Raw genomic sequence first — 72,089 nt, 5'->3', positions numbered from 1 at the left:
AGAACGAGTTTGGTAGGGTTCCCTCCTCTTCTATTTCATGGAATAGTTTGAGGAGTATTGGAATGAGCTCTTCTTTAAAGGTTTTGTAGAACTCGGCTGAGAACCCATCTGGTCCTGGACTTTTCTTTGTTGGTAGGCTTTTGATGACCTCTTCTATTTCATTGCTTGAAATTGGTTTATTTAAGTTGTGTATGTCCTCCTCGTTCAGTTTAGGTAGTTCATATGTCTCTAGAAATTTGTTGATGTCTTTGAGGTTTTCTGTTTTGTTGGAGTATAGATTTTCGAAATAGCTTCTAATTATGTTTTGTATTTCACTCGTGTCTGTTTTGATGTTTCCTTGTTCATTCCGAATTTTAGTAATTTGAGTTTTCTCCCTCTTTCTCTTTGTTAGTGTGGCTAAGGGTTTATCAATTTTATTTATTTTTTCAAAGAACCAACTATTTATTTTATTAATTTTTCCGATTGTTTCTTTTGTTTCGATTTCGTTGATTTCGGCTCTGATTTTAACTATTTCCTCTCTTCTAGTACTTTTGGTATTGGTCTGCTCTTCTTTTTCTAGTGCTTTGAGCTGTAGTGTTAAGTCGTTTATTTGTTGATTTCTACTTCTTTTTTTGAATGCACCCCATGAAATAAATCTTCCTCTAAGTACTGCTTTCATAGTGTCCCAGAGATTTTGATATGATGTGTCTTTGTTCTCGTTTACTTCTAAGAATTTTTTTATTTCCCTCCTGATGTCTTCTGTTATCCATTCATCATATAATAGTGTATTATTTAGTCTCCAGGTATTGGAGAAGTTTCTGTTTTTTATTCTGTCATTTATTTCTAATTTCAATCCATTATGATCTGATAGAGTACAAGGTAGTATCTCTATCTTCTTGTATTTGCTAACAGTAGCTTTGTGGCATAAAATATGGTCTATTTTAGAGAAGGATCCATGTGCTGCTGAGAAGAAAGTGTATTCGTTCTTTGTTGGATGGTATATTCTATATATGTCGGTTAAGTCTAAATTGCTGATTGTGTTGTTGAGATCTATAGTTCCTTTATTCAATTTTTGTTTGGACGATCTATCCAGTGGTGAGAGAGGTGTGTTAAAATCGCCTAGTATTATTGTGTTGTGGTCTATTTGATTTCTGGAATTGAGAAGGATTTGTTTGACGTACGTGGATGAGCCAATGTTCGGGGCATAGATATTTATGATTGTTATGTCTTGCTGATTTATGCTTCCCTTAAGCAGCATGTAATGTCCTTCTTTATCCCTTCTGATTAGTTTTGGTTTGAAGTTCACATTATCTGAGATGAGGATGGATACTCCAGCTTTTTTGCTGTGTCCGTGTGCATGGTATGTTTTTCCCCATCCTTTCACCTTTAGTCTATGGGTGTCTCTTTCTATGAGGTGAGTCTCTTGCAGGCAGCATATTGTTGGATTTTTCTTTTTAATCCAATCTGCCAGTCTGTGTCTTTTGATTGATGAATTCAGGCCATTAACATTCAGGGTTATTATTGTGATATGATTTGTATTCCCAGTCAATTGACTCATATTTGTTTTTGACATGATTTGGTTTCTCTTTTATTTGGCTATTCCTTTAGGCTAGCGCCTCCTGTTGCTGATTTGCGTCGTTGTTTTTCATCTCTTCCTCATGGAATATTTTGCTGAGAATGTTCTGTAATGCTGGCTTTCTTTTTGTAAATTCCTTTAGCTTTTGTTTATCATGGAAGGATCTTATTTCATCGTCAAATTTGAAGGTAAGTTTTGCTGGGTATAAGATTCTTGGTTGGCATCCGTTTTCTTTCAGGGCCTGGTATATGTTGTTCCAGGCCCTTCTAGCTTTTAGGGTCTGGATTGAAAAATCTGCTGATATTCTTATTGGTTTCCCCCTGAATGTAATTTGATTCTTTTCTCTCGCGGCCTTTAAAATTCTGTCTTTATTTTGTATGTTAGGTATTTTCATAATAATGTGCCTTGGTGTGGGTCTGTTGTAATTTTGTATGTTTGGAGTTCTATAAGCCTCTTGTACTTGGTTTTCCATTTCATTCTTCAGATTTGGGAAATTTTCTGTTATTATTTCATTGAATAGATTGTTCATTCCTTTGGTTTGTTTCTCTAAGCCTTCCTCAATCCCAATAATTCTTAAATTTGGTCTTTTCATGATATCCCATAATTCTTGTAGATTCTGTTCATGATTTCTTACCATCTTTTCTGTTTGGCCAACTTTGCTTTCAAGATTAAATAATTTGTCTCAATGTCTGAGGTTCTGTCTTCCAGGTGTTCTATCCTATTGGTTATGCTTTCTATGGAGTTTTTAACTTGGTTTATTGTTTCCTTCATTTCAAGGATTTCAGTTGGTTTTTTTTTCAGTATCTCTAACTCTTTATTGAAATGATCTCTTGCTTCCCGTATTTGGTCTTTTAACTGTTGATTGGTGTGATCATTTAATGCCTGCATTTGCTCTTTCATCTCCTCCTTCAATGCCTGCATTTGCTCTTTCATCTCCTCATTAGCTTCCCTGATCGTTTTAATTATGTACATTCTGAACTCCCTTTCTGACATTTCTTCTGCTGTGCTGTCATTGGGTTTTATTGATGTAGTATCTAGGTTTGTTTGGGACATTTTCTTCCCTTGTTTTCTCATATTGGTCAGTTGTCAGTGGGACCCTGAGATATTGCAGTTTTCCGCTACTGGCTTATAGTGTTCTGGTAGATTTCCAGTGTATCACCTCCCAGCCTTCAGTAGCCTGATGTCTTGGAGGAATCTGATAAAGCAGCTCATCCGAAGAAAACTGCCCCTAGCCCCCTACTGGTTCCACGGTTTGGAACTGGCTCTGTTCGGAAATGCTCTCACTGTGGGCCTGCACCGTGCAGCTGGCCGTGTGGGAGGAGCCCACTGCCGGAGTGTGGAAGGCTACCTTGGGAAGACTCTAGCTGCCCTGCCCGGCTCCAATAAGCCACCTCTATCTGGGCCTGCCACCCGGGCCGACTTTTACCCAGTGGGCAGACTCACCCGTGGCTCTATTTCAGTCCGAGTCTCTCAATGCCTCCCCTTCTTAACTCCAGGGTTCTGGAGCGACTGGGGGTGCAGTCTCCCTCTAGGCCGCCATCTTGGATTGCCCCGTGAAGAGAGCCTGCAGCCGGAGTGGGCAGAGCCGCCTGAAGAGGTCTCTGGCTGCCCTGCCCTAATCCCAGAGGCTGTTTGCGGATCGCGGCTCTCCGCTGGTTCGTTGCCGGAGTACGCTGCGCTGCAGTGGCTCCGGGACTCGGAGCTTGTTCTGGTCAGAAAGGCTCTCACTAGCGGGCCAGTTCCATTCCGAGAACCTGGAGAAGCTGGCTGTGTGGGCGGGGTCCACCGCCGGAGTGCGCAGGGCTGCCTGTGAATGACTCTAGCTGCCCTGCCCGGCTCTGATAAGCCACCTCTATCTGGGCCTGCCACCCGGGCCGAGCTTTACCCAGTGGGCAGACTCACCCGTGGCTCTATTTCAGTCTGAGTCTCTCAATGCCTCCCCTTCTTAACTCCAGGGTTCTGGAGCGACTGGGGGTGCAGTCTCCCTCTAGGCCGCCATCTTGGATCGCCCCGTGAAGAGAGCCTGCAGCCGGAGTGGGCAGAGCCGCCTGAAGAGGTCTCTGACTGCCCTGCCCTGATCCCAGAGGCTGCTTGCGGATCGCGGCTCTCCGCTGGTTCGTTGCTGGAGTACGCTGCGCTGCAGTGGCTCTGGGACTCGGAGCTTGTTGTGGTCAGAAAGGCTCTCACTAGCGGGCCAGTTCCATTCCGAGAACCTGGAGAAGCTGGCTGTGTGGGCAGGGCCCTCCCTAAGGAATCTTGATACCTTAATCATTTTAATCTTTTTCAATATGTAAATCCTACTATTAGAAATATTCTTAAGCTAAAGGAAGGCTGGTTCTTAAGAAATAGGCTCAATTCAATTTATTTCCTAACCACCCATCCTTTAAAGGGTTTGAAAGTTCCCAGAAATCTTGTTTAAGATTTAAGGTATAGATCAGGGTTTGAGATACTACTAACCCTCTATGAGGACATGTAGATTCTACTAATAGAACCATTTAGCTCTTTGATATTGACCCCTAATGATGTCTTCAGATCTTTTTCCCAGGAGAAACCTGTACATTCACCTTAATAACTGAATCTCAGTAGCTATGATGGATTCACCTTCAGGCATTTCAGTACATCATTCTGTCTGGCTTGGTTCTTGCTGATTTGACTGGATATTTAATAACGATTGTCAAGATCCAGTGAATGTTCTTGACTTCCATTTGGTGGCCCTTGGGGTTGTTTTATTGTTCTCTAGAGTATTACCAGTGTAGATTAGATGCACACTCATCACCAACAATCACTGGTCACTTTGGGCTTCTCTAAGCCATGTAGGTAGTTTATACTATTACAAGATTTAATTTGTGTTTTGGTGGCCCCCAACATAGACCCTTATACATGAGAGGACAGGTCCAAATATGGTGCTGTCAAGCTGATGCCTCAAAAGGAAGTCGAGTAAGACCATTCCACCTACATGTCCTGGATCTTGACATGCAGCTGTACTTCACCTGGGAAGATCCATGCTCATTTCTGGCACATGATTGTCTGTTTAATGAATTCTTGGTTCATGTCACTACCTATTCTCACTTTTAACCTATCAGACTCTGACTGTGCCTTTCTGAATGTCTCAGGCTTTTCTGTATTCAATGAAATGCTAATTATGGTGGGTATTTGTTATGAGTCACAAATCCAGATCAGCAAAAATGTGACCTTCTTTATTTTTCCTTTCTGCCTTATGAATCCATTTCTATCAAATAGCAGAAAAAATATTTCTCTAGAACCTTCCAGAGAAACTCAGTAACATCAGGGAGTTTTGATTCATTTCAAGTTTTTGTTGTTATCATTTTGTTTTGTTTAATACCAGGGATTGAACTCAAGGGCACTTAACCACTGAATCACATCCCCAGCCGTTTTAATCTTTTATTTTGACACAGGGTCTCACTAAGTTACCTATGGCCTCACTAAGTTGCTGAGGCTGGGTTTGAACTTGCCATTCTCCTACCTCAGCCTCCCATGCTGCTGGGGTTACAGGCATGCATTACAGCACCTGGCTTCATTTAAAGTTGAAACTCAAACACTTGGATTTCCTGTCAGATTTTCTTACCCTACCCCATGCTAAAAACCCAAATCTCTGGGGCTGTTATAGACTGCAGCAATGGGAGGGTCGACCTTCGTGTCCTCTCTATATGTTATATGCCAGCACTGCTGAGATGTAAGATAATTCTGTTATGGGCTTTGCTTGATGGCATGTCTAGGCCAGAGCTCTGCAATAGAGATATAATATAAGTCACAGTTGTAATTTCAGATTTTTAGGAGACACAATAAGTCTTTGAAATACTGTGTGCATTTTGCATATACAGCAGTTCAGACTATCCACATATCAAGTATGCTAGTGGTTGAAATATTGGGCAACCCAGTTCTAGGCTACAGCCACTGTTCTAGGTACCTGCTGGCACATTGATTCATGATGTCCGCTGAAACTACCATCCAATACTGGGGAAAATGGTCAACCACAGTGTTTCCAGGACTTGGAGACTGTCAAAGTCCAAGCAATATAGATAAACCACCCACATTTCCAGATAGGAAAACCAGATACTAGTATAGTTATTCAGATTTGAAATAATTATTGTCAGGAATCTTTCTGTAGTCTCAGGAATCTAACTATCTGAGTTATATTTTGGGGAAAGAAAACTCATTATGAGATGTCAGATGTTTTCCTCTTTCAGTTTCTGTGGGATTTCTGAGGCTGTATACCTGTAGCCTACACTGCACAGAGAAGACATTATGGTTTCCCAGAACTATTGCCAGAGGATACTACACACTTCTGTTATTAAACCCCCATGTTTAAAGGTTCATCTCCAGCCCCAGTAGAAAACTCAAGCCCCAAGGGGAAAAGGAGCATGGCTCATTCTACATTTTTAGGCTCTTCTTCCTTCAAAGTTTAGAGGTTTTCTTGTAGGGGAAAGGAGGGGATGTAGAGGGGGAACATGTGGATGGCTGACTTGGCTTGATCCGACTTTCTTCTACTCTCTCTCAACTGTGGATCAATGGTTCTGTTGTTAAAGCCCAAGACGTATAAAGGTTCTGCTCCATATTCCTCTGATCCCTCCCTGTGGCATCTCCACTATCACATCCCAGGTCTTAGTTACCAGAGGCATGGAATTAAAATGAGTCTTCCAAGGCCCTGGGTGCCTTCTTTCCCATCTGGTTTCTGGGGTTCCTCCATAAGCTTCAGGGACCCTTTCCTGGATCCTCTGACCTGAACCTTCTATGTCCCTCACCAAGGAGCCTGTGGCACAGTGTTCACGCTCACCACAGGCTTAATTCAATAACAGTAGCCACCAAGACTGAGGGAGGCTTAATGGTGAACTGGTGGTAATTCACTGGAGGTAGGGAGGGAGACACGGAAGGGAGTGGACATTTTGAAGGGCATTAAGAGGTTGTTACACGTCAAGTACTGTGACAGCAGATGAGATGCTTTAGGTGTGAGATTATCTATTGGGGATCCATTCCTGTGAAGGGAAGAATGAGAGAGCAGGATTTGGCAGAGGGAAAAACTGAATTGCTACACAGATTTGACAAGTCTGCAGGAGCCAGATAGAGAACTCTAAAGCACGTATTGCTTGTTAGAGTTGTCTTGTATTGACCAGAACAGTCGGCTCATTATGTTTCTACTTCCCTGCATACAAACTGATGCAGGGAGTGCACAACCCTGCATGAAGCAGCTGTGTACAGCTAAGGCAGATCTTGAGGGAGATGGTGTTGGACCTGGCTCTCTCACACACTCCCTGCAACTGGGCAGCAGGTCCTTCCTTGAAGGGAGTTATTGGTGGAGCTTCTCCTTGCTTACAGAGTTCTGGCCACATTTCAAGCAAGATTTGCCACCTATGTTTCTAAATGGGTGGACAAAGTACCAACTTAGAGAATTCTGGTCATGTAGGTTAGAGGAATAATATGGAAAGACTGCCTTTGATGTTCCGGATCCCAGCTCTCAGGACTCTATTGTTGAGAAGGAAAACAAACGAAAACAAGGCAGAATGATGGAGTGCCTGACTGTGAGACTGGGCTTCAGGACGTGGCTCTTATTTTGGACAAGACTGGGACCCAGGGAAGGTAGAATTTAAGAGCATCAGCCAACACAAAACTCAAATCAAGTAGACTCACACAGAGAGGGAGGTAATGAGCAGAGAAGAGACTCAGTACTCAAGATGACGTCATAGAAGAGAAGTTGATGAAGGACAGAGTTTAAGGGAGGCACACTATGGCTGTAAGCAACGATGCTAAGGTAGGATCATTAATTCTTCCTAAGGCATCAAGGTAATTGCTTTGCATTACTTCCATATTAATGAATATGGTTTGACTAAAGTTGCATCAACTATTTAACGAAGACTTTTGCTTTTGAAAATCTCTTAATCAATAGGCATATTAGTTTTCATTAGGTAAATATGCTCCACAAATATGTCCACACCTTGTGAGAGTTTCAATGGCACAGGAATACTGTAAAATTCGTGCTTTAAGGGAAAGGCATAGATTCTGTTGCTTTAGCTTAAAATAACTCTGAGAACTCTGACTTAATTTTCTAAGATATCAAAATTAGTTCTTCATTAGGAAATACAACCAGGCACAGGTAGTCAGAAAGCAGGTCAGTCATATGGAGGCAAAACAACATTATCCCAATTCGATTAAATTGCTTACTTCCTCTTCACATTGCTTTTTCTGAAAAGAAGACAATTTACTCTCAATTTAGAAAAAAAAAGAGCTGATATCAAATATTGAAAAGATCTGGAGAAGTTCTTTAAAAATAAATCCACACAATGGGAAAAAAATCAGTAACAGAATTGCTGCTGTTAGAAGCATGCATTTCATGACTTTGTGAGGAGAAAGAGAGAAATTTTTTCTTTTCTATCTATGGCTCTGAAGCTATCACAACTCTCAAAGAATCAGCTGCTTTTTTGTAGAATAGCCATTCAATTTTTTTATTTTTTTATTTTTTTAGGTACCAGGGATTGAACCCAGGGGCACTTAACCACTGAGCCACAACTCCAGTCCTCTTTACTATTTTATTTAGAAACAGGATCTCTCTAAGTTGGTTAGGGCCTTGCTAAATGACTGAGGCTGACTTTGAACTCATGCTCCTCTGTCTCAGTCTCCTGAGCCACTGGGATTTCAGGCATGCACCATTGTTCCATTTGATTTTCAGTATTATCCATCAAATTACTCTTGCATTCATCTATTAGGAGAAAGGTGCTACAGGAGGTTCTTTAAAAATATGAGTCAAACATCTTTTCTCTTCATTAAATGATATCTCATGCTCAAGAGTGCTTTCATTAAAAGCTGCTGAAGCAAAAGCCAGGAATCCATGATTAGATGTTAAGTCATTCACATTTTAGGGATTAAGTGGCTTAAGAAATCCTGATTTTATAGATGGATAATGAGCTTTCTATGACAATGACTATTTTTACAGTAATTAGACTTATTGGTTAATGGATTTATTATGAGGTAGATTACTTAACAACTGTTGGTAATATTTCTTTTAGGGTAATGAGAGTAGACACAAACTACATTTGCTTTTTCCTGTCTGCTTACATAAATATATGTGTTTTTATGTTTGTGTGTTTAAGTAAAAAGTTCACCTATGCCATGAACTGAATGCTTATATACCCCAAAATGCACTTGTAATGCTTAGGTACCACTTGCAGAGATCTTACAGTGCTTCAGGCACTAAGATGGTTAATAATATTCTCTTCGTTTTGCTGGCAAGGAAATTGACACTGAGATAACCTGTCCCAGCTTACACAGACCGCAAGAATCACAGAAAGTTTCAACGGACGGGAGTTGACCGGATGCTAAAGAGCAAATGCCCAATGTTATGTAAATGTGAAAATGTAATATGATCCAGAAGAAGAGGGACATGAAATGAAGCATAGCTATAAAAATGATACACAATGTTTTTTGTTTTTATAAAAAGTGCTGCATTCTTGTAAGTCACAGGGGAAATAGAATCATACAAGAAAAGAGAATGAAAATAACAGATCCTGTAGTGGTTTGTAGCCCTGGAATTGTTAGGACTCTCGTCTGACATTGTTTAGGTTCACTATCTTTCTTTGAACTACATTGGGGATGCTAAAAGTTCTTCCCCATCTCTTGGGCAGGAAGGTACTGATGAGTTCTTTTAAAGCACAAAATACTAAAACTAAAAGAAACTGTGCTTTTCGTATTTCAGCACTAAATAAATTTAAAGAGTAGTCAAACAAATCTTTCATATATGGTCCAAGGTAGTATGACAAGTGGCTTACATAGAAGAAGGAAAACCTCACAAAGGAATAAAACATACATTATTTTCAGCCTGGGTATATAATGGGTATACCTCAGTGTGCTTCCTTTCTGCCTTTCATAATGTATCTTAGTAATTTTCTTCATCTCCAAATCCTTCTTGGGGAAAAAGACACGTGGGATAATTTCGTAGGTAAATGGGGAGCATAAGAAACAAATCTCCCAAGCCTAACCTTGTATGTCACTAGAAAATGAAAATGTACCCCAAACATGCAAGTAATGCAGAAAACCCAGGGGGCCAAAAGATCTGGGTCCTTTAATCTTTGTTGATGACTTAAAAACCAAATTACACTGGTGTCATGTTGAACATGCAGGCCATTAACTATGAGCAGAGGGAACCCTTTTCGAGCTATTATTAAATTAGAATTATATGCTGCGTAACTTTGTGGTTTCAGTCCCAGGGCTATTTTTTGGGGGGGTTGCTTGCTTGTAATTGTTATTGTTTTGTTACTTTATTTTGTAGTTCTTATTTGTACAAATCCAAGGTGTTCTCTTCTAAATTTAGCAAGATTCCAATATAGCTAAAAGGAAAAGCAGAAGAGAATGCATTTTCTACACTTCCATAAATCACTGAGATATCATCATCTTGGTCCTGACGTTGGCTGCCTATTTTTTCTCTATTCACTGTATCAGCTTGAAGCCCAAGTAGCAGTGAGATTTATCCAATTTGTAATCAGAATATGGATTTAAGGTGGATAAATGGAACTGTGGGGATGGCTAAATCTGTGGTCAGAAAAAGGAAGAAAACAGCAGGGCACTGAGCACCCTGCAGCAACATATCTGAGAGACTAGTCAGGAAAATAGGCAGTTAGGTGCCTTGGGACTGGGAGACTCTCCATGGGACCCATGTTATAAAGTTCTGGAAGGGCTAGAGAGAAGAATTGGAGGAGTAAAGGAAAGAGGGGCAGTACCCTAAGATGAAGAAACAAGGGACACCTCTAGCCTAAGGCCCTGAGGCTGCTAGGCTAAAACCACAGAAGTTGCTGCCACTACCTGGGCTCCAGAGGTCTGCAGCCATCCCACCCCATCGCTGCTACAAGAGACTTGTAGCAACTCTCATTGTCAGTGTTAGAAACTGGAAGCTTCTCTTCTTTTCTCACCTTTGGTTCTTCTAGTGTCTTCCATTAGCCAACCTAAACAGGAAGCTAGGCAAAACAAAAACAAAAAAAAAAAAAAAAAGAAAAAAACAAAAGGAGAGAGAAAAAAACCAAAAGAGTCTAGGAAGTGTAGTAGTGTAGTTTCAGTCATTCAGTTCAATATGGAAGGAAGGGGCAACTGGTATACTTGATCTTACCATTAGCTGCAAAATCCCCATCAACTTGATTGCAAAATCTTCCTCATTAAAAGGTTTCTGAGGAATAAATAACTTATCAATTATTTTAAATTTTGTTTACATGGTGGCTAAGGGTATTTCAATCTATAGTTTATTGCAAGGCTTGGCAAACTCATTCTTAAAAGATCAGATAGAGAATATTTCAGGTTTAGGGGTCTCTGAGTGTCTGTGGTAACAACCATCTCTGTTAGTACATAAGATAGGAGTCAAGGCAACATGAAAATGAATGAGCACATCTGTATTCCAATAAAACTTTATTCACAAAATCCAATAACTGGCCTGTAGGTCAGAGATGGTGAATACCTAATTTATTGAAGGATATTCACCCATTATCACCAGACACTGGGTAATGATTTTTAAAATACAGAATTTAAATGCTGTATCAATTTTGATTTAATTTTAAACCTTTCTTTGAAGAATGCATGCATTATAAATATGAACAAATCTGCTAATGGCTTCAGAAATACTTTTAGATGAAGATTTAGTTCTTTTATTTTCCTGGAAAACAGTCAAAAATGAGTTTTTTAAAAAAGAGCTATGATGTAGAAATTGTATCCCACTTATATATGATATTTCAAAGTGCATTCTACTGCCATGTATAACTAATCAGAACAAATAAAAAATTTAAAAAAGAGTTGAAAATTCAGAGTATCTAGGACCAGAAATCAACTTTTTCTCAGAATACCTTTTAAAGGCAGCTTGGAATCTAATGAAGAAAAAGGAGACCAATGAACAGGATCTCAAACAATCTGTCCAGGTAAGAGGACACAGTTTAGCATACGCCAGGTGAAGGAGGCCACCAGTGCTCTGTGTGAAAACAGCGTTACGAACAAATCAATTAGCACTTGAGTTTTAAGTCAGGATTGTGGAAATCTGGCCCCATACTACCTGGGACTAAGGAAAGAATTCAGGGCATGCTCAGAACGCTCCTGGACTATTTGCACTGATATATTAAAAGACTAAAACAAACATTCTCTAAAATTTGCCCTGCATAGTACATTCTGTAAATGCAAGCAAACACTGATAATAATAATAATACTTCACACTAAATGTGTTCACTAGAAACCTCTTTAATTCTTCCTGTACCTGATAAATTCTGAGTCTAAAAGTAGAATGAATGGCTTTTATTTAAAATATTTTGTTTCGAAATCAATGTCGATATTTTCCATTAGTTTTTAATCCTTTGACTCTGGAGTTTATAAGCATGCCTCATCATTATTCAAATTCTAGGTGTTACTGGGGGTATTTATGATACAGATTTATGCCTGGGAGAAAGAATAAAATATCATAATCTTGCAACCTCAAATACCTTTATTTTAGCAAAAACCATATGCTAGATAATATTGCATGCAATTTCATTTGACCCTTTTACTTTAATACTTAAACACTAAATACTATTTATCCAATGATTACTACATTCTTTGTCTTAGTCTAAAGGATTTTTATGTTTTGCATAATGATTTTCTCAACCTATTCGACTGGCCAGTCTCCTAGTTATAGGATAATAAGCCAGTTTTTGCTTACATAATAAAAATATGTTATATAGAAAAACTCTAGAGATTTCCATAGTGACATAAAACTACTCATTAAATGTATGTATGGGAACATTGTATTATTTGAAATGGTAAACAATTATTAGGTATATTCTGAGCATCTTTAAACTTCAAAATCTAGACATAAAAGGAATAAAGTATTTCCTTTGTATTCCAAGTGTTAGGCATCCCCTTCTGATACTTAATTTTCTGTTGCTTGGTTTTTCTTCCCTGAATCATTGACAGTGAAAATGTCTACTTCTCTCAGAGAAACTGCCCCTTGCATGCCTCAACATGTACCCCATTGAGAACATACTATAGAACACAGTATCTGATATGGGTAAATTTCCAAAATTCTGAGTTCCTGTGTTGATTGTGTACCAGTGTCATGTATGTGGTGTTTTACCCTCACCAGCGATTTTTGTACCAGTGATTGAGCCCAGGGCCACTTAACTACTGAGCCACTTCTCCAGCCCCTTTACATTTTTTATTTTGAGACTGGGTCTTGCTAAGTTGCTGAGACTATTTTCAAAATTGCAATCCTTCTGCCTCAGCCTCCTGAATCACTAAGATTATAGACATGCACCACTGTGCTCAGTGATTTATCAAGATTTTTAACACCGATTATCACCAAACATGCATGCATTTTGGAAACACTGAATTATTGTGTTTTAATTTTTTTTAAAGAAAGTCACTGCTGAGAGTTCTAAAATTGGCTAGGAAAGTTCATTCCTCTAATGACAGTTTTACTACACTTTTCCAAAAAGAAATATTTTGAATAAAAGTTTAAAAGTCAGATTAAACCTATTATGACCACATTGATGCAAAATAGAAACAGAATTTATGTTGTATAAAAATTGTGTTCCTCTACATTAATTTTTAGAAAAGATACCATTTGTTTATGCTTTCATATATTAAAAGTAACATTGCACACAATGTTATCTTAGGAAATTATGGTAAGAAACTATACCACTATGCAAAAACTACTCTCTTCCTTGCCTACAGACAATTGATTGGTTAAGACTACACAGTGTCTGCAGCCCTACTTCTTAAAAGTTGCCATTGATTATATGTATAGATACATAGACACCAATGTGCACATTATTGTACCATTTGGGCAATTGATATATGGCTTTGATGAATGCTGCTTACTTACTGGTTTTCAAAAAGAAACAGAAAATGTACATGTACATATCCATACACACACTATACACACATACTGTACACACATGCATACTCCAGGTTTGTGTAATTTTTCTGTTGCAAACATACAGTTCTGCATTTATTAGGCTGTTGGCACAATTTAGGTGATTTTAAACTGGAGAAGGGAAACAGAGTTTAACATTTTAATATGAAGATTTTGACACTTCCTAATTCCTTAGAAGTGGTTAATTGAAGGGGAAGCTTTAAGAAAGGAAAACTTCTTGAGGCTATAGCTCAGTAATAGTGGACAGAAAGAATGTCTTATAATAATTTGGATTTCACTCCAGGGTTCAGGGGACCCCAGAGGGGGAGTTCATGTTTAATTCATATGGTAAAAGCTAAATCACAGGTAAACGGAAAAGTTTTCCACTCTTCAGGCATTGAAGCTTACCAAGATTTAAAAACAAAAATACATTTGCAATGAGGTGGTGCTAGTTGGTTCTACACTGCTGAACAGAGATTATTCACAGGGACAAGGTCACATTCTCAAGACTAGAATATTATTTCTTTAAGGCCATGTGTGAGTGGAGGGTGGAAGAGGAAAAATGTGCTTTCTGGAAGGTTGGAAGAGCTGAGACAAAAGAAGATGCATGGTCTGGTCATTCTGACACCTCTGAGTGTACACCACATGCTGATGTGGGGAAAGCCAGGGCAACTCTATGTGCTTAGAAGTGCCAATGTCCCAGTGAGGTGGCTGCTACAGTGGTCTTGCTTTGTGATCTTTACTGATTCTCCCTTATAATACAGGAAAACCCAACAGGCAGTAGGGGTGGGAGAGGAGCACCAAACAATTAAAAGCCAGATTTCCAGAATTATTTGTAGGAATAACCATCAAAAGGTCTGATTTATTTTAGAGGGTTGGCTTTAACATAAAGCCTGCTAAAATACCTGATTATTTTATATTGCTAAATTCTATTCCATAAACCAAATGATTATTAAAATTCAGGTAAGATTCATTTCTATTATTTTTGTTCCCGAGCAATGTAAATTTGAAAATGTAATGAGATTTAAGCTACTCTCTGTGATGTCATAGGAAATTTCTAACTTTCTATAATTATTTCCAAGGAAAATTACTGCAGTTGGGCCTTCCTTCACCTTCTTCCTATATTGACTCTATTCTATTAACTTATTATAAAATTTACTTTGAAGTATTTCCTTAAGATTGCCAATTCTGCAAGTAATGCAATAATAAAAGTGAGTGGAATTGTAAACTTTGGCATGCATTACACTAAGGAATATTTGTGAAACAATCATAGGCAATTGATAAACTCAGATACCTTGAATAATTAAATATCTCTGGAATTCAGTCAATACAAAAAGTATAGCTAATAGTAAATGCCTTGTACAAATATAATAAAGAAATAAAATGATTTTAGGTCCTTTGGGTATAAACAGAGGAGTGGGATTGCTGGATCAAATGGTGGTTCCATTCCAAGTTTTCTGAGGAATTTCCATACTGCTTTCCCTAATGATTGCACCAATTTGTATTTCCACTAGCAATGTATGAGTGTACCTTTTCTCCCACATCCTTGCCAACACTTACTATTACCTGTGTTCTTGATAATTGCCATTCTGATTGGAGTGAGATGAAATCTTAGAGTAGTTTTGACTTGCATTTCTCTAATTGCTAGAGATGTTGAACATTTTCTATGGAATTCACCTAGGTGCCCTTCAACAGATGAATGGATAGAGAAAATGTGATATATACATATATGCACATAATAGAATATTAGTAAGCTTTAAAAAGGAATGAAATTATGGCATTTGATGGTAAATGGATGGAGTTGGAGAGTATCATGCTAAATGAAATAAGCCAAACCCTAAAAACCAAAGGTCTAATGTTTTCTCTGTTATGTGGGTGCTAAATCACAGTAAGGTGGTGGTGGTGGGGCCTAGGGAAGAATATAGTTACTTTGGATTATATAGAGGGGAGTAAAGGGAGGGGGAGGGGCATGGGGGTAGAAAGGATAGCAGAAGGAAACAGACATTATTACCTCATGTACACATATGACTGCATGACTGATGTGATCCTACAACATGTACAATCAGAAAAATGAGAGATTTTACTCCATTTATGATTGATTTATCAAAATGCATAAATGCATTCTACTGTCATGCATAACTAATTAGAACAAATAAAAAATTAAAAAATAAAATAAATAATATGTACAATATGCTTAGCTCATAATGAATTTTCAGCAAATGATAGTTTTTATTAAAGATTTGTTTTTCCATTTTAAATTTTCTTTTATTCAAATATAAGGAATGACTCACCACATTAATTTTCTTACTACTGTGAGAAATTTATTTATCTTTAATGCACATATAACTTTTTATAAGATCCAAGTATTTGACAAACCAGTTGTTCATTAATAGATATTGCATCTGCTTTTTTTTTTTTTTTTTTTTTAAGCTTATATTTTAAAAAAAGTGGTGGAACATGGTACAAGTTTCCAAAAAACTGAGACTGACTGTCTTGGTGAAAATGGGAAAATGCACCTTTATTTTTGTCCACAGTTAACTTCATTATTTGTGTTTTGGGTCCCACCTCCTACTGTCTTCTCAAGGAATTTGGTTGAATTACTCTTGCCCTCTCCTGTATCTTCTCTCTCTCCCTCGTTACTAGTCTTTCCCATTAGCTTGCATCTTTTCAATATTAAAAAGAGACCACAAGGGAGCCTTGATATATGCTCCTATCTCTCCTAGCTTTGTAAATGTTTTACTAGTACATTATAGTTATACATAATATTGGGATTCATTTTGGCATAATTATAGATACATGGAATATATTTTGTTTCACTTAAGTTCTCTTATTTAAAATCAAGCCCTAAATAATCCTCATTGACCTTTGTTGTCCACTCAAAATGCACACCCAGACCTAGGCTGAGGGTTTCCCTAAAGGCGATGTGCAAGGCTATGGTTCTCGTGCTATGTGCATCAGAATCCCTGGAGGGCTTTAATGTCGGGTCCCAACCCAGCGATTCTGATTCCCAGGTTCACAGGTAATGGTGATGCCCAATTACCATGGCATAAGGTACTCTAAGACATCCTTGGAAATGGAGAAATGATTTCATCAGGTATCCCGAAAGGCTTTCACTATGTGCATGTTGGACAGAGCCTGTCTCACATAATCTTTTCACAAATTGTAAACAGCAGTAAGCCCAGAGTCTGGCTTTCCAAAAATAAAATGGCCCAATTGGAAGCATTTTCCAATTTCCATGGTGTGAATGCTTCTACCACAGTGTATTTCATGGTACAGATGCAACATCAGTGAACTGGAAATTGGGAAGAGAGATTATACCTTCAGGTTCTTTTCAAGCAGGTTTGAGCCAGATTCAGCACACCAGTTGTTAATGTAAATGCACAGAAGTCACAGAAGTTGTGATGGACACAGCTGAAGTTCAGGCAGTCTCCCTTTGCCTGTAGAATGTCCCTTCCCTATCAAGCATTTATAGTTATTCTCATTCTCTCCGATCTGATCTTTGTTTGGGAAAACATGAAGAGACTTTTCTGTTCAATGGCAAGAAACTATGTATCGTGTGCATGGTATAGATTGTTACATCGTGGGAATGAGGGTGTTAACATCTCATAATGTATGAAAATTTCTCAGACCAGTATCTAAAAATAGAAGGGTTTGGTAGGAAAGATTGGAAGTAGGGGAGAGGAGTTGGTTGGGCAGACATCATTATGCTTTGTGAGGCTTTGGGAACTTTTATTTCAAACTCATATTGTTTAAGCCTAGAAATGACATAGCAAGTACCCTCTCATTACCAAGTTTTCAATTCATAAGCGTTCATGTATTTATGTTTTTTTCTTCCACCTAACAGTTCTCCTCAGGTCCCCAACAGAGAAGAAAATTAAGTTTAATCTGCACTTGCAGTAGTTCTTGGTTTTTTACCTTTTTTTTTTTTTTTTTTTTTTTTTTTTTGCAGTATTGGTGTTGGAACCCAGGGCCTTGTGCTTGCAAGGTAAGCACTCTACCAACTGAGCTATCTCCCCGGCCCTTTTTATCTTTCTTGATCATACTCGGGCTGGTGTCTGTGGCAGAGCTGATCAGGGAAACAAAAGTCATAACTGCACAGTTCAGAATTTTAAGCACAGGCAGCTCGAGAACTGCCTTGAGGTCGCCTTGCTATTCTACCTTTCACAGTGCAGGCTGCTTTCCCATTTTCTTACAATATCACAGACCTAAGCCTTAAGAGCGCATTAGAGTCGTGTGCTGTTCCACCCTTCGAATTCCAGATTCCCAGAGCCAATAAAGGTATCCCAGTATTGTGTCCATGTAAAAAACAGACCAAATTACTTTAAATTATTTTTAAATGCAGCCCTTCTAATGGTAGGAACAAGGATGAGAACAATTCCGTACACACGTTTTGCACAGATTAGAATTCAAACAACTAAATTTTTGTTTCTCATTTATTTTATGCAAAGTAGAAGGTATGTGGCTTGACATGAAATTCTGTTTAATAATGCAGAGACCTGTTTCTAGTCTGGAATTTCCCTTTGAGTCTACATTTGAACAATGGGTTATCTTTATGGAAAGTGATTGTTTCAAAATTGAGAAACAGTTGCTTAAGGTTTACCAAGATCAGTTGAAAACTTTGGGTGAGACTGATTATCGATCTTAAAATTAAAACCAGTGTGGCCTTTCCCCAGTTGTTTTCTGATGAAGATAAGACTACTGTGACTAATAAATCCCTATGCTCTGTGACTTCCTCAGCAGGCATTATGTGAGCCTGTCTTTTCCCCAGCAGTTTTACATGGTAAAAAAAAAAAAAAAAAAATCTTAGCAAACACAGTCAGGATTCATGAATTCATCACAGGACATGAAGAACTGGAGGGAAATGATAGGGCTGGGGATATAGATCAGTTGGTAGAATGCCTACCTTTCATACATAAGGCCCTGGGTTCAATCCCCAGCACCACAAGGAAAAAGAGAAAAAAAGAAAAAGGAAAAGAACAAGAGGGAAATGATGCTTTAATGATGCTTTACTACCCCATTCTCCAGAAGATTGAGTCCCTGTGGTAGGAAAAAAAAAAAAAAAATTGGCAAGATAGTCTCAGAAGACTCCAGAAGAAAATTGTAAGTGGAAATTGGCTTTTAAGAAGGGAGAACAAAATCATGCATCCCTGTCAGAGTCTGCAAGTTCTCCCCCACAACATCTTGCCCTTCTCCACATAAACTGTCACAGAGACTCATACCTTTGAGTAGCTTCCTTAAAGGACATTTTCTTACCAAGGGGAGGGAGGGCAGGAGGGGGGAGGAAGTGCTGAGAGGTGATATTGGCCAAATTATAGTTATATTGTGTGCATGTACAGATATGTAACAACAAATTCCATCCATATGTACAACTATAATGCACCAATAAAAAATGAGAGAAAAAAGGAACACTTTCTCTCTGTCTTGTGAACAAGTGATAGGAAATCTATAAGCCACTTTCAGGAAAATTCCCAATTTGAATGGAAATTTTCAGAGATGATGGTAAAATCAATGACTACATTTATAATAATGAAATTCAGGTCAATGGCAGCAGAGAGGGGAATAACTTTGGGGGAAGATTTTTATAAAACCACTCAGTTGTTCCAGGTCTAAATTGATTTAAACCTATAGACATTAAATACAAATGCTCTGATTAAATTCAAATCAACAACAACAATAGAGAAATTCCTGCTGAAAATTATTTTTTTTTCCTTTCCACATATTTTAATTGTTTAAAACTTAGGGTGATTTTTTTAAATGACATGGATTTCCTTCAAACGATGTAAATATATTTTAAAATGCACCTGAGGTCTCAAACCACCTTTTCTTCCCTCTCCACATAAAGTGCTGTGATATCATGCTCCCATCTTCACCACACTCCTAGGCATTTTTAGTCTCAGTGACCCATCTTTGTCCCTTGTCATGGAATGTCATTGCCAGGAATGTATCTCCATATCTCAACACAAAAGTGGTTGATGCTAATGTCTTCACTCTTTTCTTTTACGATCTTTGTGCTGGCACCAAGGTTGAGAGAAGAGCTAGTCAGGGAGTCAGTGAGAGAACTTCTCTTTGGACACTTTGCTAAGTTCTCTCTATTAATTTTCCTTAACATTGATTTTGTTTGCCAAAGGATGTGACAGTAAATGTAGCTCTCCTTCCATTGATTTTGTGGTGTCTTGGGACTTTTCCATTCTTAATTGTTTTCTGTCTTTGGATGACAAATTCTTGGAATTTGTTCCCAAGAAGAGTGTGCTAATCAAGATGCATTCTGCAGGAGAAATATCTAATAACCTCAACCTTCTGGGGAAACAGGCCAGTAGCAGGCTCACAGGGATCTTCTGGTACTTTTGCTTCAAAGAATATCTGAAGAAAAAGACATAAACAAATTGCATGTGTACTTTCTACAGGTCTCTTTTGGTGTTTTCGATTGCAGAATGATTTTATCATTGGCGACCCCAATCACTCTTTTGAACCTATTAAAGCATTTAACGTCTTTACCAGTCCAGTGTTCAGTAGCATTGTGATATGCAAAAACCTAACCACCAGCTCCAGCATGGCCACCTTCCTGCCACAGACAGATTTTGTTCCTGCACTTTCTTGTATCAGATAACAGAATCACTCTTACCTCAATCACACTCATGAGGAGTTTAATCATTTGTCTCTCTTGCTCACCTCATTCCATCCGTGCCACACCCAGCAGCCTGTCTCTGCGGGAACTTACCTTAACTCTGTGCTCTTGTTTACAGGGTCACTGTTGTCACTGTGATTTAGACATTGTCCTTCATTAGCCAGAAATATTGTGACCTCATCTCTCTGCCTCCTTCCATCTCTCCTCTTTTCAAAATATCTTCTATCACACTGCGGTCAAGGTCATAGTGCCAAAATATCATTATCTTTCTCATGTCTTCTCTTATGGTTGACCCATCCAACAAGCAATTCTGGGAAATTCTGGGATGTTCCCAGAACATGTGTTGGTGATTGTGCTCCTGAAACTATCCTTCTCCATGACCACTTGACACCTTCTTCAAGTCACATTTCATTTATGATGTCTCCCTGGTTACCATCTCCACCACCTGCATCCTACTGGGCTCAACAATGGCCTTTGGAGAGGTGACACATTATCAGTCCAGAGAGACCTAAATTCAAACTCTTAACTTGTCTGCTATTCATTTCGTGACTTCAAACTATTTGTCTTCTTTGAGCCTTAGTTTTAAAAAAATCTTTAAAATGATATAATATTTTCTTTTGAAGTTAAGATTAAATAAAACATCCATGTATAGTACATACCTAGTCCTGTCATAGATTAGAGATTCTATTTTTAAAAATGTTTAATTTGTTTTAAGTAGTCGTACATGACAGCAGAATGCATTTATGCATTTTGATAAATCATACATAAATGGAGTATAACTTCCCATTTTTCTGATTGTACATATTGTAGGATCATATCTGTCATGCAGTCATATATGTACATAAGGTAATAATGTCTGTTTAGCTCTACTATATTCCTGTCCCCATACCCCTTCTCCTCCCTTCACTCCCCTCAGCCTAAGCTATAGCAACACTATTCTTCCCTAGTGCCCTCACCCCTTATTGTAGAATTAGCATCCACATATTAGAGAAAACATTCAACCTTTCGTTTTATGGGTTAGCTTATTTTACTTTGCATGATATTCTCTAACTCTATCCATTTACCAGCAAAAGCCATAATTTCATTCTTCTTTAAAGCTGAGTTTTATATGTATATATATATATATATATATATATATATATATATATATATACACATATATACCACATTTTATTTATCCATTCATCTGTTGAAGGGCATCTAGGTTGGTTCCATAGTTTAGCTATTGTGAGTTGAGCTGCTATAAACATTGATGTGGCTGTGTCACTGTAATGTGCTGATTTTAAGTCCTTTGGGTATAAATTGAGGAGTGTGATAATTAGGTCAAATGGTGGTTCCATTCCAAGTTCTCTGAGGAATCTTCATACTACTTTCCATAATGGTTGCATCAATTTTCATTTCTACCAGCAATATATGAGTGTACCTTTTCCCCCACATCCTCACCAACATTTATTGTTGCTTGTATTCTTGATAATTGCCATTCTGATTGGAATGAGATGAAATTTTAGTTTTGACTTGCATTTCTCTAATTGTTAGAGATGTTGAACATTTTTTCATCTATTTATTGATCGATTGTATATTGTCTTCTGTGAATGCCTGTTCAGTTTCTTAGCCCATTTATTGATCGGGTTATTTGATTTTTTGGTTAAGTTTTTTGAGTTTTTTATATATCCTAGAGATTAATACTTTTTCTGAGGTACATGTGGTAGATTTTCTCCTTATCTGTAGGTTCTCTCTTCACATTATTATTTCTTTTGTTGAGAAACAGATTTTTAGTTTGAATCCATCCCATTTATTGATTCTTGCTTTAGCTTCTTGAATTTTAGTGGTCTTGTTAAGGAAGCACATTGTTCTTTCTGGTGACTCTTTTCTTGTATGAATTGCCCTCTTGCTTGTATTGTAGCCATATGAGTTTTTTTTTTTTTTTTTTTTTTTTTTTTTTTTTTTTTTTTGCCATATGAGATCTTGATGCAACTTCTAGTCAATTGTGCATTCATTGAGGTCATTGCTTATTTTTGGATCTATCAAATAATAGAAAAATACCTAAACAATGGGTTATGCAAAGAGATTAAAAACTGATTCTTAGAGGATGAATTAGATCCTAAAATTAATTTAACATCAATAAGCAGGTCAACTCACTGCCTGGCTACTTGCTACCTCTAATTGGTGCTGGGTTTCTGTTAACTGCGACTTTCCTGTTCTGATACTGTCTCTGGGTGTATTCAATCAAATATAAAAGGCCAGCCCAAAACCACAAAAACAGCAGCAGAATTACAGAAACAGAAGAAATGAGAAGCAGGTATGGAATTAGACTATTGTCCCTGCACTTTGCTCTAAACATACACATTTTGGTTGAATCATATTAGGGAAAATAATTCTAAAATCGTTCAACATTTAAAAATAAAAGTTCTCCATACTATGCTGTTTTTAGTTCTTTTGGATAAATACCAAGTAGTGAGATAACTGGGTCAGAGGGTGGTTTCATTTCTCGTCTTTTGAGGGCTTCAGTGATACATTTATACTAATGCTTACTAGCATTACTAATGCTTATGAATGCTTAGTAGCACAATTCACAAAGCCAAGTTATGGAACCAGCCCAGGCAACCATCCACAGATGAATATGAATGGATAAAGAAAATGTGATATAGATACACAATAGAATTTTTCTCAGCCTTAAATAATAATGAAATAATGTCATTTTCTGGTAAATGAACAGAGCTCAAGAACATCATGCTGAGTGAAATCATCCAGTGTCAGAAACTCAAGGGTTGAACGTTTTCTCCCCCATGTGGAAACTAGATAAAGAGATAAAAATGGAATAAAACATTTAAAAAAGGATCTCACAAAAATAGAAGGGTGATCAATAAAATAGCAGAAGGGGAGCAAGAGAGAGGAATGGGAATGTACTGGGGATTGAAGTCTACCAACTTATGCCATGTCCATGTACAATATACCACAGAGAGTACAATGCTTATGTATAATTACAATGTATTGATTAAAATAATATTAATAAAATAGGATGGGCATTAGTAGAGTAGAGGAAACAGATGGTGGAGGGAGGAGGGGAAGGAAAGAGAAGGTACAGAAGAATGAAATTGATCAAATTATGGTATGTGCATGCACAAATGTGCCATATTGATTCCTAGTATCATGTAAAATTATAAAAAGAACAGGCAGTTCAGACTGAATTACCTACATTTCAAAACAAAATCATTAACATGATAAATTGTTAGAAACAATTTACTTAGGGTAGTGATCCAAGAGTCCTTTGCTACTATGAGAACTATGCCTAAAGGAGAACAAGACAGAAAAAGAGTGAAGGGGAGAGCACCACTTTTGGAGATCAGAAATAAGTTAATGACCTTTTGCAAACCATACTCTGGAACACAGAGTATCCCAGCGGGTAGCAAGTACTCTATCAAAAACATGTGTTTTGCATACTTTTTGAAATTTGCAATTGTATTACACAGAAAAGAACATTTTTAGAATTATCTACAGGCTTAGAAGAAAAAAAAAAGACAGAGTGGGAGCTTCCATGAATTTTCTTCACTAGTTAAAACTATTAAGGTTATTTGGGACTATTTTGTTTCCTAAACTTTATGTGAAAATCTGAGAATAAACTTTTAGAAAGCAAATCAGGTCATTTATATGAAAGTATTGAATAAAGCAGGATCTTTGGTGGTCTTTTGGAAAGGCTTGCCAGTGACAAAAAAAATGTTTCAAAACCACCTCCAAGTGAATTATAGAGACAAGGTCTATGTTCATGTTGGGAGAGGACAAAGGAGACTCACAATTAAACCACTGGCTTTTTGTATGGGAAAATTTTCTCGTCATATCAAAATATTTTACCATCACAGGAACCACTAGATATGTAATTCATCTAACAAGGAACTTCCTTTGTAACTTGTGACTTCCAAAGGGTTATCCATTATTATCATTTGGGGCTAGAATGAGACTTGCCTTTTTGGAGTACCAACTCTAATCTTCATTTGTGGAAATCAAATATTCTCATGAAGTGTGTCTAATATTTGGTCAACTAATGATAAATCACCAAAGATTGAATCTAGAATAGCTCTTCCTGTAAATTTCATATTTTGTGGAAAGAAATCCTAAGAAAATAAAAATAAATGTGCCAAGAAAGAGTAAAGCTGTAGTTACAATTTGGATTTTTAAAAAGCAGTGTGGAGATTTCTTAGAAAACTTGGAATGGAAACACCATTTGACCCAGCTATCCCACTCCTTGGCCTATACCCAAAGGACTTAAAAGCAGCATATTACAGAGATACAGCCACATCAATGTTCATAGCTGCTCAATTCACCATAGCCAGATTGTGGAATCAACCTAGAGGTCCTTCAATTGATGAATGGATAAAGAAACTGTGGTATATATACACAATGGTACATTATTCAGCCATAAAGAAGAATAAAATCATGGCTTTGCAGGCAAATGGATGAAGTTGGAGAGTATCATGCTAAGTGAGATAAGTCAATCCCAAAAAACCAAAGGATGAATGATCTCTCTGATAAGTGGATGATGATACATAATGGGGAGGGAGGCAAGAATGGAGGAAGGATGGATTGTATAGAGGAAAAAGAGGGGTGGGAGGGGAAGGAAAAATAAGAGAATGAGACAAACATCATTACCCTATGTACATGTATGATTACACAACTGGTATGATTCTACTTCATGCACAACCAGAGAAATAAGTTGTACCCCATTTGTTTACAATGAATCAAAATAAAAAACTATAAAAAAAGTGCTCTACCTTTGATGTGGGTGATGATTTTTGAATATGACCCTGAAAGTACAAGCAACAAAAGCAAAAATAAACAAATGGGATTGCATCAAACTAAAACTCTGTGCAACCAAAGAAACAACAAAGTAAAAGATGTGATGGATTTCTCTATTCCATTTCATACTCTTGGAATCAGTAGTCTTGGAATAATTGCATTGCTTTGTTTTTATTCTTTTCATTACTAATAAGTGTATCATTTGATGGTGTTCTTCACTAGTTAAAACTATTAAGTTTTAAATGAACTTCTTTCATTTATAATTTTTTTTTTAAATCAGTGCATTATAGATGTTCATAAAGCTGGAATTCACTGTGGTATATTCACATATGTATATAGGACAGTGGTTTACCTGGGTCAAGTGTGCAATTTCAGAGGAACACACTTGTGGGTTGCATTGTCCCTACAGATTCAACTTCTGGTTCTAGTTTGCAGACTGGAATCATCGGTTGCATGATGATGTCTTTTTACCATGGGGCCAAACCTTATTTAATGTGTGTTTCCTCAGATGGCCTTGCCCAAAGTTGTCATAGCTAGTGTACCAATGTTTTTTGGTTTTCCTAATTACAATATCAAAGAACAAACAGCTATAAAATTAATTAATTATTGCAATAATTAATTATTTATTAATTAATTAATAATTAATTAATTATTGCAGTCCCACTTGACTAAAGCACTCATATCAGATTGTCTTGCTGGGTTTCCAAAAAGATAGCAGAACTGGATACTACCTTTGTGTCCTGTGAAGTCTAATTCCTAATTGAATTTATGTTCTGGTTATCTCTGTGACCTCAGCTCTTCCAACAAGCTATTTCTGGACTTCAATAACTCAGCCTTGGTATGTCACAGAAGGGCATACCTAATAGTCTTCCCATGACTGCTAGAGGTTACCCCTTTTCTCTTGGGTGGATGACTAGACTTCTGTTTACCTAACAAAATAGTAGTGAGAACTTTAATTGTCTGAATGCTTTTTATGCACTAGTTGCTTTATATCTATGATTCCATTTAATGGGGAATTAAGTCTCTCTCTTACAAGGAGAAGAAGTTAAAGTTTAGATATGTTAGCAACTTATCTGAAGTCACGTAGCTATTAGAGGAATAGGCCAGAATTTGAATAGAGTATTTTTCTGATTTCAAAACCGAAGCTCATAGTTACTGTGTAATACCAATACAAAGGAAGATGCTTAGCAAGTAAAGTTTTTCTCAAATTTATTGATAAATTATCTAATTTTTGCTAAGTTTCAGCAGTAAGGAAGAATATAAGTTTGTTTAAATTCAACAAGAGTCTCAGAAGCATAACCGTTGATTTGAGCTATAACATGAAAATGAACAAATGAATTTCCCCCTACATTTATAAATGTGAATATAAGGAAAGTGAAGTTTTTATTCAGTCTGGTTATAGACAGGAGGTTCTTATAATAAATTAAGGATACTTCTACCTTCCATCTTGCTTTTCTCAGTTAACTGTAAAAGACTTCTTAAGATGTCTGGCCAGGATGTTATAAGATATTTTGTAAAACCAAAATGGGAAATTGTTGAAGTGTACAGATTTCTTTGAGATGACTAATGGGATATTTCGTACTTGAGCCTTGTTTTCAAGTAAAGATGGGTATTATGTCACTGAAATTTCAGATAAATAATAAAGGATGTGGAAAATGGTCTTTAGGAGTCTGCCACATTTTTGGTCATAGTATATGTAGTTTAATAAATAGTGTGAAACTCTATGTAAGTTTTACATAGATGTCACATGCTTATAATATCTTATATGATAAGTTTAGGTATGTTTAGATATGTGTAGAATTCATGAGAAAATAAAAATATACAAAAGCACATGAATGATACAATTATAAACACTACTTATATATATGTTAAAACTGATCATTATGAAGATGAACACTTTACCCTAAATTAATTTATAGTAATGTTCTATCAAAATTTCAGCATGCTTTACTTTTTAAAAAAATTCTATATTAGTACATTATAGTTATACATAATTGACATAATTACATGAGCATACAACATAATTTGCTTGAATTCAGTTCCCAGTTCTTCTTCATCCCCTTTCTTCCTCCCTATGCTTGTTCTCTGTCCTCTGTTCTACTGGTTCTTCTTTCATTTATAGTTTTTTTTTTTTTTTTAAACCAGTGCATTATAGATGTTCATAAAGCTGGAATTCACTGTGGTATATTCACATATGTATATAGGACAGTGGTTTACCTGGGTCAAGTGTGCAATTTCAGAGGAACACACTTGTGGGTTGCATTGTCCCTACAGATTCAACTTCTGGTTCTAGTTTGCAGACTGGAATCATCGGTTGCATGATGATGTCTTTTTACCATGGGGCCAAACCTTATTTAATGTGTGTTTCCTCAGATGGCCTTGCCCAAAGTTGTCATAGCTAGTGTACCAATGTTTTTTGGTTTTCCTAATTACAATATCAAAGAACAAACAGCTATAAAATTAATTAATCATGAGGTAACCTGGGGGGTTGATTTCACCTCCATAAACACTTTATTTTAATTGTGATTGGAATTAGTAAATAACTCAGGCACTAATCCTTTCATTAATTTGTGTTTTCAGATTTTCAGTCCCTGCTTCTTTCAAAGAGTTCAATAGCCTATTTGATGAGCTTATTCTAGAAGGGAGGGTGGGCTGGATTTTGGCCTGCTGATTTCTTGCAACTCTCTTTGGATCTAAACACAGAAATGAAAATGTGATCTGTTGTCACTAGCACATAGTAATGAAATGTTGGTAGCTGGTTTACATGAGAAGTCATTATATTTTCAATGCATGCTTTTCTAGGGTAACATTTTCTGTTTAAGAACAAAATGGTTCTTGATATCAGAAATTTTACTTTGGGAAATCTTATTCCTATGTCCATGAGGAAACCTCCTCACTAATCAATCATGAGGAAAGGTATTGGGTATAATTCTTTACTCTTCCCCATCTTCTCCAGTTAACTTAAAAATTTTCACTCAACTTTTCTTCTCACCCCTCTTTTCTCTCTTATACACACATACACACATACACAGAGCATGTTCTCAAGGAGAAACTTTTTTTCTGCTTCTAATGATTAAGTAGAAAACCATGCTGGGGTAGGGTCTAACCCATCTCAACCTCTCTGTTTTGAAGGTACAAGGCTTTCTCATCTTCTGTGTCTGCAACTAAGGAATAAGTTACAATCAGAGTGGAAGATAATAAAGATCATGCTTTCTACTCCAGCTTTATTTTACCAAAAAAAAAAAAAAAAAAAAAAAGTGGAAGTTGCTATCACAGTTTGATTCCTCATTTACAACTTCTGTACTTTCCCTTTCAGATTTAAAACTCATTATAGGAAGAACAAAAAACTAACCTCCCGTCTGTAGGAGGTAGCACACTTGGAAGTGAGTGTGTAGAGAATGATTTGGGAGTTGTATATTAATCTTCCCTCAAGTTTAGGTATGTAGACATGGTTTATAAGCAAAAAATAAATCAATCAGTAAAAACTAAGCCACTAAATATACAAACTCCATCCCTGCTCCTGGATAACAATTTCTTTCTTAGAATAAATCTTCACAGACTTATAGAGCCTTTTTCATTTGGTTTATTTCAATATGAAGATTTCACAGTCTCTTACTGATGAAGACTTGGGAAGCCTTTATGGCCAGCTATACTGGCCAACTGACAACTGACAATCCAGAAGTAGCAATCAATTGTTAATATACTCCTAAGTCCCCCGTGACTTCCTTATTTTTCATTCATTTGTCTGTATATCTCTGTTTGCCTTTGAAATATAAGCCAGAAATTTCATTTCTCCAGAGAAGTTTAGAGATAAACCTCAGATTAACTGTGTTCACTGACCAGGTGTCTCTCCATTCATTCAGGTGAAACTATCAGTTTTCAGTGATCTTAATGACTTTCCTCTGATCTTAACAAATTTACTGTTAAATTTACTCTGATGTTACCTTCTTATCTTTCAAAGAGAAAAAAAAAAGCAACTTGAAACTATAAGTCCAAATGTATCAATAGAATCTTAGTTTGGTTCCTGAAGTTTGACACAAGCCCTCTCATTCCATGGTTTAGTTCTGTTGTACACAATCGAAACTCACTGAACAAAGGAGGACAAGTACCAACCGTGATTTAGGAGCAGAAATCGTGGCTGTGGTTACCCAATGGTAGGAACTGGAAATGGGTGATTGTTGAGTCTTAGCTAGAGTTTGTTTGCCACATGAGAATAGGTGTGATTACCTTGTATAACTTGTATCTACAAGGTCTTTTATTTATGTTTTCCTCTATAATATAGTTTTATTTAAATTATCTACAGGGAATTGACTGGGACATGTGATATCATTTCTCTATTTGGGAATATGTTTTCTGCCCAGGGCAGCATGAAACTACCTCCTCTTTTATAATAACAGCAACAATGTATTTTTGTTAAAGCAGAAAATATGGACCCCTCTTGGTTGTTCAAAACATTGGCTTCCTATCCCTGGAAGGATTATACTTCGGGCTTTTCCCTAAAGAAGGATTACTTTTCTGTCCTCTTGAATTCGTAACCACCACAGAACTTGATATGTACAATGAAATGTAAAAATAATTGGTATGAGATACTTCTGACCAGAAATTTTATGAACCAACTCATAGTTTTCCCTCTCTTTTCCCTCTGCAAGATAGCTGACAGAGGTTTTCCTGGATCTATGTAAACAAGAAATAAACTGCTGTTTTAAGTCACTGAGCTCCTTTGATTGTTTGTTACTGTAGAAAAATGTACACTAAACTGACTAATGAAACCCTTTTGACTTAGTAATTACACCTCTGGGAATTTATTGTCAGCAATAACTTGAAGTACACAAATATTCAAGAATAGATATACTCATATTGTTGTAAAATTAACAAAAAGTTGGAGCTAAAACTTAATAGTGGTTTTATTAAAGGATAGTGTATACATACAATGGGAAACTGCAGCTATTAATAAATATGGTGATGGACTGTGGTTGTGGCTCAGTGGTACAGCACTTGCCTAGCACATGAGAGGCACTGGGTTTGATCCTCAACACCACAAAATAATAATATGTAAATGAAATAAAGGTATTGTGTTCGTCTATAACTAAATATGTATATATATATATAATATATAAAATTATGGTGGCATATATTTACGTATATACTACTTTATATACAATTACATGTAATTGTATATAATTTTATCTATCTATATCTAATTATCTGTTGTTAAAGCAAGTTACAATAGAGACCAAGTTTGAAGAATTCCTGAGCAGACAAAACCAGTTGGGCTTCATAAATAACATTAGTCTTTTTTGATTGGAAAACATAAGCAAAACTTAACTTGAATTATTCCTTATAAAGGCCTATATTAAAGAAAAACAGGGCTTAAGCTCAATCTGAAGCAGCCAGCAAACTTATATAACTAGGGACTTTCCAACGGGAAGGACCAGTGAAGGCAATTGCACAACCATAATCAATCACATATTTTCTTGGCTTTCCTTCTATGTTGGTCCTTTTGTAAAAGCTGCCCGCGTGTGTTCCGTTGGTGGATCTCCTGAAGCACTTCTGGTTTAGCATTGCCCAACTTATGAATTACCGTTTGCTCATACTCATTCAAATTTTATTCTACCTCAGTTTAATTTCTTAACACTCTGTGTGTGTGTGTTTTAAAATGTGGAAGGATGTCCAAAATACCTTGCTAATTTAAAAAAAATGAGGTCACAAAATAACGTGTCTAGCAAGTTTACATTTTAGTTAAATATCTTAATCAAAAATAACATTTAGGAGTAGAATCTAGTGATAGTAAACATAAAAGACAGGCTAATATGAAAAAAAAAGAAACCCTGAAGAACTGTGCAGAGAAGGCTGCGAGGCATCTGTGGAATAAGACATGCTGAGCTTTACCTTTTCAATAAGGGGGAGAAGACATGAAAGTTTAACTGTTGGTTGTCAGTGCTACTCCCTCCTCTTGGTTCATCACCCTTACAAATGCAAGTCGCAGGTGCAATTTGGATGCAATGCGTCTTTGAACATGAACCTAAAGATTAATAGATTGAATGTTGACGCTAAAACAAGCTCCAGAGGAATTTATAGTTTAAATCAGAAAATGGAAAAATATTTTCTAAAAAAAAATTAATTTTCCACTAAACAGTTAGTGTCTGTCTTGTATACTCTCTATTGCTTACTGTTGACTTGCTAGCTGTTAATTATACACACACACACACACACACACACACACACATACATATATTTAGCTTTCCCAGGTTTGACAATTAGAATCACAAAAATAACCTATTTGTTGACTGAACTATTGATCCGATTTTTTAAAGCCATGTCCACCACTTTATACCTGCCCCAATCTGCTCAAACACTCTTCTGAATTCTGTGGCATGATGTCTGATTGCATGTGCCACGTTCACAGGACAATGCAGTTGACTAGACGTAGTGCTTACTGTCATGGCTTGTGCCTCTTCTGCTCCATGTGCCCTCAGATTCTTTCTCTGCTCTTCTGTGTTACAGGGAAGCTGGTTGTACACTGCAATTTCCAGCCTCCCATGGCAGCTGGCTGCTGACAAGGACTGGCCAACAGGAAGCATAGGCAGAATGTTTGAGGGTGAACGAAGGAAAAGCTCCCGTGCAGCGTTTTGCTATGTATCTCTGCGACTCCAGCTCCTGCTGATTAGGCTCGCTGGCTTTCAGATTTTACACTGTGACTCTGAGGCTCAGACAACAACATCTTCTCACTTTGAACTTCCTGTCTGAAGCCCTGGTGGCTAGCTTTGGTTGCTAATCTCTGGGTGGCCTCAGTTTTCCTTTACCTGTGTAAATAATTCCCTGCATTAAACTCTGTCAATTGTGAGTAATTAGTTTCTGTTTTCCCGTTTGGAATGTGATGTAGAAATGACTATAAAAGGTTAGTTATCAATTGTTTAGTATGAAATATGATTTGCTATTGTAGTGAGGGGGAAATGAGATTTGATTTTTGGCTTTGTGTTTTAATTTCAATTTTCTTAATATGTTCTTTCTTTTCTTTATTAAAATCTTTTTTATTTTTACTGACTGTATTTTGATTCATTGTACACAAACGGGGTGCAACTTCTCATTTCTATGGTTGTACACAATGTGGATTCATACCATTCATGAAATCATACATATACACAGGGTAATGATGTCTGTCTCATTCTACTATCTCTCTGTCCTCCACCTCCTTCCACCCCAAACCAAAGGAATGAACAAACTATTCAATAATATGTTCTTTCTTAAAACTTTCTCAAGGACTCAAATTAACTTTTTTACCCTTGTGTAGTCATGGTGAGGGTGAGGAAAAATTATGCTTATATGATTCTAAATAAGTGGAATGGCTCTTTCTTGCTTACTGGACAGGTGTCATTGTTGCTGTGGTCATAGTTTGATAAATTTGAAATAGACATGACCATCTTTCCAATGGTTTAAGGACCAAAGCCATCTTGCAGAGTCCAATTAAGCAAGACCTTTGGTCCTCCTTGCTTGTGTCCTGAGAAGGGTGCTGTTCTGAGTGGAGCCTCAGTGTTCCCTTTCTCTTGTTGATAAAATAAAAATTTTGATTTCAACTCATATATTCTAGGTTGCATCCTTCTTATAGTCACACCCATAAGAGGCTTCATTTCTTTATTTCGTTCTTATAGTCTTTGAACTCAGATTGCAATTATTGTGCTTTTGTCAAACAAAAGAGACCATGTCTCATGTCATTATCTTTTTTCAAAGTCACCGTAATAAATATCAGACCAAGAGTAATGAAGGAAAACACTGTGTACTTACCCTCAGAAGGGTAGTGTCAGATAATGGTTATGACCTCAGGCTCGTGGGTTTAAACCCCTACTCAGTCATTCAAACTAGTTCTGAAAACCTGAATGAGTTGATTAATATTACTAAGTCTTCAACCTATCACCTGCAAACCAGAGATTAAAATGTCACAATACCTCACAGGCATCTTTGAGAATTAAACTTAATGCAATGTAAAGAATTTAGTATGGTACCAGGGACATCAGAACATAGTAAGCACTCCAGACTATAAGTGATGATAATGGTGATGATCATGAGGTATGTGTAACAGAGTCTAATGAAAAGATTGATTAAAAACAGCTGAATCTGACCTGGGAAATTTTAAGTACTTTGTTGTGCTGGCAACTATTTAGAAGGTTTTTTTCAGCACATGAGTTTTCATAAATTTTTCTTGTTTATAGAATGAGGTCCACAGGATACTAAAGACCATTCCAGAAAAAGTTTATGGTCAAATAAGGTTCTATTTTCTCTTGTTTTCCTGAAGTCAAATAAGAATCTCTTGAAAGACCTGGAAAACAATAAGAGAGTCAGTGTGGTGCTGTTTAAAAGGTTCAAACTAATCTCAAGATGCTGTGCAGACATTCCCTGTCTAGTCTCTGCATTCTTCTGGGTGTAATGCATTGCAGGACAATCACGCTCAGTCTTCCCTAAGCTGCCTTACAGTAGAATCGAAGAAAATGGGCCCATATGGAGCTCCTACTCATGTCCTCTACTGCTCTCCTCTCTGTTCTGGACCAGTTTTCCTTTCCTCTTCTCAATCCCAGCTTCTACTTTCAGACCTCCATTGCCCATCCATAATTCCTGTTTGTTTTGTGGAGCTCAGTTCATTTTGTATCATTTCCTCTAGGAAGGTTTCTCTGACCCTTCACACCAGATCAATTTTTCCTCGTATACACCTTCATAGCCATTCTGTTCTTCTGTATCTACAGCCGTCACAATTATAATTAAATACATGAATTGTGGAATGCATTTTTAATGCTGTTTAAATATCTTTAACCACTGCTGGGACGCAAGTTCCTGAGGGCAAGGTCTGCATCTATCTTGTTCATTCCTGTTTCCCTAGTGCTCACCAAATTTCTGAATCCATACACATTTTTCATGACTTAATTAAAAAAAAAAATTCAATACACATCTGGAATTTTACATTTTCAAAACACTTTGCAGTCATTAATTAAGAAAATATCAAAACAGTCCTCAGAGTTTAAGAAATTATAAAGTAGTTAGAATACAATTGTCCACTTTTCAAACCTTTGAGAATTTCACCTTCAGGAATTTCTGTGGAGTGCGGCAGTAGAAAAAAATCCATGTCTTTTCATGGAAAATCAATCACTTAGTTCTAGAGAACTAAGCTTCACTAATTCCTTCCATAATTATTTATTTCAGTCATTCAGGCATCCAGTAAGATGCTGGAGAGACAAAGGTGGACCAGCTGGACACAGTCCTCTTTTGATGAAATTTACAGTTGCAAAACACAGAGATCATCTATATGGGAAAACCATGAAGATTAATGGTGATAATGTTCTTGAGAATTGGTTTTACTTTCTTGTACTTTTAATTTTTATATAACTAAAACAGAGAAAAATATTTCTTAAATGATGCACAACAGAGTTCAGGAAAGACAGCATGTTGGAGCATGACACCAAGATGTCTGTATGCCGGTAATTTTCCCTAATCTGCAAGGGTTTTGGAGCATTCTGTTTGGATTAGTTGCTGTAATAATGCAGGAAGAGGGTCTCGAGTAACAATGTGTTGCATAATGTTATTCAGGAAATCACATGTGCAAAGTAATGCCACCAGCAATGTAAAGTTGCTTTCATTTCCTAAGAGGAATTTATAAACTAGATTTTTGTTGTGGTTAATTCACTGTCACAGTAGTTTTAAATTGAGAGGAAGTGATGATTCCCCAGAATTTTCTAACATAACATAAAACAAAACTCTAAAACCTCAAAGATTGCTTGCAACTTTCTTAACTTCAGCAATAAATAAATTAATCTCAGTTTACTTTCTTTACTAGAGTTGCAAAGAATTCTTATTTTGGTCAACAGTGGTTGAAAAAGATGCCGATGTTCACTATGTTTTCTTAGTTGATATTTCAGATAGTGATCTTCTAATCTTTGTTAGAATCATTATGACACTCCCCAAGGTGGAACAGACAAAGTGAAACTTGTTTATAGAGTAAAAAAAAAATTAAATTGTATTTGCAATAAGTACTATTGGACTTGAAATGATATTCAATCGTATCTTCTTGTCTTTTCCAAATTTGGCAACAGAACCAGATCTATAGAGGTCAAAGTAGCAAGTGGGCTATGTGGCTTAAATGTATGACCACAAGCACAATTATTTTTATCTTGCTCTTAGCCTAAAACATAGTGTGTTCTACTCAAGTGTGGTTGTTTTAAATCAGGTACACAGATTCTTTGACATACGTCTCTTCACAAAGTGGAATCTAACTCCCTTACCCTTGACAAACTTTTGTGAGGATCTTTGTGATGAGAACCACATACTTCCTGCCAGCAGGAACATGAGGGAGCCAGTTGGGAGGAAGCACCTTAAAAACCTATGTGTGAATGGAGGAAGGATGGATTGTATGGAGGAAAAAAAGGGGTGTTAGGAGTGGGGGGAAGGAAAAATAACAGAATGAGACAAACATCATTACTGTATGTTCATGTGTGATGACACAAATGGTATGATTCTACTTCATGTACAACCAGAGAACAAGTTGTACTCCATTTGCTTACAATGAATCAAAATAAATAAATTATATTAAAAAATAAAAAAAACCTACGTGTGATTTTTTTAGTCCTGACAATAAATAATTACAGAAGGATTACCTTGAATGCCTCCTGGGAGAAATCTGCCTTCCTCACACCAAACTTGATGGACATACAACACATTGTAGTCTGTAAAGGAATTTGCAGGCAAGGACTCAGGTCCCCTGCTTGTCACAATCTTCACTTGTTTACATCCTAGTCCAGGTGAGCATCTTCATTTCCAGGCCTCTTTATCTGAGGCCTTGGGCTGAGGTACTCTTGCTCTTCTGTTGCCTGTGTTGAGACCTGCTTGCTAGGGAGAGAAGTAAACCTTTGCTATACTCTGACCTACTACTCAGTTCTTTTCCAATCTTGGTCCCTTTCCTTTGCCCCAACCTCTAAGTTCATAAAAGTGCTAGAACCCTTTGGAGATCCCTCAACAATGAGAAAGCTGATCCTTTGACCAGTATGCTATTCCATGGAGGAAAGGGGAAGAGGGAAGTTGGTGTTTTCTCTGATTTTAACCTCTTGCTTATTCCATCATAGTAAGCAATTAAGACTTAGTTCTTTTTTTTTTTCTTTTCTTAAAAATTTTAAATTTGTTCTAATTAGTTATACATAATGATAGAATGCATTTTGACACATCATACATAAATGAAGTAAAACTTCTCAATCTTCTGGTTGTACATAATGTTGAGTTCCACAGGTTGTGTAACAATATATGCACATAGAGTAATGATGTTCGATTCAATCTCCGATCCTTCTTACCCCCACACCCCCTCCCCTCTCTTCCTTCCCCTCTGTCTAGTCCTATGTACCTCTATTCTTCCCTAGAACTGCCACCTTACTGTGAAATAGCATCCACATGTCAGAGAAAACATTCGGCCTTTGGTTCCTTGGGATTGGCTTATTTCACTTGGCACAATATTCTCAATTCTTTTCATTTTGACTCCTTCAGCACCTGACAACTTAGGAATATTTCTCTACTATTGAGCTGAGCTCCTAACAATACCTTGCTTGAGATAAGCCTGAAAATGAGTGCAGCTCACTCAGATAATTCCAAATTATCTGTGGTGAGTTCACTATTTTCTTTCATTAAGATCAAATCACTAGTAATTAACTTGAAGGAAAAAAAAGGTGAATTTCATAAAAGTACCTTAACCATGTTCCTTACACTCCCAGGATTTCACATACCATAATACCACACTGAGATATTTATTTATGAAATTCATTAAACAAATGTTTAGTCAGAGACTACTATGTGTTCAGACCACGTGCTGGATACTTTCTACAAATAAAAAAACTCATAAATCTAGTGAGGAAAACAAATCAATTAAATAATTATAACAAATAAATGCAAAATTATATTTGTGTTATGAAAGCCACTAAGAAGGGAAATCGAGTTAAGTGGGAAGGAAACAAACCTTCCCTAACTAGGTAATATTCCCTAAAGAGGTAATATTTCAAGTGAAATGTGGAACATAAGAAGGGGTAGCCAAGTCTGAGGGTCTAGATGGGAACAGCCTGTCCCAACCTCTGGTGTAACCTTCACCATTGGGACTGTGGAGGAGGTACATTATGATGTGGTTAATCACCAGGGGTAGATGAGTCCTAATTTGAGTTATCCCTAATTAAGAGCTTGGGGGATGATCTGGTTTTGCAAACATTATATTTTTCTGAACAGAACAAAAAGTGGACTTAGGTGATCCATCCTTATTTGCCTGGAGTATTCAATTAGGGTAATGTTTGCTTTTGAAAAAAATAATTGAAACAAAAGTTCTGATGACTGAGCCTAATAGTTTATTTCTCAGTCGTGCAGTTGGAATAGTTCACTGAGGCTGTGACCAAACGGGACTGGCCTTCCATACAGTGTTTCAGGGACCAGCAATCTTTCATCTTGTGACTCCACCATCCACTAGGGCCCAACCGAGGGAAGGAAGCTCACTTACTTCTTTAAAACTCCAAGCTCAGTATTGACATACATCACTGTGTTCATAATATGTTTGGTATGAATTAGTCATGTGACTATAGGGTTATGCAAGAGGTTGCTGGGAAAGGCTCCCACTGCCTGGGAAGCTGGCTCCTGGCAACAGCTCCCATGTGCTTCTAGAGAGACATGCTTTTTTGGTGGACAGCTGGCAACTTTGGCACACTTAATGAATGTGGCCTGCTGATTTATTATTTAAATGTACTCTCAACCTTGCATTTCATCATCACTCTCTAGGACAATTATATGAAATTTTAAAAACAACATGTAGATTTCTAATGTCAAAAATAAATCCATTTGGAATTTTAGAAGATGTGAAGTTTGTTTTTTTTATTACTAATATTTACTATTTATTGAACAATTTTTAAAGCACATAATGTACATTATTCCATTTATTCCTCATGAAAACCCTATGAGGTAGGTATTATATCCACATCTGTTTTTCAGTATTTATATTATCTTACTAGTGCAGTACAGTTATACATTATTTTATTGGTGCACTATAGTTGTACATAATGGTATGATTTGTTATTATACATGTACACAATATAATGATAAAATTTGATCAATATCATTCCCCAGTGTTTACCCGCTTCCTCCCCATCTCCCACCCTCTATTCTACTAAGCTCCCTTAAATTGTCATGAAATGTTCCCCTGCCTTTCTTTTCCTTTTACCTCCCTAGCTTTCACATATGAAAGAAAAAATATGACCTTTGACCAGAGTTTGGCTTATTTCACTTAATATAATGTTCTCAAGTTCCATCCTTTTTCCTGCAAATAACATCATTTCATTTTCCTTTATGACTGAATAAAACTCCATTGTGTATATATACCACACTTTCTTTATTCGTTTGTTAATTGATGGACACCTAAGTTGGTTCCATAGTTGGGCTATTGTGATCCACATCTTAATTATACTTTTATGATATTTTTATAAGAAAAAAGAACACCCTTGGTAGGAATTAAAATGACTTGTCCTGGTTAGGGAAAGACAGGGTCTTTAACAATTTCTCTCAAGTGCTAAGGAACTAATTTTATATAGATCATAAATTTAATAAAATTGAGTTCAGTGAATAACATTCTTAAGTAACACTTAATTTCCTTTCCAACTATAACTCTGTTCCGTTGTAACAGGAAACTAAACAGAATTTGAACATATGAATCTCTGAGGTATTTTATTTTTATCATTCTTAACATCGCACCGGTTAATGTGAACATTTTCATGGTGAAATTTATAGTGTGAAATTTTTTTTTGGTCAAAATTTACAATAGGAAGTGCCACAGAAGCGTATGTGCATTTGGTCTGCTTAAAAATGAGCTTTAGAAGTGAAATAAGAAGGTAGGAGGGTTATTAAAGCAGGAGAAGTGATTGTTCACTGTACCTCCCAACACTTGGGTTAGTGGGCAAACAGCTTAATCCCAGAAACATTGAGAGTGGGAATATCTGACTCATCTATTCACTGGTGCAAAAATAGCTGGAATAATAAGCTTAAGAGTGGTAAAGCACCAGGTGCTGGGAATCTTGATCTGATGGACATAAATTTAAAAATAACAATAAACATTATATCAGTAGAGTGCTTTGTGATTCCCAGAGCACCATCTGCAGTGGGTATTAAGCATGGGTGCAACACTGCAATAAAGATAGGGAGTTATTAAGTTAAGCACTTCAGAGATGTTAGGTATGCATGGGTTCTCCAGTTAAATTGCCCTTCAGGAGTCAAGGGTATTAGTAACACTTACAAACTTCCACTTGACTTTGAGGTAATGTCAGTTCTTGTTCTTCCACTGATTGAATGAGTTATAATATTCATGAACAAAGTTTTAAACAGGTAAGCTAGGCTATTATATAAACAGGCTAATTTTCACAACCAGAGATGGAAATCATATAGGATTCTGGTGTAGTTTTGGGTCCAAGGGTTTGTTCTGGCACTTATAAATTTTATGACCTTGGATAAATTTTTTATCTCTTCGAGTCTCTCTCTTTTCCTCTAAAATGGAGATAAGGCTATTGGACCTTGTCAGTGTTAGAAGCTCAAAGGAGTCAATTTATAAAGACTGAGATCACCTTTCATAAATCTTAGACACACTATAAAAGTAATGTGACAATATTATTCATCTTTTTATGTTCCTTTTTATTGATCCCTATAATCCAACCCAACCCAGAGACACATAGACTTGAACCAATGAGATTTCCTATAACTGAAAAATGGTTCTTGAGATTATAGACTTACTGTAAGTTTCTTAACATTGATTTAAGTTGACCAACTATTCTAGTTTGCACAGAATTTTCTAGGTTTTATCACTGAAAGTTCAGTACTGCTAAATACTTCAGTATTGGGCAAACCAGGATGGTTGGTTTTCTTACCTTGACTTCCTCTGATTATATGAAACAAAACCTAAATAGAGACAGTTTTTCTCTCTTTTTTTCTTTTTGTGGTGCTGGGGATTGAACCCAGGGCCTTGTGCTTGTGAGGAAAGCACTCCACCAACTGAGCTATATCCCCAGCCCTAGAGATAGCTTTTAATCCTCTCTAATAAATAATAGGAGATCTTCCTTTGGCATAACAGTCCTTGGCCTATTAATTCATTTGATTTTTAGAGAATGCCTTATTTCGGACTTTGAACAAAACCAAGTGATTAAACAGTATCTAATGAAGTTCATTTATATAATGACAGAGAACTTGCACACAGATGTGCTAAATTCCTTGCTCTGACAATTAGTAAATACAATAACCACCTCCCTAGCAATTGTTACCTTAAATTGAAATCATTTAACAATTTTCTCTCTCATCACACCTAAATAAGAATCCAGTCATGCTTATCTTTAATTCTCTAACATCTAGATGACTGACTGGAGACACCTTGGAAGGTTATGATAAACTAAGAAATAGAGGTTAAATTTGCACACCTCAACCCTACTAGAATCAATTCATTATATGTATGTGTGTGTGTGTGTGTGTGTGTTTGTGTGTGTGTTTGTATGTGTACATATATATGTACATATATATGCATATATATATATATATAAATTGAAATCTCCATTTAAACCTCATAGAATTTAGTTAGGCTTAATTGAAATAATGGAAAAATGTAAATTACTATTATAAACTATAAAGTATAAGTTTGAGAAAGAATCAATGTTAATATCTAATAATGTTATATTAATTGATGTTAATGTCTAAGATTTCAATTTGTCTTCCAGTTTTCTGCCCCTCCTGGATTCTTGATTTGATCCTTAAATTTATAATCCTAAGAGTTTATGTCATCTATTCCATATATAACTAACCACAGGACAATGTGAAACAGACTCTCCTTTTCATGCATACAGTCACATAAATCAATAGAATCATTTCTAAATATATTAAGAAGAATATATTAAGCATCCATTTAAGTTCAGTCCAATTTATTCCTGGGAGACTTTGTTCAGGAGTTATCTATGATTATATGGACATCCAATGAAACTGCAAAAAGTTATACATTTATTGCTAAAGTAAGTAAATCTACATTAAAATAGGACTCATAGTTGCCTCCTCTATTGCATTACTGTGCAGAAGATCTTGTTTGAAATATTATCATGTCCAGGACTTGGTTCAAGTGGTCCATCACAAATATTATTATTCTATAGAAGATCTTTTTAGTTACTCTATGGTTTTAAAAATCTATCAAGAATTGAAATGAGTGTGATTGATTGTGGAAGATGGCCTCTGACTCTGGATGCAGATCAATTAAAATAAATGATTTTTTTGATAATCTAGATGATGCAATAATATGAAACAGGTGACTTTTCCATTTCTGCTCTTGCAGAATGCAAATGTATAGGGTCTCTAGTAATTGAATCCCGTCTTTTTACAGTGATCTAAAAGTTCAAGGTAGTGGAGACTCTCAGTCAAATCTGTTATTTGTCTTATAAATTTCATGCTACCTTCTTTCTGAGATATTTGGCTGAGAACATGGTATTTGGAGTCTTTACCACTGGGGCTGAATGCACTGGTCTTCTGGATTATGGTTTCTAAATAGAAGGAAATGAGTGACTTAGAGTAGTCAAGGAGAATTCTTGAGGTCAGCCTGAACTTAGAGTTGTAAAAGCTTCAATATAGGCTTCAATATGGGGATGATAAAGACAAATATTGATTTAGCCCGTAAGATGTACAGGTTTTCTATGTCATAATTTCAGATGAAAAGACTAAAATATCCATTACTTCATGTCTTCATGATTTTATTCAGTGAGTATACGTTTATTGCCCGGTGCATGTCAGGTAAACACAGATCTTATAGCATTGAGAGCTATAGGTGTTTAATATCACAGTATTTGCCTGTTTTAGTGAATGAATAATACGCAGGTGAAAAGAACCAAACAACAAAAACTGGGACATGACATCTCTACCATCAGAGAATACGGCTAGAGTAAGGGCTTGTAGGTAGTATGAACTTGGTGACTTGGAGGAAACAAAGACCAGTGTGACTGGAAGAAAGAGATTAGAGAGTATGAGGGGAGGCAGAAGATAATAAAATAGGCCGGGTTTTCTAGTTCTCTGTAAGCCAGAAAAAGGAAGTTGCATATTCATATATAATGGGGAACTATTAGAAGGATTTAAGCAGGTTATACATAAATAAGTAAAATGCTATGTTTATAAGATCACGTATGTTATTTTATATGTTGATTAAAATATAAGTTGGGTAAGGAGTGTTGCCCTCAAGGCCTGGTTTGGGGAGTTAATCTATTTATATGAAGTCTAAATAAGTAGGGAATTTTAATTTAAAGCAAAATTGATCTATTTCCTCTTATTAAACTTGGCCTTGTTTGTCACAGCCACATTAGTGGGCTACCTGATACTGACACAGCATGGAAGTTTAAGTTGATCCTTCTTCTGGCTCCAGAGAAGGTAGTTCCACTGTCACTTTATATGGAGAGGCTAGACGCTGGTGAGCACAGGTAGGATTCTGCAACACAGTTCTATAAACAGATCTGATGTGTTCTCCTCTATGTACATCCTGGGTATACACAGCAACCTAGACAATTGTTTCAGGAGGAGAAATAGGAACAGAGTCTGCTGCCATCCAAATGTTTAAATCTTTCTGTGAAAGAGTACTTCAGGATGTAAAACAAAAACAGACTCAGCAACACTTTGAACTACTGAGGGGCTAATCATTTTTAAACTCCAACAGAATATTCTCTTTGCTAATAGAATTTATATCATTTAATTTTTGCCTATGTATTATGTGTGTCTTTTTGGTCGACACCAGCAAAATATATGGACTCATATATTCACATTTGACCTACCAGTAAAATAATTTTTATCATTAGCATTTTAAAAAATGGACAACTCCCATAGTTCCTGAAACTTGTAGAAAGAGAATGAGGAAAAGGAAATAATATGAAGAGTGGTAGTAGTGACCTATGTTCCTGTACACCATACCCCAGGGCCCCTGGCAGGTGAAAATTGTCTGCAAGATCAGCAGCAATTGGTGGTGACACTTATTTCTGAACTCAGAGCTGAGAATCCTAGGTATTTTCATTGGTGGTCAGCATTAGGTGAAAGTAAAGAGGAGTCTTATTCTGAATGCTCTGTAGATGTGCATTTTTTTAAAAATCACAAATGAAAGATATTTTTTTTAATGAGGCTGTTCTGTTCTACTTCTCTGCATGAGACATTTTCTCATTTCCTTTCCATGGCTCTGAGTGCATAGCTCTGAGTCCCAAGTATTTTTGGTGACTATTTACCATGCCACTAGTGTGGAACTTTTATCCTGACTTTAATCCTTCCTTATATTTGGAGCCCAGCCAGCAAGGAATGAACTATTTTCAACAGTTTTCTAGATGCCATTAAAGATCTGGGAACCAGAGGCATAGAAAAATATGTAAGAGTCTGTACATGTTCTGGATGCACATAACTTTAAAAAAATTTAAAAGATTTAATAGTTTTTAAGGTTTAACAGTATTTTATTGAAATTATAATTTTAAAAATCATGAAATTCATTTCATAAAAATGAATACAATCTACTGAAACAAATTGCTTTATGGATGTGTGGAATATTGGGGGGAAAATTAAACAAAGATAACTTTGGTTAGAATGGAAGGAGGCATTTTTTTTTCACACTAGAATGCAATTAGGGGAAAAAACATGATGGGTCAAAAGAAGGTTTTGATAGGGTCTATTTACAAAATAAGAAATGGTAGTTCAATTGTGTCAATAAGAGTCTCAGAATAGTTTTCCGAGGAATCTCCATAACTGCTGCCCTGTTTTGCATTACCACCAGCAATGTATGAGTGGACGTTTCCCCCACATCCTCACCAAAATTTATTGTTGCTTGTATTCTTGATAATTGCCATTCTGATTGAAGTGAGATGAAATCTTAGAGTAGTATTCTATTTATATTTCTCTAAATTCTAAATATGTTGAACATATTTTCATATATTTATTGATGGATTATATATCTACTTCTTATTGACTGGATTATTTCTCATTTTTGGTGTTAAGTTTTTTGAGTTCTTTAAATATCCTAGAAATTAATGTTGATGTACATATAATTGAGTTGTTTCAAGTCAATATTAAACTTCTATACTGTAATTACTTAACAAGGTAGAAAACAAACAAGATTACGAATAAAATTATAGTATAAGCATAAAGCAATTGAAAGTAATTAAAAAACTTAAGCAACTGCTGTTCTATAAGAAGAGTCAATACATTTGACCTTGAAAATTTGCACATTCACCCCTGAACAACATGGTCTGATGTCACATAATTGAATTTATTTTTCCTACCAGTTTAACTTTTCATTTGTTTCTTCTTATATAAATTAATATTTATATGCTTCCTATATTGTAAGTTCTTTTCATTTGCTATTGATCATTGGGAATCAGATTAAACATAGAAGACACTTCTACTTAAAGGAATATAATGTATATAGTGTAAACTTCATCAATATAAAATGAATTTTTAAAACATTAAAATGTTTCTTCATAGATAGTTGTGTAATAGTAAGAAGAAGAGATGGAAAGTAATACATGGGCCCAATTTTTCTCATCTATAATAGCAGAAATTTAAGAGATATTGTGCTGGGGTTGTGGCTTAGTGGTAGAGCACTTGACTCGCACTTGTGAAGCACTGGGTTCAATCCTCAGCACCACATAAAAAAATAAATAAATAGAAAAAGAGGTATTGTGTCCATCTATGACTAAAAATATTTTTAAAAAAGAAATTTAAGAGGCATCTAAAATTGATAGACTAGTAAGTAGAGATTTAAATATAATATTTAGATTTATTAAGATAGGCAGTAGAATAAATAAGTTTTAATAGAATTTGGAAGAGTAAGTAAGAAGTTGTAAAAGACTAAAGTCTTATTTTTAAAGTGGGAATCCCATGAATACTATCTAATCATCATGAACCAAGGAAGGGAGGTCAAACCCAATTATTTGTATGTTGACAATAACCATAATAGGAACTGCAACCAGAATTATTGGAGAAATGTTTCCTCTGGGACTGACTTGGGCTAGGTAGAAGACATACTATTAACTTAATAATCCTTTTAACATTTTTCAAATATGATTGAATATTTATAATGAAGTTGTATGTGTTTTCATTGCTACAATGAGCACCTGTGAACATCCTTGCACACGGGCAATCAGGACAAATTTGTAGAACTAAAATTTTAATACTTATAAAAATTCACAATTCCTTTATTAAAAAACTCATTTCAATCTGCATTCCCACCAACTTCATTTGCAAATTCCTTTTTTCCCAAGCCCTGGCCCAAACCAACTATTATAAGTAATTCTGATATTTCGCCAATCTCCTTGGGATCTCATTGTTATTTCAATATTTTTAAAAATCCCTGAGACAACTGAATATTGTTTCATGTGCTTACTGGTCATAAAAACTCTGAGGGGAATTTACTTATTTTTAAGATTTTCCTGCTTTTCTATTGGCTGTTGGATTTAGAATTGGTCTTCAATATAATGAAAATACTATTCCAGTGTTAAGAAGGTTGAGATGTTCATCAAAGGATACAAATTACTTATACGGAAGGAACACATTCAATGATTCTGTTATATAAGATAGTTACTATACTTAATAATATATTGTATTCTTGAAAAATGCTGAGTGAATGTAAAGTGTTTAGTTATTCCATAATGCATATATACTCTAAAACATCATGCATACTGCAAATATGTAAAAAAGTATCTGTCAATTTAAAATATAAATATAAAAATGAAAGAATTGAAATCCTCCCCTCCAAAAAAAAAAGGATAGGGAAGTCATGTGAATAAAACATGAAGATTATTATATCATATCGTTAAGTAAAAAAAAGTAGAATGTTATGTATACTATATTATTTCATGTTTTTATAAATGATGTATATGCAAGTAGATATTATGAACATTGACTATTAAAATGGCATTTTCTTTCTTAGCTCCTATCTTTTTCAATTTGAACTTTCTTCCATATTAATTCTTCCTCTTCCCCTGCTTTTTTTATTACTCCTTCATATTTCATCTGTACCTAATTATATTTTTAATAAAACTACTATAACCAAAGCTCTAGTTAGGAACAATCTGTTTGGCTTTGTTTGTGTTTTTGCTTTACATGTCCCATTTATTGCTGAAATCATCTTTTGTTAATTGCTACATCTGCATTGAGTCATGGATCTTACAAAACAATCTCTTTTTTCAATTCGTATTTCATATTTTAGCAATAACAGGCATTATTACTTAGATTGGAGCTTGCAAAGCAGGCTGTGCCACTGAATGTTTTAAGGAGCTTTGTAAAATGTGGAGCTTTCTCATCAATCTCACCTGTGGAGAACCAGACACTCGAAGTGTGTGTGGGTTGAAGCTATTTTAGTCAGTGGGCGATGCCACAGCAAAAGTGCCATAGACTATGTAGCTTGAACAACAGGAATTTATTTCTTGTAGTTCTAGATTTGGCTAGTCCAAAATGAAGGTGCTGGGAAGTTGAGTTCTCTGTGAGCCATCTTCCTGGCTTCAGAAGCAGACCTTCTTCCTATACCATATGGCACAGAGAGAGATCACCTCCAATTTATGAGGTCTCCAATCTTCATAGCCTAATTACCTCCCAAGGTCCCATCTCCAAACACTATTACGTTGGAGGTTAGGCCTTCAACAGACGGATTTTGGGTGGGACACAATTATTAATCCATAGAATTCAGCCCCTGGATCCTACCATTCATGTTTTTCTCAAGTGCAAAATGCATTCATTTTATCACAACGGTTCCCAAAGTCTGATCTAATGTCAATTAACTTTGAAGTCTAAAGTCTAAAGTCTCATCTAAATATCATTTAACTCAGATACGAATAAAACTCAAGCTATAAATCACCCCTTGGCAAAATTCTTCACCAGTGTGAATCTGTGAGACTAAATAAATCATGTGCTTCCCAAACGCAGTGGTGAGACAGGCCTAGGACATTAATATTCCATGAGGAAGAAGATCAAAGAAGGAAGGAGTGTCCCAAAACCAGTAAAGCACATTCCACAAAATCTTAACATTCAAGAATAATCTTCTTTGAGGGCTGGGGTTGTAGCTCGGTGGTAGAGTGCTCGCCTAGCATGTATAAGGCAATGGGTTCCATCCTCAGCACTGCTTAAAAATAAATAAATAAAATAAGATATTGTGTCCATCTACAACTAAAAAAATATTTTTTAAAAAAGAATAATCTTCTTTGGGTCAATGTTCTACCTTGTAGACACACTGGGTGGAGGTTCTGTCTTCTGGACCCAATGGAGTTACAGTCGCTCTCCTCAGGTTCTGCAGGTAAAGATCCTACCCCTGAGGTTCTGCTGTGTAGGGGTTTCACCACCCATACATTAATTTCTTTATCAAATGATTACTCTACCATATCCTTATGATTCTCTTCCAAACATGCTCACTCATTTTTTGACAATATGGACAGACTGAGAATTTTCTTCTTTCATTTTACTATTAGTAAAGAGGAACCAAGCTCTTTCTTCAACACTTTGCTTAGAATTTTCCACAGCTACATATTCAGCCTCATTCCTTACAATTTTTGTCTCTCACAATCTTCAAAAAGTGAACACAATTCAGACAAATCCTATGACACTTTACAAAGAAGTTCATCCTTTTTCTTGTTGTTCAATAACACACATCTCGTTTCTGAGAACTGATTAGAATGACCTTTATTGTTCATATTTCTACAAACATATTTGATTACTTATGCTTTGTGTAAGAAGATGGAAGATTCTCACTTTTCTGAGCTCCCACCAGAATCACTTTCAAAACTCCCTTTATGGCAATATTGGATATTTCTAAGATGCACCTCAAAATTCTTCAGGTCTTCATTCACTATTCATTTTCAAAACCTCAACCACATTTTTATTTATTTGCTACAGCAGTATCCCATTTCTATTCTTGTTACCAATTTCTATACTAATCAAGTATCACCAAAAAAACAGAACCAATAGGAGAATCTTACATACATGGGACCAGCTCACCTAATTATGGAGATTGAAAAGTCCCACAATCAGTCACTTGTTAGTTGGAGACGTAGGAAAGTTGATAGTGTTAATCTAAGAAAAGCAGGTCAGTGGTGTAAGTGTCAATCAAAAGCAGGGAAAGACTGATGTCCCAGGTCAAACAGGAAGGAACTATGAATTCTTCATTCCTTTTCCTTTTTATTCTATATGGCCCCAAGTGATTGCTTACCCAAGGTGGGAAGGAGGGTATGTGTTACTCAGTCCAGAGATTCAAATGTTAACCCCAACTGCAACACTCTCACAGACACACCCAGGACTAATGTTTAATTGGGCACTTTTTATACCAGTCAAGTTGACCCATAAAATTAACCATCACAGTAACCTATGAGTGTTTAAAATTTCCTAACTCGTTCAGATGCATAATATATTTAAGGACTTATTTATAACTTATTAGATGAAAATTACTTTATAAATATACTTAAGTTCTTTTAATGTGCCTGAAGGTTTAGCTCAAAATATTCTTTATATCCCTTTTCAACATCTATTTTGTCTAAGTTTTTATTTTGGAGATTGGTCAGTTCTTCTAGATATTTGATATTTTTATACCAACATCTACTGACATGTAAGGATCTTAAATGTTCCAGGTTATACCATGTTGATCTGTCCATGAAAATTGCTTTCCTGATATAAAACTAATTTTTTTGTAGTTACTGAATTTTAAGAGATGGGCTTAAGGAGGGGTAGACCTAAAAGGAATTAGTTCCATTCTACCTGTCATTCAAAAAGTCTGTTTCCAGGAAATTTTCCCTGATCATTCATCTGGAAACTGAGGAAGATAGACTCCACCTTCCCATATTTTGAATTCCCAAGTCCTCCAACACTCATAGTTTCAGGAGTGAAGTACACTTTTCCAAGGATTCCCATGGTTTCCTAGACTCCTCCCGATGTTCTCCTGGAAGTGGATAACTTTTTGTTGTCCATGTTTCTAACCCCAGCCTGGTGTGTGAGTTATAGAACAGATCAACAATTTTGATTCATCCTGATTTCTTTCAGTCACTCTCATTGGCACGCTTCCAATTCCGTTAGGCTGACTCAGTCTGTGTTCTGTAGATACTTTGCAAAGATGCGTGGTCCTGCAGATCTACATAACGAAGTTCTTACAAGGTTAGGCATTGACTATTAAGTCTTTGCTTCACAGTTGCTTAGTGCAACATCTGGTTCATAGTCTTAACAGTATCTGCTGAACTAAACTAAAACTAACCATCTTCTAGAGAAAACATCCTATAACTTTTATGTCAAAAATAGATAAAATTAGAAATGTAATGGTTTCAAATTGATTTGAAACAATTGAATCTGTTGTGTATGGAAGAATTTTAAAGATTTACTATTATTTATTAAATCAGACATTATTATGGATCTTCCAGATATTCTTTTAAAAAAGCATTTTCCTCAAAAAATTACAAGGAAACTACAGTTTTCCAATTGTGCTTTTCATATTGATTTATACTTTTCTTGCAGATGGAACAAAAGTGTTAACTTATAGCATATTCTTTCTGCATACTTAGTGAGTCTCCATAGATTATTTAATATTAATCAGAACATGGAAACTATTTATTGCAATTATGACAATATGTTTAAAGCATAATGCACTATTTTTTCAAAATTATTTCTTTGTATTCAAATGGCTATACTTCAAATAATAAAATGCCAATAAAAAGAATATAATATGTACTAGTTATTTAAAAAAAACAAAGTCAACATGTTGAAATAACTGATATTTCCCCATGTGACGTAAATCAGAAGAAGCAACTGAAGAAAAAATTGAATTTCTAGACCATATGGAAGCTACTCAGCTTCTGGATTTTGTAAGTTCCACCTGAAATTCTTCATTTATTTAAGAAACAACTAAACTACATCTTTCATGAAGTATTTGAAAGTCAATAGTAATTCAAATCAATAAATATAGAGAAATTCTAATAAGGTAATAATTAATCTTAGATTACTAAAATCCAGAAGCATCAAGTGGGAATGTATAAATGTTAGTGGTTACTATATTATCCAGTGGGCTGCTAATTTTTATAATATTGAGGTCCAGCATGCAGTTTGACAATGCATTTTGGAAAAACTATTTTAGTTTATTTAAAAAAACACTCATTTAATCTTACAAATCCTTTTATTGTTTGTTCTATTTAGTTATATATGACAACAGAACACATTTTGATTCATTGTACACAAATGGAGTACAACTTTTCATTTCTCTGGTTGTACACAATGTAGTCACACCACTCGTGTAATCATACATGTACATAGGGTAATGATGTCTCTCTCATTCCACCATCTTTCCTACCCCTTGTCCCTGTCCCTGCCCCTCCCCTCATTTCCCTCTACACAATTCAAACTTCTCCATTCTTCCCTTATCTACCCAACCTCCAATTATGTATAAGCATCCACTTATCAGAGAAAATATTTAGCCTTTGGTTTTCTAAAATTGACTTACCTTGCTTAGCTTGATATTCTCCAACTCCATTCATTTACCTGCAAATGCAATAATTTTATTCTTCTTTATGACTGAATAATATTCCATTGTGTATATATACCACAGTTTCTTTATTAATTCATCTGTTGAAGGGCATCTAGGTTCATTCCACAATCTAGCTACTGTAAATTGAGCTACTATAAACATTGGTGTGGCTGTGTCACTGTAGTATGCTAATTTTAACTCCTTTGAGTATAAACTGAGGAGTGGGATAGCTGGGTCAATTGGTCCATTCCAAGTTTTCTAAGGTATTTCCATACTGCTTTCCAGAGTGACTGCACCAATTTGCAATCTTACCAGCAATGTATGAGTGTACCTTTTTCACCACATCCTTGCCAATACTTACTGTTGCTTGTATTCTTGATAATGGTCATTCTAATTGGAGTTAGATGAAATCTTAGGGTAGTTTTGATTTGCATTTTTTAATTACTAGAGATTTGAACATTTTTTCATATATTTGTTGATCAATTGTATATCTTCTTCTGTGAAGTGCCTGTCCAGTTCCTTAGCCCATTTATTGATTTGGTTATTTGTATTTTTGGTGTAAAGTTTTTTGAGTTCTTTATAGAGTCTGAAGATTAGTGAGTGCTCTAACTGAAGTGTTTGTGGCAAAGATTTTCTCCCACTCTGCAGGGTCTCTCTTTACATTATTGACTGGTTCTTTTGCTGAGAAGAAGCTTTTTAGTTTGAATTCATCCCATTTATTGATTCTTACTTAGATTTCTTATGCTTTGAGAGTCTTGTTAAGGAAGTCTGGTCCTAAGCTGACATGATGAATATTTGGGCCTACTCTTTCTTCTATTTGGTGTAGGGTCTCTAGTCTAATTCCTAGGTCCTTGATCTATTTTGTTTTGGGTTTTGTACAGGGCAAGAGATAGGGGTTTATTTTTATTTTGCTGCAGGTGGATTTCCAGTTTTGCCAGCATCATTTGTTGAAGAGGCTATCTTTTCTCCATTGTATGTTTTTGGCACCTTTGTCTAGTATGAGATAACTGTATTTATGTGGGTTTGTCTTTGTGTTTTCTGTTCTGAACCATTGGTCTACCTGTCTATTTTGGTGACAATACCATGCCATTTTTGTTACTATTGCTCTGTAGTATAGTTTAAGTTCTGGTATTGTGATACCACCTTTTCACTCTCTCTGCTCAGAATTGTTTTGGCTATTCGAGGTCTCTTATTCTTCCAGATGATGTTCATGATTGCTTTCTCTATTTCTATGAGGAATGTCATTGGAATTTTAACTGAGAATCTGTCTGGACCTAGGCTTTTCTTGGTTGGTAGGCTTTTGATGAGTTCTTCTATTACATTGCTTGAAATCGATCCGTTTATATTGCATATGTCTTCCTGAATCAGTTTGAGTGGGTCATATATGTCTAGAAATTTGTCAATGTCTTCAAAATTTTCTATTTTGTTGTAGTATAAATTTTCAAAATAACTTCTAATTATGTTCTTATTTATTTTTTGTTTTTTTAAATTTATACAGACTGCATTTTGATTCATTGTACACAAATGGAGTACAACTTTTTATTTCTATGGTTGTGCATGACGCAGATTCATATAATTTGTGTAATCATACATGTACATAGAGTAATGACATCTGTCTCATTCCACCAACTTTCATACCTGCGCCTTACCCCTCTCATTTCCCTCCATGGAGGAACTTCAGATTATATTTTGTATTTCAATAGTGTCCATTGCAATATTTCCTTTTTCATCAAGAATTTTAGTAATTTGAGTTTCTCTCTATTTTCTTTCTTAGTGTGAGTAAAGGTTCATCAATTTTTAAATTTTTTTCAAAGAACCTATATTTTTGTCAATTTTTTCAATTGTTTCTTTTGTTTCAATTTCATTAATTTCACCTGTGATTTTAATTATTTCCTATCTTCTCCTACTTTTGGTGTTGATCTGTTATTCTTTTTCAAGGGCTTTGTGATATAATATAAGGTCATTCATTTGTTGACTTTTTATTCTTTTATTGAATGAGCTCAAGGCAATTAATTTTTTTCTTAGTACTACTTTCATAGTGTCTCAGAGATTTTGATATATCAGTGTTCTCATTTACCTCTAACAATGTTTTATCTCCTGCCTGATGTCTTCTGCTATCATTGCATCATTCAATAGCATATTATTTAGTCCCTAGGTATTGGAGTAGCTTCTATTTTTTATTATTTATTTCTAATTTTATTCCATTATGATATGATAGAATTTATTTGTATTTGGTAAGAGTTTCTTTGTGACATAATATATGGTCTATTTTAGAGAAATATCCATACACTGCTGAGAAGAAAGTGTATTCACACATTGATGGATTGAATATTCTATATATGTCTATTATGTCTAGATTATTGATTATATTATTTAGTTTTATGGTTTCTTTGCTCAGTTTTTCTTTGGAAGATCTATCCAGTGGTGAGATAGGTCTGTTAAAGTCACCCAGTATAATATTGTGGTCTATTTGTTTCCTGAAATTGAGAATGGCTTGTGTGATGTACATAGATGCTCCATTGATTGGGGCATAAATATTTATGCTTTTTATGTCTTGTTGGGGTATAATTCCTTTAAGCAGTATGAAATAACCTTCTTTATCTCTTTTGATTAACTTTGTCTTGAAGTTCACTTTGTCTGATTTGAGGATGGAAACCCCTGCTTGTTTATGTAGTCCATGTGTATGATATATTTTTTCCCATTCTTTCACCTTCAGTCTGTGGATGTCTTTTCCTATGAGATGAGTCTTATGAAGGCAGCATATTTTTGGGTCTTTTTAAAAACTCCAATCTGCCATTCTATGTCTTTTGATTAATGAATAGGCCATTAACATTCAGAGGTATTATGGAGATATGATTTGTACTTCTGGTCATTTGGGTTTATTTTTGGTTTTTAACTTGACTTGGTTTTGCTTTTGATTGGCTTTTCCTTTAGTGTAGCTCCTCCCTTTGCTGATTTTTATTGTTTTTCATTTCCTTCTCATGGAATATTTTCCTGAGAATATTCTGTAGTGTAGGCTTTCTATTTGTAAATTCTTTTAACTTTTGTTTATCATGGAAGGTTTTTATTCTGTCATCAAATATGAAGGTTAATTTTGCTGGGTATAAGATTCTTGGTTGGCATCCATTTTGTTCCAAGACCTTCTAGTTTTTACAGTCTGGGCTGAGAAATTTGTTGATATCTATATTGGTTTCTCCCTATATGAAATCTGATGCTTTTTCCATCTGATGCTTTTACAATCTGATGCTTTTCTCCTGCAGCCTTTAAAATTCTATCTTCATTTAGAATGTTAAGCATTTTCATTATAATGTGCCTTGGTGTGCATCTGTCATAATTTTGTATTTGGTGTCCTGTAAACCTCTTGTATTTGATTTTCCATTTCATTCTTAAGTTTGGGAAATTTTCTGATATTATTTCATTGACTAGATTGTTCTTTCATTTGGTTTGTATCTCTGTGCCTTCCTCAATTCTCTCTAGCAATGGGGATTTGAGGTATTACAGTTCCCACCTTATAGATTTATCATATCCTTGCAGGTTTCCAATGCCTTGCCTTTAAGAGACAATCAATAGTAACAGCACCCAATTCAAATAATATGCAATTTTAAACCAAATAGCCCCAATTAAGATGTGAACCATATTGTCATAATGTACAGAGATGATGTGTTTGATTATTGTCTAGTGTATAAACAATGGGTTTATAATAAGTTCTACAATTTCTAATGGTGGACAAAGAGGATGGTGCAGGGGTGTAGGATGTGATGTTAATGAGGTAAGAAGTGGAACTATAGAGGTACTATTTCATATGAGGAGTGAAAAAAGAATCAAAAGAAGTTGGTTGTTAGCAGGAGAAAAAGGAGAAAGAGACTGTGGAATCAGATAAATAAGAGGAAAATAGAGTAAGTTTAAAAAAAAAATCCACAAAAACCCCTGGTCTTTAGTAACCTGATGCATGAAAATTACTTGATTTCAAAGATGATGGGGATGTGAGAGTGAGAAACAAAAGAAGAAAAAAAGCAAGAAAACAAATTAAAAAGTCGGGAAAAAGAAGGTCTTGAAGGAGAATTAAACAATTGTTTCTGTTGGAGTTCAGTATTTTCTCTGCTTCCCTTCTTTTCTGAAAGGGGGTGGTTGTTTGGAGTTTGCTGTTAACTCCACGCTCAGGATCATGGCAGTTACTAAGGTGAGAGGATTAGACTCCGCAGTGGGACTTCTGAAGGCAGGGTATAACAATTGCCAGTCCCTCTGGAAGAGTGCACCTCAGGACTCTCCTTTGGGGTATACTCTTATGAGGCAGAAATTTGGTCTTAGCCCCTTACCTCACTTGTGGACCCCACAATTCCTGATCTATAATTTAGTCTCTAAACTATATCTCTCATGCCCCTTCCCTTTCAACTTCCCTATCAGGAACCTCCCTCCCCAGAGGTCCTGAGGGCTGAGCGCCAGGACCTGTGCTCCTGTCTTGGAAAAGTTGTTCTGTATTGGGCAAATCAGGACCAGGCATTGAAAGCTGTGGGCAGCCACATAGCTGCAGGCACTGGGCTGGGTTGGTGACTAGGGGATGATTGGGAGACCGAGGACTGAGGAGCTGGAGGGCACTGTTGATTGCCAAACTGGCATGATCAGGTGATGGGTGGAGTCTTGCACCAGGTTGATGTTGAGTCCCTGTAAGTGCTTCCCAAGTTGTCTCTGGTGTCTGGGTGGGTACTTGGCTGGTTGGTTGGATGAGCCAGGGTCAAATGCTCTCACACCCTTTTCCCACTTACCCCTTGCAAGTCTCTCTCCTGTCTCCACAGTGTGATGGTGGCTATTAGCACACCTGGTAGGGATACCTCAGATGTAATCAAGCCTGTAGGCTCTTGGTGATGATCTTTCAGGTCCTGGATATTATGCCTGTTGAAAGCATCCACATCCCAAGTTGGTGGCAACATCAGCAGCTAACCTGTAGGCACCTTGATAATGAACTTCTAGGCTCTCTGGCAGGTGTCCTGAGATGGAAGCTGCCCCAATAAACATGGTAGCAGCAGTGATGGGGATAATCAGGATGGCGGGAGAGGTGGTAGATGGGGGTGCAGCGGCAGGATCTGCATGGGGTGGGTGCCTGGGCTGCTGGATCTTGTGTTTATTTTTTAATAAATTCACATTTAATTGCAAACTTTAGTGTTAGGCATCTCTGAAAAGATAAAATTCAACTAATCAAAGCTATATTTCAAGTCCAATTTTCACAATGAAGATGTTCAGTTGACTTTCAGGACAGTGTTAGAGTTATAGACTATGGAAGTATGACTGGATATTGCTTTTTAAAATATGTTTAGTGGTAGATGGACACAATACCTCTATTTTATTTATTTATTTTCATGTGGTGCTAAGGGTTGAACTCTGCCTCACAATGCTAGGTAAGTGCTCTATATAATCCCAGTCCTTGGATATTATTTTAAATTATTTTTCTCAATACTTTTTCAGACTAAATCTGTCCATTTTATGAGATTCAGAGTTTGGTGCATACTTTCATTTCCCTTAAGAATACGCAAGAATATTTTAAGTTAGAGTATTATTTTTTCATTTTAGTTAAAAAAATGTAAAAACAAGGAATTCAGTTTCCCTCAAATTCAATGAAATTTCTCTTTTAATATTTGTATAAATTGAAGACTTGGATGTCAAATCCATTTTTGCAAGGGTATTTTTGAATTATTTAAATAATTGGAAAAATCTTAAGGTGAGAATTGACCATTTAAAAATATATCTGCTTGATTAAAAAATCATGAACAATTAATGGAAATGGCTTTCATGCATCTCAGTATATTTGTCAACCAGAATGCATTGGCTCTATTTCAGTGTTTAATTGTCTTTTCTCGTAGGATAATTTATGTGTTAACAAGAAATAGTTTTCCCCTGAATATCTAAATTTCAAATTATAACATTTGTAATGTCAATTCCATAAGGCTAACAAAAGCTTTCTCTCTGACCCTTCAGAAATGATAATGACAATGATCAAAGACTTCTGGTTCTGACATGATGATTAGTTAGAGTATAATGGTAATATGGAACCCACAGCTTGTGTGGTTAAATTGTACTGATCCTGGCAGCTGGAAAGTAATAATTCAAAAACATATTTGTCTACATTTTGTGACATATTATGACAATTACATGGCATTACATATGTTGACAACTCAAGATAATTGCTATGTTTTTATCATACTAAGGAAAGAGGATCTTTGGCATTAAAGATGGGGAAAATATGAATAATAAAGCAGTCATTTTTCTCCCCACTGGGATTCAGCATGGTAAATTACATTCCAAATAAGGCAAGTACCAGGAGTGTTTGAATGTTTTTGCAACTTGGATATGCTTATTTGGAATGTTTGAATTTAAAGTTGTAACCTCGTTACAGATTTATCCATTATATTCTAGAGATTTCTCCTGGTGAATTGATGTTTGTAGATTGATATATCATATGGAAAAGTGTTTTATAAGATCATTCTTGGAATATTCCTCTTATGTTATTTGGAGTAATTTAGAAGTTTTTTAAACCTTAGAGACTCTAGGAACTGCCTCTTTTTAATCTCAAAGAAGTACAAATCCATTTATGAAAATGTTTTCAAGACATCAATTTTCAACCAGAACTGAATATGCCTTTCACATTCACAGAAAGGTACAAATGTAGTGCAAATATTTTTGGTTCCCAAGCTGTAATAGTTGGATATATTTTATCAATTATTCATAATTCTAAATTCCTATGGGAAAACTCTGGATCTATTCTCCCTATAAAATGCCTAAAAGAACTTATAAAACTAGGTTTTCATAAATTTTTTAATGCTATTGATTTATACTTGAGTATCGTTTCTTCTTCTTAATCAGAAGAATCCATACTATATTCTGAGTAGAATCTCACAAGTGTATTGGAAAAATGAATAATTCTCTTTCTGATGGCTATCTTAGAAATGATGGTAATTTAAATTAAATTATACCTAACTCAACTGAGTTTACATCAAACTAATACATGTGCAAACTAAATTTCATTAACTTAAACATATGTATATATATATACATCTGTGTTTATCTATATATCTATATCTATATATATTTGCTTTGTTCTATAAAAGATTCAAGGTAGTTATCAAAATGCATAAATCCAAGACACAAAAAGAGAACCTTTGAAAAATAGGCAAACAATCTAATGAATGGAAGTGAGAAAAAATAAGATAAAACCGAAGGACAAAGTGTCTGTTGCAAGGACTGTCTATTTCCTAATGATAGGAAGCAGATCAACTGTCAGATTTCTGGCAGACATGAGAACATAGAGTCATGGTTTGTTAACTATTTCAAACCGTACAGGCAATTAGTCCAAAGTAATAAATGATTCTAGAGATTGAATCTAGGGGAATATTTTTGTCATTTGTCCTCAGAGAAATTGTAGTGCAATGTGTTAAATCACGTTCTCCACAGTACTTAATAACCATAGGAATGTGCTACAGAAAATTATATTTATTATAATATCCCTCAAAGTAGAATACAGGCAGCACAGCATAAAATAATTTGCAGGGGGGAAATAAAAAGAATGTACAAGATGGTAAGGCAACATGGTTTATGTATGCAGGTTTTCTTTTTTTTCCTTTCTCATAGTCTGGCTTGATTCGTGAAAGAACAGTGCAGAGAGAAGTGACCTATATCATCACCACTTAAATTGAAGTATTTCCCAGTACAGCAAATGATGTTGTGCACATGGTAAAAAATCTAATATCAAAGTAACCAGTGAGAACAATTTTAATTGTCTGTTTGTTCTGAAGTAATTCCTTTTGGAAAATTCAAAACATTAAAGACTGTTTAAATTAAAGAGCTAAAATCTCTCAATTTCATTTTGCAGAGTTAAGTCTTTTACCTATTTTGGGTCTATCTTTGTAGAATACTTTCTAAAAGCACAACCTATTCCTCACCATATAAACTTTTAATAAATTGGGATAATCATATACATTTTTTTTTGCAATTTGCTCTTTTTCTTAAGCCAACACCATATTCTGGACTTCTGTTTTTTGTGGCCTTTCCATGCCTTACTTAGAGTTATATAATTTGCTAATTTCATGAGGGGAAAGTGACTTCATCCCTCTTTTTTTAAATTCATCATTTGAAAATGAGAATAATAATTTAATCTATAGGACTTTTTGAGAATCAAATGAGATAATTCATAGAAGGCATTTGTAACAATGACTGGCAGTGTGAATTTCTCAAAAATGTTGTTATTATTGTTTTTACTGACTACATTGTGTGAATATTTTATAATTTATATTTAATTCAATTGATTTTATATCATTGGGTCTAGGAGCCTGGTTCTTCTTGTTGTATGAGAACACTTGCTGTGAGTTCTCTCTTTGTTTAAGTGTGTACTATAGCTTTGCTAACTCTGGGCTTGGTATTGTGCAGCAGATCCCTAGGATCTATGCATCTTGTATCCCTGCAGCTTTATTCCCATTGAACAGCTGCTCCCCATTTCCTTCTCCCCCACCTCAGTCCTTGTCAGTCATCATTCTACTCTCTGTTTCCCTAAGTGTGACTATTTTCCATGCCTCATGTATGTAGAATCATGCAATATTTGTCTTTCTGCACCAGGTTTATTTCATCTAGCATAGTGACCTCCAGAGTCATCTATGTTCTCACATAGGTCAAGATTTCCTTCCATTTAAGGCTAAATAGTATCCATCAGACTTTAAAATAGGGTTGACTGAATTTCAAACTGGAATAACCAACAAAGAGATTTTTAAAGTTTGAAGAAACAACAATGACTGATTTCAAAAATATTGGGGAACCACTTAAAGATTAGCTTAGGAGAAGAGGAAGAGCAAGTCCAAGAAGGAAGACAGGAAGGTTTTGCTGGAGGGATTCTCCAAGTTCTTCAGGGTTCAGTTTTCAATTTTCTAACATAATCACATTTAACTCTCTGGTGAAAAATGTGCCCCTCCCCAACCAAAAAAAAAAAAAAAGTTTGTATTTAAGAAATGCCACAATTTCAAATTTGGTACCCAGATAATATTTTTGAGAGAAACAATGAAGTAGCAACCATTGGCTCCACAAAGACTGAGCAGAGAGGAGTGTAAAATTAAAACAAACAAACAAGAAACCCCACAGCATAATTTGAAGCAGTTATGGATCCTCCCTTTACTAATGAACAATCTATTATTAGTGCACAACACGGTTTGGCACCAAATTTGATTCAAGGCATTAAAGGGCTTTGCTAATTCCCTCCTTTTATTTCGGGGAGACTAATGTGGCTTATAAGAAACTACAACAAATTAATTGATTTCAGGACTGAAAGTGCTTGCCTTAAGCACTGATCTTAAACTATTGTGTTTGAGAGAAAACCTATAAGAAAAAGATGTATCGCCATGGCAAATGGCTGTGGGCCTTCACTACATGCTCTGAACTCTAACATCACTCAGTGCTGACTTGGCCAATTACCAGCAATACCACAAATACCAGCAATTACTAGTTATTAAGTCCTAATTATGTCCTAGGCATTTTGCTAGGTATTTTATAGTCCTTTTCACTAATACTCATATACTTGATTGAATAGTGTCCTCCCAAATTTATTTCCACCTGGAACTTCAACATGTGACCTTGTTTGGAAATATAGTCTTAGCAGATGTAATTCAGTTTAAATGGGGTTATGTTAGATTGGGGGGGGGCCCTAATCTAAAAACTTCTGTTTTCATTTGAAGAGAAAAGAGAGACAGAGATACACAGACACATGCAGAACAAATGCCATATAATGACAGAGAAAAACTGGAGTGACAACCCCCTACAAGCAAATATCAATACTTGCCTACACGCATCAGAAGCTGGAAAAGAGGCATGGATTAGTTCCTTCTGAAAGTCTCCCAATGGGATAAGCCTTGGTGAAACCTCAATTCTAGATTTCTGATTTCCCAAACTGTGAAAAAGTATTTTTTTCCTAAGTCACCCCAGTTTGTGGGCAATCTGTTATATCTTTCCTAGGATACTAAGACAATTTTCATTAATGCTTTGAGATAGATAAATATGTCTCGTTTGAACAAATTTCAAAATAGAAATGAACTCTAAAACCTATGCTTACTCCAGTCTCCTAATCAGGCTCATTATACACCATACTATAATCATTAGGTGATTCAGTGGTGAAGGAGCAGGGACCATGAAACTGTCCCATGAGTTTATGCTAACTGACCATGCACATTTTTTTTTACCAATATCAAGAGTTCTCTACATCTGGATGACCACTGCTAGCTACTGCTACTTCAAGATGATTGTTGCTACTTTACCTACCCTAGGCTATAGCCAAATAAGGATGGTTTTGGTGATTTTCAGACTATAATAGAGCTCATTTGTTTAGAATAGTGGTTTTTCTAGATATTGGATGATAAGGCTATGCAAAGAATGAGTGTTCACATTCTAGCTCAGATGCTCAGAATACTGTGAGGCAGGCTATCATGGAATGAAAGGAAATGCAGCCTTGGTAGCATTTCTGCTAATGCCAAGGACCTCGAGGATTGCAGGATCAAGAAGAAAGTCAGGAATCCTATGTGACACAACAAAAATTGGGTTGTGAACACAGGCATTGGTTGTATGCAAAGTTTGGGTAGAACAAATGTAGAGGAACCAGTACGTGAGGCTTGACTTAGCAAAAGATACAAAATGGACCATAAAGCAGCTCCAGAAGGAGCTGGTCTGAAAATAAACAGTGCCTGAGTGCCACACACCCGAAGGATACAGATTCATGCCAATTGGAGGGCGAAGACGGTAAGTAATGGGGATAGGTCAGGGTCAGGAGATTCGAGACAGTTGGTCAGATAAAAACCAACATGGATTAAATCTTGGTCAGGGAGATCAAATATTGGAAAACCAAGCTAAATCCATGAGAACACCTCACCAATCTGTGGAGTTCTGGAAGCAGCCAGGAGGGTATTTCTCAGATTCAAGGAATCTCTTCAGGGAGACAGAAAACTTGTTCCCAATCCCTCCTCACTACAAAACTTTGTTCCCGGTATATGGCACTTAAACTATATAGACAGTTTGTGCATGGCTTGAACTCCCTGCCTGAAGGATGCTTCCATTGGTGTTAATGTCTAACTTTTAGCACCGACTATGTCCCAGGCATTTTGCCTGGGCTTTATATACATTATGGTGTTTGTATTTCTCTTCCTTGCACACTATATTGCAGAGTTTAAGATGTGAGAAGATAAGCAGCTTATTCGTAGTCACACAGCTAGAAAGGGCTGGGGGTAGAACATAAACTCGAGTAATCAAATTGCTTACTATGAATGTTTAGTCCTTATAGCAACCACATTCCAGACAGCACGGGGATTATTTTGTGTACACACAGTGGTATCATTGTGGGCTGCTCCCTAGAGCAAAGTCATAGTGGGTGGGGATTTTGGCAATGGTAGATTCCACCTTCTGGGAGAGCTAAGAGTAAGAATGAAGGAAAAGGGTCAGGAGAGCAGGCAGTCATTCTGTACCAGGAGGCTTCTGAACTTCTGTGGAGACAGACTTGTTTGTCTGGAGTCACATCATATTTTTCACAAGGCAGGGAGTCATGTCACAGTATGAACTGCAGAAAACTGAGAATTAGAAACTATTTAGATATAGAGTGCGTGTCTCAAGGAGGATGGAAGTGCTCAGATTTCAGGATGATCTTGACACCTTGTCTTCTTTGAAAACTTACCCAGTGAATTCCCACTCTGAATAAAACATCTCATGTAATTTTCTGTATGTCTTCACAATGTTTCTAAACTGCATTAGCAGCATGCTGTAGTTGGAGAAACACATGTGAGTTTTGTCACTGCCATTCATGTAAAGCTTTTCATAGTCTAAAGAAGTCAAACTTCACCATGATCCAATTCCTCTTCACATTACATATACCTTTTTTTCTTGAAATATATGCTTACTCCTGACCACATCTGGTAGCTTCATCACTTCATCTCTCTCAAACTGGATTTCATTCCAGATACATTTCTGGAAAATTTTCCATAAAGATAAACCAAACTCTAAGCTCTTGGCATCACCAAACAAATCTTTAACCTTGACTTATTTGGGGAAGTCAATATAGTTTATTATATTTTGTGAAATCCTTCCTTAGCATTTTTTTAGATTTTTAAAATTTGTTCTAATTTCTTTTCCTAATCATGTACCAAGATTTTCCACTATTCCCTTATTTCCTTAAGAACTTCTCTCCTTTGTGATGTCATCCATCCAATTACCATCATCAGGATGATTTGATTAAATTGCTGCATCTTCATTGTTTAATAAAAATATTCATTTTTAGACTTGACCTTTCTTCTAAGCTACAAATGTTCTTTTAAAACTGGACTTGTGATACTAATATGAAGTCTTAAATCAAACATATTTCCGTTTCCACTAAATTTTCTCTTTCTGAGCTTCTTTATGTTAAGAAAAATGTCCGTTTATACCTGGGCAAGCTAAAGATCTTAGATTTATGTTTGATTGCAGAAACTTCCATGCTTTGTATTTAACTGAATTCTAAGCTCTAATAATTATGTATAGCTCTCATAAGAAATGACCTTTCCATGTGGCACAGGGAAGTTTTTAATAAAAGAAAAGGAAAAAGCCAGGGTAATTAATTTTCCAAATCATTAGGTCAAGATTAATAATGAACTATTTTATCTATTGGAGATAAAGGAGGAACTCAATGTGAATGCTTTGAGGTAGAAGCATTCATTATCACATAGGTACTTGAATCCTGTATAAGGAAAGATGTTAGAAGATAAAAGCACCAAGATTTTCTGGGGAATGAGGCTAGTGGGAAGCAGGATTCCATTGGGTCAGGATGGTGTGTAAGAGCCAAGCTTCTGACTTCTCAGAAAACTGGAATGAGCATTGTGAGTCTAAGAAGAAGGGAAATCAGGCAGGCTAGTCACAGAAGGAGACAACCAGGGTGGGTACAGTTAAATGATCTATCCAAAGGACTAAACCTACCCCAGGCATGGACACTATTTCTAGCCCTTACACTGTTCCAAGGGTGGATCATCTAAACCATGACCAGGCCACGCACTTGTCTTGGCTCTTACGAGAGCTCAACCAGCATAAGCAAGTCTTTTATTTCTGTGGGACACCAGAGGTCAGCAGCAGAACTATCCCTGTAAACCCATTAGATTATGGCCCGTCCACAACTCCTGTCAAGAGTCACTAACCAGATTCTGCCTTAAATTTTTGCTTATGTTTGGCATGAGACTCCTTCCTCCAGTCTGTAACCCCTTCAACATAGTCTTCTTAATGCAGCCAGGATGCTTTTCTCAAAGCATAGTTTATATCATTTTTAAAACTCAGAATCCTTCAGTAACTGTCCATTCTTCCCTTTCCCCTACTTACCACTTAGCCTTTCTTTTTGTCCTTGTCACTAAGTCACTTCATCCAAAGAATGGAATATTCATTCGTTCATTCATTCACCTTGTCATTCAATGACATAAATGACTTTCTGCATACTAGAAATTATGTCAGATTGTAGAGACATAAAATGATAAGAAATCTTTGAGCAATACATAGTTTTATAGGGATTAAGATCCATAAAAGACTACTATATATTATGAAAATGACAGGGAAGGGGGTACACACACCATGCAGGGAATGAATGCCTTGATTCCCCTGAATTCAGGGTTCTGGTTTTGTTTTCCTTTCTTCCTCTGACCACTGTCGATACTACTTTCTGCTGATCTGAAATCTTCATGTCTAAACTAACTCTTTAATCTTCAGTCTCTCTCAAATAATTTTTTAAAAAGTTCAGAGCCACTTTTTGCATGATGCCTTTTTGATTTCTTACAATTTGATAGAAATTTTGTCAGAGTCTTTTGGAAATCTTTTATGAACTGTTTGTTTGATAGTTATTGCCATGTTCTTGACTTATCTTTATCCTCAACCTTAGGACCTTCAGAAAAGGCTTTCAACCAATTTTTTTTTTCCATATTTTTACCTCTACCAGATCTAACCATGGTTTTTGGATTTAAAGCTATTTGTATTTCAAATTCCTTGAAATAAACTTTGGGTATGGTTGTTCAAGATAAGAGTGGGATTAGATTAATTTATCATCAGATAAGATGAATAAAACTATTAGGGAAGTTGAACACAACTAGTGGAGAAAATTCATACCTAAGCTCCTGGAACAGAGGAAAACAAAAACTATTTGGAGCAGAATTTCTTAGTAGTGAGGTCAGACTGAACTAATCTACCAGGAAAATGAAAAAAACAAAACAAAACAAAACCCTCATTGTTTGATACCTAAAGTACTAAATACTGAGAAATGGTTTGCTAGACTTTATTAGGTTCCAATTCCATTTTAGCATTTATTTCATGAAATTTCATTGGTGAAATTTCAGAATGCTTCAAACATTTGGGAAACTTTTATGTGTTGGAACTATATTTTTTTAAAAAATGAAAGATATACTATAATACAACTAAAAAAATCCCCTTAAATGTTTTCTAGTCATCTACATGTCCACTTGTATTTATTATATAGTTTAGATATTAGATACCAGATGCCAACAGTATGTAGTTTTACTTGGTGGCTCTAGATTCAATATCACAAGAAGGGAAGTTCATTACAGGGAGATAAAAATGAAAACTGGCAGCTGGAAAATTGAAAACCACACACACACACACACACACACACACACACACAGAGTATTGGTGGTTCCTATGAATCGATAATTACATTTCACCTCGTAAAACTATTCCTCATCAAATATAGGTGGTAGATATCTGAAATCAAAATACAGTTCTCACGAACGTGGTACCTCTCTTTACAACTTTCATCCCAATCCTAGTGATGAAATATTGGCTCTGAATGCTAGTTTTCCATTTTACTGTTCTCTGATAAAGTGATAGAATCTTGTTCTCAGACTACTTTTAAGTATGTGTTCCCCTATCTAGTCCATTGCACTCCTAATTCTCTCCAAAATAGAGCCTGGCAGATAGATGAAGTTAGATTATTAGACTTTTAAACTTAATATTGATTAATAAGATTCAGTGGTATCACTTCCAACACATTACATTCTAGAAAGAAGATTTCTTTGAATGTAGTATAGGTTCATACAGCCTTTTAATCCACGATTTTATTTCCTCAATCGAGCACAAAGTGCTTCACACGCAATGGTGGCAGAGGATGTGGGCAGAGATCTAAGGGGAGAATACAAAATGACTTTCCGGGATAGGAACAGGAGCTGGGACTGACCCACAGAGGAGCCTACAATAGGAGGAGGACTGTGTCTGACTTTGAACTGCTGTTGGAGTGCCTGTCATTGCTCACCAAGCACAACGTGAACTCTTTAGAACGACTCGACGTGTTACTTAATGGAACTAGGCAAAGACCTTAAAATCAAAGCTATTTCCTTGTGCAGAGGATTGACAGTACTATTCATTTCTCTGAGATAAACATCCTTCAAATTGTTGGCAATTTGCAAAATGGGAAGAGTGTACTTTGGGACTTTGGTATACACAGCTGTGGTTTTAAATAATCTTTCTGCTACTTCGGTATATATCCTTGGACAATATTTAAAATCCCTTTAAATCCCAGTTTCCTTATCTTTAAAATCACCCCTGTCTGCCTTAGTGATGTTATTGTGAAGATTCATTAAAATGACGTCAATAAAACTTCAGTGGAGTGCGTGGGAAGAAGCAGTGAAAAGAAGAGAGAGAAAGTGATAGGCAAGAGATTACAATGCCTCCTTAGAAGGTCTCCCTGGATTCAAGCAAAATCCTATTCTGATTCCTGTTGCACTGTGTTTTTTGGCTGACTCTTTCTGTAACAACAATGAACATCTTGAAGGCACTGTCTTCTTTTGATTATTATTTTTTCAATGTTTGGCACAATGACTGACTCACTGTCTCCATTTAAAGTTTGCTTGCTGAGTGAATGATGGAATGGATGGACCCAGAGATCCTCTGATTGAAAGAGATCCTGTCACTAGAATTAGCTAAGCCTTGGAAAAAATGATCCATGGATAAAGCATGAGCTAGAGATCTCAAAAGGTCTTTCAACAATCCTATGTTCATGTAGGATATGAAGGGTAATTTTCCCCTTGTCCACAGACTTCACAAACATCCTTTAAACAAATGAAATGAAAATATCTAGAGTTAGGGAGCTTACCAATGTATAATTTGAATAAGTTCTCAGTTTATTAACATATGCATTCAGATTTTTCTTTAGCAATTTCAGAACATTTGGCAGTCTCATTCATGATTCAACTCAAGTTTGGCATTCAAGTGCTGAAGGTGAGCTAGCTAGTCATAACAAGTGGATAGAGAAAAAATACAGCAGGCAATCAGCAGAGGCGATTCGGAACAATCGAGATGTGTGCCTGCATGTGAGAGGGAGATAACCATCCTGGATGGTGCTACTCCCACTTATCTGATTATTGAATCAGGATGGGAAATCAGAATAGAAATCTGAAAAGTCTGGCAGGGTTGGAATCTTACTTCTACTTGGCAAGTTGCTTAAATCTTCATTATCTCAGTTTCCTCATCTGTGAAATGAAGAAGATAATATGTCTCCCTTAAAAGGTTTTGTTAAGACTAAATGAGAAAATCTACACAAAGCACTATGTTGACGTAAGTACATGCTCAATTCATACAGACTTCCTCCTCCTTTTCCTCCTCCTCCTCTTCCTCCTGGTCATCTTTCAAGGCCGAAACACACCCTATCCTCTCCATGAGTGCTCACCTAACTTTGCTAATTTACAAATATCAATCTCTGTTTTAAAATTCTTAACATATAAACTATGATACTGTGTTAGAATTTAGTTCTGCACTCTGCTTGTGTGATTGTGTTTTCAGGAATGGCATTTTTTATTCTTTTAGTTTTATCCTCTGAAGCAAAACACATAATGACCAATAGTCATGTAAAGGACGTCTATGTGGGTGAGGTTTCAAAAACACTTTGTCTGGACAAAGCAATGACAAGTATCTTCAACAACAACAAAAACTGAGATGATTCCTGTCACTAAGTAACATGGGCTTCCAAAATTAATTCCAACCACTGAAACATTTCAAGAGAAATTTCTCTGGTTTTAAAAATAGGCCATACACATGTTGTTGAGGTCATAATTCTAAACATTGGTTGAATTTCTACATTTATCAGGAGAACTTTGTATGTGGACTTTGGATTGGACAGGGATGAGACAGACTTGAAATGAATCTACTTGTCCTATTTAACTGGCTGGTACCAGTCGCAGAAAAGTTTTCTATTGTTTTGGTTTTTGAGTCATTTTGTATGCAAAGTTGTTCTAAAATAGACTTACTGTAATGAGTAGTAAGAGTTGCTGCTCTGCATGTTGATATACTTACCACGCACATAGAGATTTACACGAAAAAGTAATTAAATTCTATGAGTTCAGAAAGGAAAGAATACTTTCCTTTCTCCAATGAAATCTTTTACTTTTTCCTCTTTCTGCCTATCTACTGACACTTAAGTCAATAGGAATGTAAACTTCTATTGTCAGAGTATTGAAAGATATCTCACAACTAAGTGAAAACGAGGATTTCAGTTTTTTAGAAGTTCCTCTCTGAGGTGAAATATTAGGAATTCATTCAAATTGTAGAGAAGAAAATAATCAAACATAACAACTGTGTACAAATCACCATTCATTTACTTTCAGTTTAACTGATATACATTTTTACATAGATGTTAACAAGATACAGATATTGTTATATACTATTTTGTACCTTGTTTTCTCAGTCATCTAACATGAATCTTTTTTACAAAGGCCATTATGCTTATTATTTTAAATAATTATATTGTATTCCATCATATTAGAATGTCAGTTTATTTAGCCATTCTGTTTTTAACTTTTTAAATCATGTCTAGGTAATTTTTTTGTTTTGTTATTATAACAACACTACTTATGCAAACATGGGTATAATAAATTACTTTATAGGTAAACAATAATAATAATAATAATAATAATAAATCTCTCTATGTATTTTGGTATTGAGGATTGAACCCAGGGTTGCTTTACTACTGAGCTACATCCCCAGATCTTGTTATTTTTTATTTTGAAACAGTCTCACATGGTCTCATTGGAGAAAGGAAAGTGTTCTGTGCTCACCTAGAAGACAGATATTCCTTGGAATATCTTACGTGGTTCCACTGAATCCTACAATAAAAAGCAGATGTAATAAATCACCTTCTGCTGTAAGAAAATAAACCAAATAACAGAGGTCTAAGTGAAACTCACTTTGTGTTCTTCTTCTTCGGAGGAAGGCTCAAAACTGTCATAAATGGTTATTCCTAAGAAGCAAAATGCTTCATAGCTTTTAAAGTGAAGGAGAAGTATATTTTTATTCCTTAAAAGACAAAAATAAAACAAAGTTGGGCATGATGGTGCATGCCTGTAATCCCAGCAACAGCTCAGGAGGCCAAGGCAGGAGGATCACAAGTGCAAGGCCAAAATCAGCAACTTAGCAAAGACTTAAGCAAATTAGTGATACACTGTCTCAAAATAAAAAGCAAAAAGGCTGGGAATGTAGCTCAGTGGTAAAGTGCCCTGGGTTATATCCCCAATACAAAAATAAACAAAAAAAAAAATAAAAGGCTGGGCACCTGAAGTTCCAGCTATTCAGGAAGCTGAAGCAGGAGGATCACTTGAGCCTAGAAATCAGAGGCTAGCCTGAATAATACAGTGCAATTTTGTTTCTCTCTCACCACTAAAAAACAAAACAATAACAACAACAAAATAACAAAAGCAAAACAAAACAAAACAAAACAAAAAACAGAGAAGACTTTGAAGCTGGACTAGAAGATAAAGTTGAAATGCTAACTCCCTATTCATGAAAATCTCATAATACTTAATAATGATAATAAACAAATGTTATTGGTTTATGTAAAATAAATAAATTCTATGAGTTAATTACATGTGTGGTTTTTTTTTAAATGCCTTTTGTGTTTGACATAAAATTTAGAAAATGAATAGAATGGTTTTTTAAAAATCCTGATTATAAAGAAGCTCATGTTAGTTGTTCAAAAAAAGAGGGGGAAAAAAAGGGGGGGGGGAGGAAAAAATTTCACCCAAATTCTGGTTTAAAAAGAGAATTTTTTGTGGTTCCTATCAGTATTTCCCCCATGCTTTTTTTCCTCTCTTCTCTCCCCCTCTTCGTTTCTCTCCCTCTTTCTCTCTCTCGCTCCTCCCTCACATGTCCCACATAAGCATTTCACCAATTATGATTATATAATGTTTATTCTTACTTTTTCAATTAACCCTCTTGCCATGCCCTGCCAAATATATTAAGGGTGATAAAATACAACTGAAATGAAATTATGTCTAAAAAGCTATGTGAGCCACGGAACTATCTTTTATGTCTTAGCTACAGTTAACTTCTACGTTATCTAGGTTCTCCTCACAAAAAATTTCTGGCTTACATGATTTTCAGGCTCACTGTTCTTGATTTAAGTAAATGTGAAATGAATAAGATAATAAGTCTACTTCAAAATATCTCTAGTGAGGTCTTTAGAGTTGCTTGTTACCCAAGACTATCTTATAGGACCCTACTTATCCATAAAGATGAGCAAAATTGAACTGGCCTTGTGGTATGCCTCTGATTACTTCTGTTTGTTTTAGTACTCTCTGCTAGTATCATAATACAGTAAGTAGATCAACCATTGCATTAAAATAGCAGTATATGGGGTAAAGTTAAAGTAAGATTAGTTTCCAGAATCCATCTGCCTGTGAGCATTTGAAAGATACCAACAATCCCTAATGGAAGTCAATCAATTTATCTAACTAGTCCCTAGAATAAATATGTGATCTATATTTTTGTTTTTGACTTCTTTGCCTTTGTCTGACCTATGTCTGTTGTTGTTAATTAAAATAAACTCATTGATATGTACAATATGCTGTCCTGAAGTGAGGGTACAAATTCCTATTGCTAAAATTAAAATACTCCTTCCAACTGGTGAAGTTCAGCACTAGCTAGACCTTTGCCTCAATTCTGCCAAGAGGCTCAGTGCCTGGCATAATGAAGGCCTCTGAGATCTGTTTGGTTCTGTGCTGGCACTTAGTGCTGTGTTGAATGGTTCTTTCAATATTTGTAATTTCCTCCTTCTTTCAATATACTCAGAAACAAGAAGCTTGGTGTTCCTGTTAATTCTGTGCCAAAAAATTCTGTATATAGGTTGGCAAACTTAGCAATTTTAATCATCTAAAATGATATGGGAATATATGTACATGTATATATTTTATAAAGATTGTTTTGAATTCAAAGAACCTATGTAATGTATTTAATTGATAGCTTCAGCAGTGCACCCTGAACTTATTAAGAAGTTCCAGTCTTTCAGTTCTCATATCGAAGGGTGAGACTAGCAGAGGGCTACACCAGAAAGATCTCAGGAGCAGCCAGAACCCACATTGGATAAAGGTCAGGAAGATTTCTAGTTTTTAGAAGTTAGAGTACCATGTAGATAATACTTAAAGGATCTATAATCTGAAAACTGAACCTGGAAATTAATTTGTTGCAGCTTGTGAAAAAAAGAGGAACAGATTGGGGAACAGAGGACAGAGGTAGAATGGGAGTGAGTTGGCAAGGATATTAACTAATTACAAATCATCAGTTGTAGCCTTTGAGTGTTTTTAGAGGTTTATAAGAGAACCAACCAAAGATGGGTGTTAGGCTCAAACGAAGCCACCTATTAGGGCTTACTTCCGTAAGCCCAAAGACATCTGGTGGGGCAACATGATCAGCTCAGAACCTGCGGAGGAATGGAAGACCCCCTGATGTCCCACCAGAGGGCTAACTATGGGCCATCCCTCCTGTGATTGTTCAGATATGACATTCTTAGAAGTCATTCCTTGAAATTCATATTTTTAGACTGAAATTCAGATCTCTATTGACAGAAGCTGGATCTAACCATCTGACAGTCTGAGATGCAAATCTGGGCAATCCCGAGTTCAATTCTGCATGATTCTATCTCCTGAGAAGACTTCATCTACTTAAACTACCTCAATGGAGGATAATTTTGAATCTTTAACTTAACAAACTGGAGATTGTTCTACAAGTGCTTCAGTGTATTTTAACATTAATTTTGTTTACTCTCCAAAAGCACTTATGCATGTCTAGCCTAAATATTTTCTTAGACATTTCCCTTATCCCTTTGGTTCTCTCTTGAGATAAATTACATATGGAATATTTCTTTAACTTACTGGATACATGTCTAAAATATCTTCTGGGATTTCTTTTCTCTAGATTTAATATGCACCCATCTCCTTTTACAATTTATCCTTAAGTTTATTATCCTTCCTCAACCATTTCTGGTGCTCTCCTTTGAACTCTCTTTAGTTTTCCCACATTCTTCTTAAAAGAGAGAGATGGAAACAGACAATAAATCTCTGATGAGACTCTGGCATGCTTAATATGCCAAATAATTTCATAGTTTTAAACTATTTTTCATTAACATATTCCTTTTAAGCACCACACTGGTGCACCACAATGGCACCACATTACCTGAGATAAACATGTCCATGGTTTGAAGTCCATTGCTGTTGAGTTTATTGTCTTTTCAACAAATCCAACCTAGAGAGTGAGAGATTTTCACTTCTGGTGCTGCAGAATTATTTATCAATGTCTTTTTTTTTATTGTAAACAAATGGGATACATGTTCTTTCTCTGTTTGTGCATGGAGTAAAGGTATACCATTTGTGTAATCATAAATTTACATAAGGAAATGTTGTTTGATTCATTCTGTTATTTTCCCCTTCCCCCCACCCCTCCCACC

Source organism: Sciurus carolinensis, chromosome 6 (genome assembly GCF_902686445.1).
Source record: "Sciurus carolinensis chromosome 6, mSciCar1.2, whole genome shotgun sequence".
NCBI lineage: Eukaryota > Metazoa > Chordata > Mammalia > Rodentia > Sciuridae > Sciurus > Sciurus carolinensis.
This window is presented reverse-complemented; position numbering follows the sequence as displayed.